Source organism: Rhinichthys klamathensis, unplaced genomic scaffold, assembly GCF_029890125.1.
Source record: "Rhinichthys klamathensis goyatoka isolate OS25496 unplaced genomic scaffold, OSU_Roscu_1.1 h1tg000647l_1, whole genome shotgun sequence".
Lineage (NCBI taxonomy): Eukaryota > Metazoa > Chordata > Actinopteri > Cypriniformes > Leuciscidae > Rhinichthys > Rhinichthys klamathensis.
The window spans coordinates 249616-321704 of record NW_026607093.1 but is presented as its reverse complement, the minus strand read 5'-3'; the positions used below and the strand labels follow the sequence as shown (position 1 = coordinate 321704).

The following is a 72089-nucleotide window of genomic DNA, read 5'->3' as shown; positions in this document are numbered from 1 at the left end:
CTTGCTCCTCCTTGTCCTCTTCCTCTAACTTCCTCTAACCCTCTCGCTTCTTCAACTCCACGTCCTCTCCTTCGGCCTCCTCGTCCTCTTCTTGCTCCTCCTTGTCCTCTTCCTCTAACTTCCTCTAACCTTCTCGCTTCTTCAACTCCACGTCCTCTTCCACCAACTTCTTCACCTCCACGTCCTCTTCCTCCAACTTCTTCACCTCCACGTCCTCTTCCTCCAACTTCTTCACCTCCACGTCCTCTTCCTCCAACTTCTTCACCTCCACGTCCTCTTCCTCCAACTTCTTCACCTCCACGTCCTCTCCCTCGGCCTCCTCTGATTCTCACTCTTCTCACTCTTACTGCTCCTTCCATTGTACTCCACACAGACAGCTTACCTGTGGCTTATTTATAGTGCTTAGGCTGATTGCAAAGTGAACTAATTATCTAAAACAGTTTTCACATGTGAAAGTGTGCCAGACAGTTGGTAAAATAGTGTTAATGATAGCCATACATGTGTATAATTTTGCTAGGAGTGTGTTGGAAATTTGGTAATTGAGTGTATGCAGTGAGTTGTGTTTTAAGTTCTGCAAAAAGAGTGTTGTGCAGTGAATTGTGCCTACAGTTTTGCAAAGTGTGTGTTACAAAATTGCAAACTGAGTGCAAAGCAGTGTTTGTGCTTTTAGTTTTGCAAACTCAGTGAGTGGTTTTGCTATACGTATTAATAGTTTTAGAAATTGTGCTACAATAATCACGATTAGCGCTTAAGCATTCAGAAAAAACTGTAAGAAATATGAGAAAATAATCTGTTAAATGTCTACTTTTTTATGTGCCCACATACAATCGAAATAAAATATTGTGCTTTTGTAAAATAAAGAAAATAAACAGGGTGTGCGTTCTGCCTCTCAGTCACCGTGAACTTTTTTTCTGGAGCACGTCTCTAAACATAAAAAAAAACCAGCAAATACTATTCACCCAGCCATAAGCAATATATCTTTTAAATCATTTGAGTTTGTACTTTTAAATGATCCGATTCAAAACTAAAATTAATATTCTCCGTTTATGTCATCTATATAAAAAGAGAGACGTGTCAGCCCGTCTCATTACCGTTCTCTCAGCTGATTATCTCTGGTAATGTGACACGCCCACGGAGAGCACGCGCTATTCAAACGCAAATATGTGAAGCAACACATTGAGACGCGTTAACGCCCATAAACTCTGAAAACACACATTATTTTTTAGTCAGATTAATCTACTGTCGTCTTGCGCGGCTATATGAGGAACAATCCTGGGACAATTTACCACAGAACAAGTGCTGGTTTATTTTCACTTCGAGGAGCAACAGATTCAGCTGAGAAGTAAGTGTTTTATGCAAGTGCTTTGGTCTAATCGCGATATAGAATAACGTTAGTGTCTGTAAACGGAAAAATAGCATACTGTTTAAATGTAAATCATGTTTGTGTGTGTGTGTGTGTGTGTGTGTGTGTGTGTGTGTGTGTGTGTGTGTGTGTGTGTGAGAATGAATGAATGAATGAATGAATGAATGAATGAACGCACAGATACGTACTGTTACAGACTCTAAAATAGACATCAAATAAGCTTTTGTTAGGAGTTTCTGCTCATGAGCAGTATGAATACTGTTAAATATATAGTATGTTTTGTCAATAAACTAATCAACTAAGATGTTATAGTGTTTGTTCAAGCTATATCATAATAATGAATCCTCAACTTTGAAATATGTATGATCAAACTAAGACATTTATGGAAAAAGACAATTTTCTTTTCAAGATGTTTCCAACTCTAACTTTGAACTGAAAAAAAAACATGTCTATATGGTGAAGGGTGTGTGATAGAAGTGTCCAGACGTATGCACCCTGTATTTTCCTTATATAAATCCAAACAATCTAAAAGCCATTCTTTTTTAAATCTCCTCATTCTTTGTGCAAGGCTCCTGTAATGATATGGCCTGATAGCACCTAATAGGGCCATATTATGGGAGGGTCTTTGTCTTTCTCAGGTGTGAAATGCCATACATATTAATGAGAGATCATGCCTCCTCGCATAAAGCTTTCTCAAACAAAACACGTCATTAAAAATGTAAAATACTTTATTGACTTATCTGAATGAGTAGTCAGGATGATTCTCACATAGTTTTGGAGCAAATATTCTAGACTATATGATACAATTTTCAAAAGTCTTGTGAAGAAATAATCAATATGTGTTTTGTGGTCTTATTTCAGCAACTTTCATTTTTATTTTTTTCAATAACCACGCATAAACATTATTCTCTTAAAAATACAAACATGTACATACATGTTGCTCACTTATCATGGTAGTCCCGTCTGTGCTATATAGAGTGAATTTAAACCTTTGCCATTAACATGTTTATAAATAACTGAAAAAAGCACAAATGTCAGTGCATGTCAAAACATCCCAAGGGCCCCAAAAACACTCTGATCCCCAGAGGGTTAACATAACACTACTTTCCATTAAACTAACTAAGTAATACAATTAGTTAATTTTAACGTAACACAATATTGTAATGTATTACTTTTAAAAGTAACTTTCCCCAACACTGTTCAAAAGTAACATTCCCACAGTGTTTGAAGAATAAAAATAAATAAAAATATTTTAAATGTTGTTGACACTTTGAACGTTTAGGGAACATTCAGAAATAACATTTATATCTTAATTGGAACGTTATCAAAAAGTCATTAGAGCATATTTGTGTTAGCTGTGTATGCACTGAAGCATAAATGCACTTTAATTTCTCCTTACTGTAGTTTCAAGCACTCAGAAATGGCCAGTTGGTCTCGTTTTCTCTGCAGTGCTTTCTGTCGCTACTGCTGGACCGCCTGCTCTTCTCTGCAAGCCATTCGGGCCAAGATCTCTCTGTCCACGGCTCTGCTGGCGTTCTGCCTCATGCGCTTGAGCTCGATCTGAGCCTCTCTTTCCTTCAGGACCTCCGCCAGCCTCAGAGCGCTCTAGAACAACAAGAGGATCGTTTCTACTAACATTTCACCACAGAAAAACAGTTGCATTTAATATTCAACAATATCATAGATCTGCCTTAAGGTGGACGATGATCCAATTTTTTATTATTATTTTCATGTTATCACTGTGAAGCTGCTTTGATACAATCTGTATTGTAAAAAGCGTAATATAAATAAAGGTGACTTGACTTGACTTGTGGTCTAATAACGTAAGACACACACACATGGAGGCCTTTGACTCTGTCAGTCTGGTGGTACTGCTGGGTTTTAGTTTTTTCAATAGCCTCCTTAGTAGATACGTTTCTTCTCCTCCTCTTTCATCGCCTCTCGAATGGATTTCGCCTCCAGTTTTTTCCCTCGTTCTCCCTGTAAGGACAAAATCAGATTTGTTTGTTGTACTTTGTTACTGTAAACATCAAGTCTCATATTATAACCCTCAGAGACCCAGGTATTCTTTTATTTATTTATTTTTAATGAAGAAAAACTAAAATATCACATCAAGATGACATTCAAATTACAATTTAACATTACCAAATTGTAACAAACTTAGTATTATAATAGGGGCACAGACGGCGGGGCGGCAGTGGCTCAGTGGTTCATGTTGGTTGTCTACAAACCGGAAGGTTGGTGGTTCAATCCTCGGTTCCACCTGACCAAGTGTCCTAATCCTAGTGTCGAGGTCCTAATTTTTTCCTCCATTAAAATAGGCATTTTTATGCATATTTTTTGTTTGATGAGTAAAAATATGTTAATTTATATTGTTTAATTACAATAAATCACTTTCTTTTCCAGGAATAAAAAAAATCAAATTTGACATAATGTGAACATTTCTTAACTCTTTCCCCGCCAAACACGAAATTTTCCGGGTTTTATAAAAAAACGCTTCCCCGCCAAACACGGAATTTTCCGGGTATCCGTGTTTTAGGTGGTATATACGGTAAGGAAGACCCACGCGCATGTTTTGAAAGAGTACGCAACTCAAAGATCAAAGCAACAGACTGCGATCGTCTCTAACGTGAAGAAGTGGAGTAGTGAGAATGTAGCTCAAAATATCAGACAGACAAATGCAGAGGTATACGGCTGATCAAGTGCTGGAGGTGTTGATGGACTCGGAGTCCGATCACTCTTTATTTGATCATTCTGAATCTGATCGGGACGAAGTAGTCAGTGAGAGAGATGCACATGTTGTCACAGAAAGTTCTAGCCATGGACGTGCCGCAGATAGATCGTTCACCCGTCGATCTGGACGAAGACAAAGTTCACCTGTGTGTCGAAGATTGGACAGTGACAATTCAGACTGTGACATTACAGACTGTGACACTTCGGACAGTGAGTGGACGCATTCAAGGTCAAGATCTAATTCGTCGTTCCAAGGTGCCAGAACGCATAGAGGTAAGACAAGATAAGAAAATATCTGAGAAAGTGTTATATCTTTATGGGATATATATATATATATATATATATAACACTATAATATTTGTGTGTGAGTGTGCATGCATTTATGTGTGGCTGTGTCTGTAAATATGAGCGTGTAATGGCCCAATTGTTTCTCTCTTTGTGCACATTTAACACATTGTAATATATGTTTTTATATATATATGTGTGTGTATCAAGGTCTGTTTATTGAAAGTAATTCCAATTATTTATATCATTATTCACAGGTAGAACACAGCGAGGCAGAGGCAGAACGCATAGAGGTAAGAAAACAAAATATCCGAGAAAGTGTTATATCTTTATGGGATAAAATATATATATATATATATATATAAACACTATAATATTTGTGTGTAAGTGTGCATGCATTTATGTGTGGCTGTGTCTGTAAATATGAGCGTATAATGGCCAAATTGTATCTCTCTTTGTGCACATTTACCACATTGTAATATGTATTTATATATGTGTGTGTATCTAGGTCTGTTTATTGAAAGTAATTCCAATTACTCATATAATTATTTACAGGTAGAACACAGCGAGGCAGAGGCCGGATGCGTCAAGTACATCAACACGGTGCTGCTGGTGACCAAACAAGGGCCACTGTGAACCATCCTGATCCAGCTGAAGATGATGAACCTGATGATCCTGAGTGGCATGAAATTAACTGGCAGCCAAAAAACATTCCCTACACTGAGAATCCTGGGCCTATCGGTGATGCTGCTGCTCTTGAGTCAGAACAACCTGTAGACTTTACTGAGTTGTTCATTTCTAATGCTAGATATCATGCATGGAAGCCTGTCCCAGTTTCAGAAATGAAAACTTTCATGGGGCTCCTTTTTCTCACTGGTATCATTCATAAGCCTGAACTTGATATGTATTGGTGTACAGATGACATGTTAGCTACCCCCTACTTCAACAAGGTCATGCCTCGCAACAGGTTTGAAATCATATGGAGATTTCTTCACTTCAATGATAATACAACAAGGCCAGACAATTGTACTGACAGGCTGTACAAAATCCGCCCTGTCTTGGATCACCTTGTGTCCAAATTCCGCGAAATGTATCAGCCCAAGTCAAACATTTGCATTGATGAGGGGATGTTTCTGTGGCGTGGGCGCCTAGCTTTCAGGGTGTACAATCCCCATAAACCCATCAAATATGGAGTAAAATCCTACATCTTGTGCGATTCTGATACAGGGTACTGTTTTAACATGAAGCCCTATTGTGGGGAAAGCGCTGCCCTGGGAGACACGGTTGTCTCTCTTCTTGATCGCCTAGTAGGTCACGGCTACAGTTCCCTTTCAGTCGTTCACGTTTGACGTAGTCGACGTGTCGACTGATTGGGATCTCACTTAGAGAACCTGACATCTTCGAGTACTATTAAAACGAGCCAATGAAATTGGCGTGCGTGAAATGCATCACACACTCCGCCCCCGCCCGCGGGTATAAATACGGAAGTGGATGAACGCACTAGTGTCTTTCACTTCGGAGCCGATCGTCTTTGATGTCTCTGAAGAGTGCTGTTGTTTCAACGAGCGAGTGTGTCGGTGTTCTTTCTGGAAGACTCTCCCGGTGCTGGTGGTTCTACAGCGCGAGTACAGCGGTGATCGCGAGCTTTGAGCTCTCAACTGCTGTTTTAACAGCAAGCAAATTTCACTGTATTTGTGTGTGTGTTCACGGTTGGTTGAGGGTGGAAAAGTGAGTGCTTCACTGTTTTTAGTTCGCTGAATTCAGTGTTGCCGCGGTCATTCCCTGTGTGCTCCGGCCAGAGGTGGGTAGTAACGAAGTACATTTACTTCGTTACATTTACTTGAGTATTTTTTTGGAAATTTTTTACTTTTAAGAGTAGATTTAATTGTGGGTACTTTTACTTTAACTCGAGTACATTTCTAATGAAAAAACGGTACTTTTACTTCGTTACGTTGGGCGACGTTCCTCTCGTTACTTTATTTTAATGCAATATGTTGTTAAAAGCGTAGTTTATTCTAAGCACGCGCTCTCTCTTTTTTCTGGGCATGAGCGATGCTCAATTCACAAATGAATCACTCTTTTGAGTCGATTCTGTTCAAATACTTCATCAAACAAGTTGGGCAGATCTGTCTAAATCGGTTCGCGAATCAGTTTGAATGATCTGTTCAGTTTCCTGCACGCACGAATCGTCTCGGAGTCGTAACAGGAAGATTTAAGAACATCAAGAGCGTTGTATTGTGGCGGTCCACAGTCTACAGTATAGTCTTCAACATAAGAATGGCCCCTCTGTAATAATTGTGGCCCCTCTTGTGCCCCCCAGTTGAAAAAATCCTAGAATCGCCCCTGGGAGAAACCCACCCAAATTAACTTCTGTTAAACAGGCGTATGATAATTTGGGTAAATGTGTAAGCTACATGCTTTTATAATAAATTGTCTCTATCTATCTATCTATCTATCTATCTATCTATCTATCTATCTATCTATCGTAATAATGTATGATTTGCAAAAATGAAAACTGCTGCTTAGATGAGAGAATCAACGTGTATGCGCGTTGTGCACACGCTACATTGATTATGGCCAAGCATGCGCCCTTAAAATAGCATAATGAACAACGCGCAACGCGCCACTGACTTTAGACTAGTTTTTTTCTGGTCAGTGGCGCAATTGTTTTATAGAACAGCAAAATAGCATGAGGGAAAGTTTGCGCCGGAACACGCCTCCTCTTTGCGCTGAACCGCCCCGGGGAGCGCAAGTGTATTTCTTAGTTAACCGACGTGCGTCTGTGGAGGGAAAAGTCCGCTATGCGCGGGTGCAAAATAGGAATGATACATGCGTCAGTGTACAAAGTCATTTGCGCCGAGTGCAAGATAGGGCCCAATGTGTGTTGCGCAGTGGCGTGCGAACTCGACTTGAAAACGAATGCCTTTGCCTGCCTTATTAGACACAGTTAACCAGTTTAAAGATGCTTTCATAAATATAGCCTACATTTAAATACATTTTGGAGAACAGACAGAAGAAGATCCGTGCATTTGATCGTTGTTTGTGTTTGGCATGACATGACTGCGGGCACATGTGCAGAGTTTTAACACTTTCTAATCTGTGTCAATGGTTCCCTTCCCTTTACATATGAATGCAAAACTCCATAGAGTCACTTTATTCCGACATTGTCTAATAATCCAAATGTAGTTGTATAAATTATTATACTATTATACAAACCAAAGGACAGGCAATGGTTTTCGGGCTATAGATATAATATACAGATACAGAAATAGTTTGTCTCTTCTGTTTTTGTTGCAAAGATAGCTTATCTAATTATGATAATTTTAGTCATTAAAATGAAAAAATATCTAAATAATATCATGTTATATATATATATATATATATATAGGCCTATGTGATCCAAAGTAACTAGTAACTAACTACTTGAGTAGTTTTTTCATTGGATACTTTTTTACTCTTACTCAAGTAACTTTTAAGATTATTACTTTTACTTTTACTTTGAGTAAATATTTCTATAAGTACTTGTACTTTTACTTGAGTACAGTTTTTGGATACTCTACCCACCTCTGGCTCCGGCACTGGTGACGGGTCCCATTTCGGAAAGAGCAACACGGGTGAGTTTTGTGTCTTTTTCAAGATGCCATTCCATCCGTGCGTTTCTGGGTGCGGTAGGGCTCTGTCCCCCTCTGACGGTCACAAGAGTTGTATCACGTGTTTGGGCTTAGAGCACGCTGAAGCAGCTCTTGTGGATGATTCATGTTCTCACTGTGGGAACATGATCATCTCGGTGCTAAGATCAAGACTCGCCTTCGTTCGCGAAGGTGGAGTCCCCACCCCCAGGCCCCGTTCTACTGGTTCTTCTGGGTTACCTTCCCAGAAGAGGCAGGGAGCGCCGTCTGGGCTGGGTGATCTGAGGATTACTGTGACGGGTAATCCGCCCGGCAAAGCCCCGTGGGTCCCTCACTCCTCTTTTGCACCGCAGCCGGTGGAGCTCCCCGACGAGACTGCTGGTCCCTCTGTGGTGGACCGACCAGCTGTCTCGTTCGGGGCCCCTCCAGAGGACAGGATGTCCATTGCAGCATCGGACGGGGAGCTGGGCTCTGGAAATGATGACTTGGCTGCGCCGCCTCCCTCTGGGAGACCGGCGTTGCCCGAGCCGGATCCAGAAATGGCAGCTATGCTAAAGAAGGCCGCCGAGGCGGTAGGGCTCGAGTGGAACCCTCCACCGTGTCCCGAACCGTCTCGGTTGGATGATTGGTTTATCGGAGCGGGCCGGTCTGGTTCTCAGCCCGCCGCTCTGGTACCTTTCTTTCCTGAAGTGCATGAGGAGTTGACAAGGGCATGGATGGCACCTTTCTCTGCCAGAAACCGCCTGAGTAACTCCTCCCCCCTCACTACCCTTGATGGGGGAGCGGCGAAGGGTTACGAGGCTATCCCTCCAGTGGAGCGGTCTGTTGCGATGCAACTGTGTCCAGCGACCGCTACCTCATGGAAGGGGGATCCTCGTCTCCCCTCTAGGGCCTGTAAGTTCTCGTCCGTTCTCACGGGCAGAGCTTACAAAGCCTGTGGGCAAGCCGCTTCCTCTCTGCATGCCATGGCGTTGCTTCAGGTCCACCAGGCCCAGGCACTCATGAATATGCACGAGGGTAGCCCAGACCGTGAGCTCGTGGATGAGCTCCGCACTGCAACTGACCTCGCCCTCCGGGGCACGAAGGTTGCAGCTCGCGCAGTCGGTCTGGCGATGTCCACTCTGGTGGTCCAGGAGCGCCATCTCTGGCTCAACCTGGCGGACATGAGAGAAGCGGACAAGGTTCGGTTCCTGGACTCTCCCATTTCCCAGGTTGGGCTGTTCGGCGACGCGGTTGAGAACTTTGCCCAGCAGTTCTCGGCCGCCCAGAAGCAGACGGAGGCTATCCGGCACATCCTGCCCCGACGACCTGCTGCTGCCTCCACCTGTTCGTAGGTGGCAGATCCTCCGCCTGCTCGTCGCCGAGGGCGCCCACCTGCAGCCGCCTCTGCTCCTGCTGGACCATCGCAGCAGCCTCCACCTAGGTCTCAGCGTGGAGCCGGCCGCAGAAGGGGCGCCCCGCCCGCTTCAGGCGCTGCCAAGCCAGGTGGCAAGCGACGACGAAGGCGTTGAACCTGAGGCGGGCCACCCAGGGATGGAGGGAAAGCTCTTGGAGATGGTCACCGGCCACTCCCTTCACTCGTAAGAGGACCGAGTGAAGTTTTTGTTTTTGTGTGTGTATTGTTCCGCCGTTGGTTTCCATAAAAGTGGAACCAGCGGTACCCACATTTTCAAAGAAAGAGCAATTTCTCCCTTCCTGGGCCCCAAGAGGGCTAGTTGACGGTGTGTGACCCTGCAAAGCCTTGCACCCTTCAGCTTCCTCTTGTTCGCCAGCCGGCACTCGGGTGCAGTTCGAGGACCCGGTCATCCGCCTTCTCACGCATCCCTGGCCGTCTCGTGGAGACAGGTAAGTGTCATACACCACACTCAGACCCTGCTTCGGGCCGCCTCCGGGCCTTCCGAGTCGGGTCCCTGTCCTCCACCGTGCTGCCCCACCTTGGGTACGTCTGTGGTTTCCTGGCCCCTGGCACGGTCTGTGTAGCCTGAAGAGGCTTCCTACCGCTCCAGCTGGCCCTGAAACTTCCAGCAGACTCGGCTTGCGATTCATTTCGCTTGGCTTCGCCCTGGCTCAGTGATTTTCATCATACCTAGGTGTTGAGCTGAGATGCTCCTAAGTTAGTGATATTTATCACACCTACGTGTTGAGCGCTGCTCCTGTCCTGTGTGCGTACGTCGCAGTCCTACTGGCGAAGGACGTGATGTTGCCTCTCCTCCGGCCGATATGAAGGTCGGGTTCTATAGTCCCGTAATTCTTGTACCCTAGATAGGTGGTGGGTTATGGCCATCTTGGACCTGTGTCAATTGAAACGGGCCCTTTTTCGGAAGCCTCTATTCAATTACTACACAGAGATGCATCTTCAAATGCTCCGTCCCCAAGGTTGGCCTGCAGCATTCGACCTGAAGGACAGTACTTCAGATCTTTATCCTTCCGATCCACAGACCATTCTGTGTGCTGACGTCGAGGGTACGAAGTATCAGTACAAGTCCTACCCTTCGAGTGCTCCATAGCCAGTTGGGTCTTCAGGTCAACTGGAAGAGAGTAATCTCGCCCTCGGGCTGAGTATCTCTGTTTCAGTTCAGGAGAAGGACTCGGTCCAACACGTCTCTTCAAGAAGAGTGTGTTAGGCTAGTGCTAGAAGTGAGAAAGGGTCCCACTGAAAATTCAGAGGCTCCTGGGGCATATGGCAGACGCAGCCGCTTGGCTTCCTCCATATGAAGACCGCTTCAGCACTAGTTTTATGATCGAGTCCCGAGGTGACCGTGGCAGAGCGGCACGCCCTGTGTGATAAAAGATCACTCCGGCCTGCCGCCAAACTCTCAGCCCGTGTTCAGACCTTCAGGTTCACTAACACCGACTGAGGAGCCATGTACAAAGGGCATGCTTTAACGGAGGCCTGGGCGACCTCCGACTGCATTGGTATTTGTTACCTCGAGTTGGCAGTTCACCTCGCTTTGAGCAACCGCTGCTCAGCGAGCTGGTACTGGTCTGAAAGGATAACATCGCGACCGTTGCGCTAAGCTTCCCTCGCATGTCACAACTCGCCCGTCACCTCCTCCTTGGAGTCAGAAGCTTCTGAGGTCGCTTCATTCCACTATAAAATTCTTCCAGCCTGCTCAATCGTGCCGCCAACGAGCCTCACGACAGCTATGGCCAGGGAGACTCCAATCCCCTGGCGGTCCAGCTGGGCAGGGACCACTTCGGGGCCGCACAGTTGCATCTGTTGCCCTCCGGACTCGTCCCTCTACCAGTTGTGTTTCTGTCTGAGCGGACATCCCTTGGATAGACTCTGGCTTTCAGCTGACCCCGGGGCCCAGCAGAAATGCGTTCCCCAGTGAGCCTTCTAAGAAAGCGGCTATGCGATTCATTATCGCTTGGCGCTGCTCAAGTTCAGTGATGTTCATCACACTCAGGTGTTGAGCAGAAATGCTCCTGAAGCTCAGTGAATTATCACACTTAGGTGTTGAGCAGAGTTGCTCCTGAAGCTCAGTGAATTATCACACTTAGGTGTTGAGCAGAGTTGCTCCTGAAGCTCAGTGAATTATCACACTTAGGTGTTGAGCAGAGTTGCTCCTGAAGCTCAGTGAATTATCACATCTAGTGTTGAGCAGTGCTCCTGTCTTGTGCGTGCATGTCGCTTGAAAGAAAGCACCTACTGTGCTAGTCAGGAGGAACAGGTCTTGATAGTTGCCCTTTTTTTGGCCCAACCAGATCTAGTTCCCTCGACAGCCTTCTTGACTTCCCCTGAATACTTCAGGGACGGGGCATGATGGCACCCGCGTTCAAAGAACTGGACGGGGAGGTTCAGGTCGCTATCACAAGGATATGTGGTAGTGACCATCACTTCTGCAAGCACCCCCTTAACCCTTTATCGGGCGAGGAACCATATTTGGTAACTTAATCGCGCATTCAAACTGACTCTCCCCTGCCTGTTTGCGTTGTCGTATGAGCGCATATATTTCTCCTAGCCAATCAGCGAAGATCAGGCTACGTCACTGATAGTCACACCATGGCATCTGACCAATCAGAAGTTGCGCGGAGCATTTCAAACTTCAGTGTCGTTCCGGATATTGGAAAGTGAGGTTATGCGCTACTACCTACTCCCACATCAGCGCTAATAACTTCAAAACAAAAAATGGTAAGTTGATGAAACTCACACATTCTTTGGTTGAATAGTTGTGCAACATGTTGAGATAGGTGTTGTTTGCATAGATTTCTTGAAAGTAGTGACATTTGTGGCATGAAAAATGGTGAGACCATATTTGATCATACGCCCTGTTCACGTAAGATTAGCGCAAGTGATAGGAAGACCATATTTAGACATACGCCCTATGCGTATAGAAAAGCCGTACTAGGGTATTTTTTCTACAAATAATGCATTATAACCACAGTCTATGATTATAATGTAGGACAATAGTATTTACTAGTGCATTGGATGTTATCAGAGGTTTGAATAACATTTTAAAGTGATCCAGTGGGAAACGTAACACATTTATAGACATTTTCGAGCCATATTAGATATTGAAATATGTGTGGTTTTGGTCAGTTTTATGACCTTTATAACAGTTTTTGATACTTATAATGATATTTTGCACTTCTTATTATATATTTACATATATTATGACAAACCAGTCCAATGTTACTCACTTATTTTTCTTATTATTTATATTTCAGTAGATCTGCACTTCACTGTTACTCAACAAATAACTCAAAATGGGCTTGATATTCACTCAAAAATGTACTCTCTGTTTTTTGCAGCTATCTACGCGAATATTTTACGGCAAGAGGGAGACAGTTGTGCCAGCCCACCCCAGCATCAGTGATGATGAGGGCTCTGAGGAGGAAGATGATGATGTGGCAGACCCTGACTTGCTCCCACCCATCCACAACCTAGACACTCCAGGCCAGAGTGATATAGGCCCCTCTGCTAAGAGGTGTAATTTAATTTAAAATGTTCCTAATAATAATTTAAAATGTTCCTAAATAAATATTTTTATGTTTGTAACAAGTTTATGTGTTTTTATTATATTTTTATATATACACTTTTTAAGGAAAAAAATAATTACCCTAGACTGGCGAGGAACCATATATGGTAACTTCATTGCCCTTGATTTCCAACCTAAAAAAATATATTTTTTTAAAAACTCACAAATGTTTAGAAGTCTTATAATATCCTCCAATAACACTCTATGGTTGAAATTTAGAATTTCCAAGTATTTCAATGAGTGCCCTATAAAGGGTTAAGATAAGGCAGTTGTGCTTCGCTAGTTAGGATCGTTGGCTCATTGGCTCGTTTTAATAGTACTCGAAGATGTCAGGCTGTCTAAGTGAGATCCCAATCAGTCGACACGTCGACTACGTCTCCGTTCCCTCCTTCAGGGAACGAGGGTTACATACGTAACCGAGACGATTGTTTATGGACAACTTATACAACTCTGTACGACTGTGTAAGCGCCTACTTGATATGAAAACCCATGTACGTGGTACAATTAGGAAAAACAGAGGTGAACAGATCAAAACATTGTGTACTACCCTTTTATCAGGAAGTCACACAAGTGGACGAAGAAATTTGTCATGTATCTGTTTCAGATCAGTTTGTTCAACGCTTTTGTCATTTACAAAGCGAAAAACCCACAGGGTAATTGTAACACTCTTCTCTCATTCATCCAGAGTGTTATAAAATCATGGACCAGCCAACAGTATGCTGGTGGTGGGGCGGAAAGTGTTGAGCCCCCAACTGAAAACACTCCAAGAGCACCATACAACACTGACCCAACCAACTGGCTGAATGTCAGTTTTGCTGTTCATGAACTTGTTCCAATCCTGCCCACTCCCAAAAAGCAACACCCAACCAGAGGATGCAGAGTTTGTGTACGTAAGGGGTTGCGGAAGGAGACCTCGTTCTACTGCAAAAGTTGTGGTGTCCCCTTACATCCTGGGAAATGTTACTCCGTGTACCACTCAAAAGCAAATTACACTGCCTAAATTTGATATATTTTACATTTATTTATAAATTTAATTTATTTTGGAAGGTTTTATATATGAAGGAAACGACATCTGAATGTATTCTGCTTGAAAATGCACTTGTTTGATAAAAATGCCTTTTTCTCAGCTTTTTGTCAAAAATGTTGTGTTTTTGACAAAACCCATGGGCGTAGTAAGCAAAAAAAAAAGTGGGTGGGTCCTCCCCCAGAAAAAATGTACTAATGCCATTTCATGTATTCTGATGCCTTTTAATTAAACAAGTAAACTAAACTCGCCTCCACGTCGTGCATTAAATGCACAGCTATCCGTGGATTATCCCGCTGCTGATACCATGGTCATTTGCCAGCATTGACAACTTAAAGCTGTTATTGATGTTTGCAGCGCAATATTTGACTGGACGGGTACAACGGGCGGTTATTTTCGTGAGTTTCGGCTCGTTGAGAAATATAATGTAGCGATTCAGCGGAAATGGAGTTTAATTCATTAGGGCATTCCTCAAGTGTAATGGATTTCACTGACAGCGCTCTAGAAAGCGAACAGACATATGCGCTGAATGTAAAAGTGAGTTGGTCCAATATCATTGGTCTTAAAAAGTGGGTGGGTCTTGTCCCACCCATATACAATGGTTCCGACGCCCATGACAAAACCTACCTCTGTTCAAGTGGCAATAAAAAAAGAACAAATGAAGATAAAATAAAATCGTTTTTTTGTTTAAAAGCAGAGGCTCAGATCTTTATTTTGATATATAGCATCTTCATATATTTGTCACGAGTCTATGATGGAGGACTCAAATGCAGAAATGTGTTAACTGGTTTTATTGAAAGACAGTAGACAAGACGAGAGATGGTGGTGGGGTGAGGAGGTGAATAGTCCAAACAGTAGGCAGGGATGAGGCACAAAGACAGGCAGGCTGAGAGAGCGCTGAATCCAACCCAGGATGATAGTAGGAGGGAGGGTTAGTGATGTGACATTTGAACCGAGGCATCGGAGCTTGTGTCGAGAAAAAATGGGCGTGCCAGATGAAGCCGCGATTCGAGGCTTGTGTTGTTAACGTGAAAATCACGTGACTGATGACAAACGAGGCCTCGGTTTGTGTGGATACGTCATCGGTTCGGTCTGAGTGTCGCTTCCGGATAAAGGGGTTCGAAACTCGCGCCACCTTGTGGGTGTTGTCAGGAGTAGTAGAAGCTAGAAGCAGTTGTAGTGTCAGAAAGTCAGAGATCTCTCATTGTCGTTATTGTCTCATATATGTGTTAGGGCTGTATATTATTACATTATATCAGGTTAGAATAGTTATTATTAATAATAATTGTTATTATTAATTATAGTAGCTATATTATAGTCTTGTTATATTAATTAGATAAGATTATTTGGATTGCTTTGTATTTTTGGTAGCTTAGATTTTTGGATCTGGACTGCTTTTTCATTTGGATTGCCCTTTTGGATTTGTTTGCTTTTTATGACATCTTCCTTTATCCTGGTAATGGAGCCAGCAAGAAAGAGGAGATCCTCCCCTGTCTGGGCTCAACAGAAGCATCAGTATCTTCATTTATACCCGCTGGCACTGACATTTTATGTTCCCCTGCATCCTCTGGTCCTTGTGAAAGGATATTTTTCCAAGGCTGGACAGGTTTTGTCCAAGAAGAGGAATTGTCTAAACCCCAACACACTTCAAAAAAATTCATTTTCTCAATAAAAATCTATTGAAATCCTTCCTTCATCCACCCCAAACTGTGGTGTTTACAGCAGTTTACTTTATTACACTCCTTCGAGTCCCTCCACCATAAGCACTGCACTCAACACAGTCCCTTTTGTTGTTCATACTGTCACTATCCAATTTTTTTTTTTTTGAATAAATTAATTAACTGTGTGTGTGACAGTTGTCTCTGTACAAGTAAATGCAGACAGAGAAAGATACATGTTTTATTTCATACCCAGGCAATGGACAAATGTCTGCACAGATCTCTTTATTATTGCAAATGAAAGGTTACAGAGAAATTAACAGTGAGAAGAAGATAAATAAATAAAACAGAGCGGGAGGGGGGCGGGTCATTGGTTCAGAATGAATTAATTTGCCTGCTATTTCTTTGCACAGTAGCTAGGTGTCACTAGTGAGTAATGCTGAATGAAGCTTCGAGTAATGAACCTTTGGGTGAAGCAATGGGCTGCGAGGTCTCAGTGGTTCAGGAAGCCTCATTTTGCCATCACTAGGGAGGGTAGACACAGAAGGCCAGCAAGAGACTGTCTTGCTGCTTTGCTGATGGTATAAGCGGCCAGGGAAGCTCAGCTTGGAGGACAAACTAGGGAAGACAAAAGACACAGAAAGCACAAGAAACGACGAGACTAGACGAGGAGATTTAAGTTAGCTCTGACTAGAAATTACTAGACTGTCAAACAAACAATGTAGCACAACGTCTATACAGAAGAACAACATCTAACGAACTGGCAACACATGAGGGCAAGAGAACACATATAAAGGGAGCTAAGAACAAGAGGAACAGGTGAGCACACTCAGACAAGGAACAGGTGACCACACTCAGGTAAACGAGGACTCAAACAAGGGAGCAGAGAACATGAGGAACAGGTGACAACACTCAGACAAAAGAGGACTCAACTAGACAAGAGGGTGTGGTACAGGGAAACAAGGAGGCAGGAACAGAGGAGCACATGGCCAACACAAACAAAACCATATGTTAAAGCACAACACAAACATAGAGACATGAAACAAAGACAACACAGACAAAGCTGCCAGAGCAAGACCCTGACAATATTCATAGAAGAAAATATTCTGCGGGCCATTAAAGTTTAGCGAAAATCGTCAAAAACCCTGGCGGTGGCTGGCAACTTTTTTTAAAATTGCTGGCGGGGAAAGAGTTAATAAAGAGTTGACTATTTAATGGGATGACCTAACTTTTTCACATGACCGGGGGTTATGAATCTATATCATTATATGATGAGAACAATAGTTTGAACTAAATGTCTTGAAAGGGTATAATTTTAAATGCTGTGTTGAAATTATGAATATAAGTGTTTCTTTGTTGTGACTGATGGCTTCCTGTTTCCGGTTTTCTGAGAACGATTTTATTGGTTGTTGATTGTTTTACGTCACTATGACTACGCTAGGACTTGCGATAATATCAAACATGTTTAATATGAAAGACTAGAAAAAGACTGGCATAAATCGGGTCGCCGACTGCAGATTATCACCTCACAATTAACGATCGAGACGACGGGAGCGCGCCGAGACTCCAGTAAGATTCCTAAAGACTGCCGGTCTTTAGTCTGGGACTGTGAAAATCCTTTGGTGTACGCCCGGCATAAGAAGTACGGAGCCCCGCACAATAAGAGAGCTACAAATGCAGTAACTCCAGTGCGATGCTGTCACTCACAGCTATGGTGTTGGGTTTGACGAGCTCTTTAGAGCGCATGTGCAGCGCCTCCCGCTGTTCAGCCGCTGCTATGACACTTCTGCTGAGACGATTCACTCCGTTCACACTGTCCTGCATGCGCTGCCAATCAGATTTGGACAAAACTAGGTCTGCTTCGTATTTCTCTATCTCCCAACTCACAACTGTATGCATTAGACAACAAATTTCCAAGTTATTATAAAAGCCATTCCTGATAAGCTGGAGTCGATGGTTGCGGTCAACACCTCTCATATTGCCGGATTGAGAGAAAAGCTTAACGCCGTGTGTGATGATGTGAATGAGGTGAAGACCAAAGTTTCCCAAGTCGAGTCATCACTGTTGAAAGAGAACAATCGGATCGGCGCATTGGAGTCACGCATCACTGAATTGGAGCGGTATTCCAGACGTTGGAATTTGAAATTACACTGCCTGTCAGATAATATCGATGAAAAAAATGTAAGGAGAGAACTGGTTGGCATTTGTCAGAAATTACTGCCAGAGCACGCTGACCATCTTCCGGATGTGATCGACACAGTGCATCGTGTTGGTGTGAAGAAAATTCTGCCCGCGGTGTAATCATCCAGTTCTCTTCGTGTATACACAGAGCAGCAGTACGGGCGGCAGCCAAAAACTCCGCTTATCTACGGGAAAATGGTCTGCGTTTTAGAGAGGATCTTTGCAAGGCCGACAGAGATGGTAGAATGAAGTTGTGGCCGTTAGTCGACGAGGCACGGAAAGCAGGAAAGGTTGCCTACTTTGTAGCTGGTCGGGCCTTCGTGGAGAAAAAAGAGATCTTTCCGCCAAGCTGAGTTCTCTCAACTTTGAGATAAGGTGTTCTGTTTACATGCTTGTTAAAAAATAAATTAATTTGTTTTTCATCGCCACTTGTTTTTTTCCTAGCTATTGTTCATATTTTGTCCGGTTATACCTACGAAACTACAGTTGATGTGGCACTTTTTGTTCTCATCAAAATATTGTTCAAGTGAATTCAATTTTTATTTTGATGTCTTTAACTTTAATTTCACTCAATGCAAAGAATCGAAATAGCCTTACCTTGTGTCAAATAGTAAACTGAGCAACAGGAGAACTGGATATTAATTATAAAAACGCTTGCACGCTCTTGCCGTATCTACGGACTGACCGCTTGTTCTTTAGGAGCGGGTAGATGTTTCTCCCTGCCTTCTCGGCTGTTTCGATGACTTGATTGGCGTATTTCAGGAACTGGGTTTCCTCCTCAACAATGAGAGCGGTGTTCTTTGCCACAAAGTCTTTCAGTTCTTTTTTCGCACGACGATTTGTGGTCTAATAACGTAAGACACGAACATGGAGGCCTTTCACTCTGTCGGTCTGGTATACTGCTTGGTTTCTGCTTTCTCAATAGCCTCCTTTCGTATCTGGGCCTGGTATTTCTCTTCTTCTATGTTGAGACGTTTCTTCTCCTCTTCTTCGATCGCCTTCAGCTTGCTGTGGACGCCAGCAGCGTAGGCGCCGGTGCCGTACTTTTGCAATCAGGCGTAGACAACGTAAACCATCCCTTGAGTTTCTTCTCTAAGAAATGTAATTCTGCCAAGCGAAAGTACTCCACTATCAAGCAAGAGACTTTGGCTTTAGTCCTGGCTATTCAACACTTCGAAGTGTATTTAGGCTCTACGGTACATCCAGTTAAGGTCTATACTGACCATGAGCCACTCAAATTCCTCAGTCGCATGTACAATTCAAATCGTAGGTTAATCCGCTGGAGTCTATTGCTTCAGCCTTTTAACCTCCAAATTGTGCATGTCCGGGGAATAGACAATATTATCGCAGATGCGTTGTCTAGGGTGGATGCTTAATAGTATTTAAAAAAAAAATTACTTGGAAAAAAACAAAAACGTTTTGTTTATTGTGAAAATGAACTTGCATGTGTCCTTATTTACTGAATATGGTCTATACATTTAGGTTATAGTTAATAATAATAAAACAACACTATATGTATATATATATATAGATTGTTTTGGGATTTATTTTAATTTATTGGGCTTGCTAACCTAATGTAAGTCTGTAGCAATACTAGGTATTGCGTCGCGCATAGTTGCGATTTGCCTGTGACTTAACCATATACGCCAAAATAATACATTCCTGTGTAATTCTAACTTCTTTTCGCATGCAGATACGCCTTGAACGAGGTAGTGATTATTTATAGCTGGAACTCTATTGTCTGGGTTGGCTCAAACATTGAGCTGAAACACAGAATTCGTGAGTAAAAATGAGTGTTCTCATGTTCCAGGTATGGCGACAGGTCACCATTTCGGGGTGGGGGTATTACGTCCCCCAGCTCTGGTGTTTGTTCCTATACATGTGTTTGAGCGCAATGTCTCTTCCCCAATTACAGATGAGCCACACCTGAGCGAAGCCTACTTGCGCTAAAAAAGGCTCCTGGGACCACACCTGAGCGCGCACACAGAGCCTGAGAACAGAGTCGATGCACAGCCGTGCTTTCTGTCTTTTGAGTGACTACCGTCCAGCCGTCCACCCGGCAGTAGAAAGCGTTCCGCCTTTGTATTTTTTTTGTTAACCTACCTATTATTTGATAACAATTCTGTTAAATAAACATACCCCTACTTTTGATACGAGCTGATCTGTGTGCGTCTCTCCTTTGTTAAGGGGTGGTGTCCGTCTGCCCGTAACATAGTGGAGGCTCGTCCGAGATCAATAGTTTAAGTCGGACTTTAGTGTTTAGTGTTAATTGCGGAACTTTTGAACGCTACAACATTTTGGTGAGTATTCTGGTGGGCAATTTTGATTGTCTGTTCCTTTGTTTAGTCGACTGTTTATTTTATTTTGGTGGATATCTCAGGAGGGGGCACGTGGGACGCCTCGAGCTGAGTAAGCCACTGAAGATTGCGTAGGTATTTAGGATTTTTTTGGGGGGTTTTATGTGTAGTTAGTTAGAGAAGTTGGACAACATTTTGCCTATCAGAATACCTTTTAGTTTAGTTGTATAGCTTGTGATATATTGTGGCATATCGCCTATTTAGTGAGCGCTGGTACTCTGTATGTACTAGCGTATTGGTTAAATTTGTGGGTGGACATTAAAATTCGTGGTCGTTTGTAGCCTATATTGTGCTTTTCTACTTGATTTTGGTGCGCTTTAAGCGTCTTTTCGCGTTATAAATGGCAACAGAGGAAGCTACCTATTATTTGACAACCCTTCTGTTAAATAAACATACCCCTACTTTTGATACGAGCTGATCTGTGTGCGTCTCTCCTTTATGTTAAGGGTGGTGTCCGTCTGCCCGTAACACCAAGTTATTAAAAAAAGCTCTGATTATTATACATTATTTTCAGATATTTTGTTGTGCAGTATTTTTTATTTTTTTTGTTAATTTTTTTTTATTGAAGGAAAAGGAAAACAATACAACAATAACACAATACAGAATTTCCATTCACAGATACAATTTATCCTTTCCCCCCTTTTTTGTTTTTTTCCACCCACTTTTTAAACATATATGTACATGTACACGGACACATATACACATTACAAAAAAAATAAAAAAAACCTAAAACAAAACACTCTAATAAGAATTATTAGAAATAAGTAAATTAGATCACAGAGTGTCGTGTTAGAAATAATAAACAACTCCCCACCCACTCAGCTCACCATGACCAACACACATATTACTGGTTAATTATGCAATACAAACAGTACAATAATAACAGGCACACATTCAATTGGGTAGTACCTTTAAATTTGTGAAATAGGAAATAAAGGGTTGCCATTTAAGGAAACATTTGACTGTACATCCTCTCAATGTATATTTCATTTTCTCAAGTTTTAAAAAATACATGATGTCTCTGAGCCAACGGGAGATAGAAGGATATTTAGCAGACTTCCAATGTAGCAATAAGGAGCGTCTTGCTAGTAAGGATGTGAAAGCTATGATGTCCTTTTGTGTACGGTTAAGTGCCATTGAGGGGTCAGGAATCCCAAATATAGCAATCAGAGGACAAGGTTGGAGATTTACCCCAAGAACAGAGGACATAATATTAAAATAAGCCACCCAGAAATCTACCAAATCAGGACAAAAAAAAAAAAAGTGTGGCTAAGATGACAAGGGGAGCCATGGCATTTATCACATTTGTCTTCCACTTCCGGATATATTTCAGATAGTCTAAGCTTAGAGAAATGTACCCTATGTAAAACCTTGAATTGAATAAGTCCAAGACGAGCACAAGAGGTGGTAGAACGTATCCTCTCTATGGCCTGTTCCCAAGACTCCTCCTGTATTTGTATTCCCAGTTCCCTTTTCCATGTACCCTTAAGTTTGGCATTTGAAAAGTCGCTAAAAGCTAAGATAATGTCATATAGCTTTGAAATTATTCCCCTGTGATGAGGGACAAATGAAAGCATGGTTTCCCACCGATGCACTGGAGGTAAAGAAGGGAAATTAGGGAAACACTTAGCCACAAAGTTGCGAGTTTGAAAATAGCGAAACAGATGAGTAACAGGGAGTTCAAAGCGAGATGAGAGATTGGTAAAGCTATCAAAGACACCATCTACATATAAATCTCTGAATTGCAAAACACCCTTGTCATACCACAGTGAAAATGTCGAGTCCGAAAGTGATGGAGGAAATAAATGGTTGTTATTGATAGGACCCAAGGAAGATGCATCTACAAATTTAAAGTGTCGTCTAAATTGATACCAGATTTTGAGTGTGTTAAGAACCACTTGATTATCAGTGTATAGAGAAGGTTTCGTAGGTAAAGAGGAATAAAGTAGAGCAGGTATAGAAGATCCCCTAGAGGATGATAGTTCTAGTTTACACCAAGAGGATCCAGGGGATTTTAACCAGTAGCAAAGTTTATGGATGTGAGCCGCCCAATAGTAAGTTAAAAAATTAGGTAATGCCAGTCCTCCATTAAGTCTGCATCTCTGCAGTAGAGTTTTACGAATCCTAGGTGATTTTCCGCCCCAAATAAAAGAACAAATTATCTTATCAAATGAGTCAAAGAAATGTTTTGGCAGAAAAAGAGGAATTGACTGGAATAAAAAAAGAAATTTCGGTAAAATATTCATTTTAACAACATTAATCTTGCCGATTAGTGAAAGGGGGAGGTTACCCCATCTTTGAATATTAGATGTAATCCTAGAGATAAGGGGAGTGAAATTCGCAGACGCAAGGCTAGATAAAGAACGAGTCACGTTAACACCTAGGTATTTGAACCCTGATGGATTAAATCGAAAAGGCAAATCTGACTGTTGCAACTGACATGCTGCAGTATTAATGGGAAAACACTCACTTTTCTCCAAATTTAATTTGTAACCTGAAAAAGCGCTGAAGTTCTCCAGAATACCCAAAACCGCAGGGATGGAAAGTGTAGGATCAGTTATATACAATAACAAATCATCCGCATAAAGTGATAATTTATATTCGAATCCATTACGGGTGATACCTTTGAATAAAGGGGAAGATCTTAATGTAATTGACAGAGGCTCGATAGCAATAGCAAAGAGCAAAGGTAATAAAGGACAACCTTGGCGAGTTCCACGTCCAAGGGCAAAATAATCAGAATAAACATCATTAGTATGAACACTAGCCTTGGGGGATGAGTAAAGGAGGCGAATCCAAGAAATAAAATTTTCACCAAATCCAAATTTTTTCAGAACTGCAAACAAGTATTCCCACTCTACCATATCGAATGCTTTTTCGGCGTCTAAAGAAATCACAAGCTCAGGAAGTTCAGCCGAGTGTTTTGAGTAAATTATATTGAAAAGTGTACGGGTATTAAAAAACAGTTGACGTCCCTTTATAAAACCATTTTGCTCTTCAGATATAATATGAGGAAGCACATTCTCTAAGCGGGATGCAATTACTTTAGCCAATACCTTGACGTCAGCATTAAGCAAAGACAATGGTCTGTAAGACCCACAGGAGGTCGAATCTTTGTCCTTTTTGAGAAGGAGAGTGATATTGGCTTGTGTCAAGGTTGGTGGTAATGAACCACTTTCTAGGGATTCATTGAATACGGATAAAAGTAACGGTGCCAATTTGCCAATAAATGTTTTAAAAAATTCAATCGGAAACCCATCGGGGCCTGGAGCTTTATTAGATTGCATAGCATTAATTGCTATTAATACTTCTTCAAGAGAGAGTGGAGAGTCCATTTGCGTGGCAGTATTTGTATCAATGACAGGGTTCGAAAGATTCTGAAGAAATGTATTCATTTTAGTGTTGTCAGTAGGAAATTCAGATTTATATAATAAAGAGTAAAATGATTTAAAAATAGCCTTAATTTCCAAGGGGTCTGTAGTAATAGTGTCATACGTGTTTTTAATAGTAGGTATCAGACGGGAAGTGGCCTGCCGTCGTAACTGATGTGCCAGTAAACGACTTGCCTTGTCGCCATATTCGTAGTATGAGCCACGGCTGCGTAATAGCAAGCGCTCTGCCTCTTTAGTTGAGATGAGATCAAATTCTGCTTGCAGATCAAGACGCTGCTTAAGAAGTTCTGGAGAAGGGTTCAGCGCGAATCTTTGATCAAGGTCCCCAATCACAGATGTAAGTGCATTAAGCCTGGCATTAATCTTTTTATTAGAAAGAGCAGAATAAGAAATAATTTGACCTCTCAGGTAACATTTAAGTGTCTCCCACAGCAATGAATATGAAGATGAGTCATTATGATTGAAAGACAAGAACTCATCAATAGAGTTTGAAATGAATTTGCAGAATTCTTGGTCTGCCAAAAGGAGAGAGTTAAATCTCCAAAGTGGTGGGCTACGTTTATAGGTAGAAAGTTGAATATCTAATAGTAAAGGTGAATGGTCGGAGATTACAATACCTAAATAGTCCGAAGAATTAACACATTAATTAAGCGTACGGTCAATAAAAAAATAATCAATCCTAGAATATGAATGGTGCACCTGGGAAAAGAAAGAGAATTTTTTAATAGAGGGGTTACGAGATCTCCATGGATCAATAAGACCATACTGTTTCATAAAATCAGAGAAAGTTTTAGACATAGCAGATTGAGATAGATTTCGAGGATTAGACCGATCTAAGATTGGGTCGAAAACACAATTTAAATCCCCACCGAAAATCAGCAGGTGTGTATTCAAGAAGGGGATGTTACTCAGCAATCTGTTAGCGAATTCAACATCATCGAAGTTCGGGGCATATACATTCACCAACAAAACCTTTTTTTGCATCAGGGTACCAGCAACCATGAGGTATCTGCCATTCCTATCAGCAATAACGTCAGTGGATGAGAACTGGACTTTTTTGTTAATTAGAATAGCGACTCCCCTAGCTTTTGAATTCAAGTTTGAGTGAAAGACTTGACCTACCCAAGGGCAATCTAACCTAACATGGTCTTTAACACGAAGATGAGTCTCCTGCAAAAAACTAAATCAGAGTTTAAACGTTTCAAGTGTGCAAAAACCTTAGATCTCTTAACAGGATTACCCATACCTCTGATATTCCAACTGATGAATCTGAGAGGTGTGCCTGACCCAGCAATGCTGGGATCTATATTGCCATTAACCATTTGAAAAAATTAAAATTTATTTATTTTATTTATAAATTTATTTTTGAAAATGATCATATAGAGCCGAGGTGGGCCCCCCTCCCCTCCCAACATACCCCTAAACACAAATGCACCCAAAGTCCCCATATAACCACAGAACAAAGGAGACAGCAGTGCTTCCCACAGTAAACAAAAGTTGTCCACAACACCGTTGAACAACTCGGAGACCATGCAAACCAAACAAAAGTAAGAGAAGAAAAAAAGAGAAAAAAACTCCCGCTGATCTCAACACTATTTAACGTTAAACATATGCGCATGAATACAGTAAAGCACGCGAAAATACAAATAACAGTGGGCCCTCAGTCCTGTGCAAATAGATGCAGAAAGCATAAAATGAGGTAATGTTGATCAGATCTAGTAAGTGCAGCAAGCTAGAAAACCACCTAATACTAAACAAATTAAGACTGGTGTATTCACAACCTCTAAGGAATAGGCCTACTAGAACATAGATCAGAAACGCTGTTGGAGCTCACCCAGGAACCAAAGTTTTGACAAAGTCGCTGGCTTCCTCCGCAGAAACGAAATCCTTCTCAACACCGTTGTATGTGATGCGAAGAAGCGTTGGATGAAACAGACCATATCGAGCACCGTCAATGCCACGAAGTTGACGTCTGACCTCGTTGAATGCAGCCCGAGCCCGAGCTATCTTGACAGTGTGGTCAGGGAAAACTGAGACGGTCGCGTCTCTGACTTTAATCTGCCGGAGCTCTCTCGCGCGGCGCAGAATGTCAACACAGTCACTGTAATAATGAAATCTGCACACAATGGCTCGTGGACGATCACCAGGCTTGGGTTTGGGTTGGAGGGTCCGGTGGGACCGGTCCAAAAGCGGCTCCTTTTCCAGATTGAACGCTTCCTTCAGTAAGGCGGCCACAGCAGCCGTGGTACAGGTGTCAGGGCCCTCCGGTACTCCCACTATCCTGATGTTGTTACGCCGTGATCTGGACTCCAAGTCTTCACATTTATTTTCCAGCATGGCTATGTTAGCTGTGAGGCGCTCGATAGTTGTTTTCATCTCGGCGATGTCATCTGAGCACTCGGTGAGTGCGTGCTCCATCTCTCCGACCGTACCTTTTAGCTCAGACATGGTAGCATCGGTAGCAGCTTTATCATTCGCCAGCTGTGACTTCACCGCTTGCAGGTCAAGCTTAATAGTAGGCAAAGCATCCCCGAGAGTATCCTGGAGTTCCTTTTTAAAAATATCAGCAATATCTTTCCTCACCGAGGCCAATAACTCAAGCTTGAGTGCAGCGATGTCAAGGTTGGCATCCGTCGAGGTGCCCTCGACCTCTGAGGTAACAGATGATCCACTCGAAGACGCGGTCGCAACTTGCAGACCAGGCCGCAGTTGTGTCTGAATAGTTTTGCGAGTTTTAGAATTCTTTCCAGCCATCTTATGCAGTCCGGAGTTAGACTTTTTAGTAAAAAATGTTGCGGAGTAAAACTATACTAAATATGTAACGAAAAAGCGCAGAAAAATAACAATATTAACTGAAATCGGCAGGAGCTAACAAACTCACGTCCTACTCCATTGATGCTCGGCAGCGCCCCCCTGTTGTGCAGTATTTTGAATTCTTTAAAAACCTTGTTTTCTCGAGCCTTTTCTCCGACCGTTCTGGACGACACCTGTTCTATCTAAGGCTGTTGACATTTTAACCCTCTGGGGTCTGAGGGGTTTTCTGGGTCCCTGAGGTGTTCTGACATGCTCTAACATTTGCGCTTATTTCTGTTACTTGTGACATTTTCATGGCTAAAGTCTTATTACACTCGCCTTCAGCTTGCTGTGGACGCCAGCAGCGTAGGCGCCGGTGCCGTACTTTTGCAATCAGGCGTAGACAACGTAAACCATCCCGTGAGTTTCTTCTCTAAGAAATGTAATTCTGCCCAGCGAAAGTACTCCACTATCAAGCAAGAGACTTTGGCTTTAGTCCTGGCTATTCAACACTTCGAAAGTGTATTTAGGTTCTACGGTACATCCAGTTAAGGTCTATACTGACCATGACCCACTCAAATTCCTCAGTCGCATATACAATTCAAATCGTAGGTTAATGCGCTGATTGCTTCAACCTTTTAACCTCCAAATTGTGCATGTCCGGGGAATAGACAATATTATCGCAGATGCATTGTCTAGGGTGGATGCTTAATAGTATTTTTTTTAAAAGCTGAACGCACTTTCTTTCATTTGTTGTATGTATGTGTATTGGAGTGCTTTTCCTTCTTCTTTAGCTTTTTGAGCTTAAAGTTTTTGCTTCTCCATGAAGATTTGATCTGCTTCCTTCTTTGCATTCAGCATCTTCAGAGCTTTCTGTTCCAGCTCTTGCCTCTGATATAGAGTTGAGAAAAATGTTTATTTCAATAAATGCATTTCAAATTCTATATATAAACCGTGTGATGCTCATAAACCCAGCATCACTGTGGTAAAATTAAGCAATAAGCCCCGCGAAGCCGTGTTTTACAGTGGAACAGCTGAGGGACGTTGTTAGGCATGACGCGGAGCGGAGATTTAAAAATGTTTACATGTCGTTAGCCTCATAGCTATTATGCTATGAGACTAACGATGTATAAAAACATTAGGAATAATTTACCCTGGATTCTCTGTGTGCAGAGATAGATTTCAACATGGCTTCATGTTTTTCTTCTTTCTCGCGCTGCACTCGGGCCCGTCTGGCCTCACGTTCAGCGACTGCTTTTGCGATGATATCTTCCTCATTGCTGATTTTTTCCTGCTTCTGCACGGCTAACTGCTGTATAACAGTCTCTCTATGTCTTTGACGCTCTAAAAGGCAAAAAATAAAGACAAATACAAGCCCAGTTCTGAGACAGTGGAAAGAATTATACTTTCTCCAGGCTTCCCACTCAGTGAACTTCCATTAATTCAATAACCTTCCCAGTTAGATGTGATTCATGAATGAGCAAGTTGTAAGAATGTGGATGTCAAATGATATGTCAATGTTCCCAAAATACCTTTCACAGACAAATTAAAGATTGGAACTGGTTTGCAAGCACGTTTGAATTTGAAACAAACACTTAGAGCAGTTTCTAGTTGATTAAATACACCCGAATAACTAAGTTAGCAAAACTCAAATAATTTGAGGTAATCAGTTACATCAAATTGTTTAAGTTAAGAAATTGAATGTGTAAGTAAGCAGAGCTTGCAGATTTTTGTTTTGTAATCATATATTTTAATTGCTTTTAACTTGAAATATCTGAGTAAGATAATTCATACACAACTTAAAACTCTCATGTAATCTCAACTTCAATATTTTTAGTAGTGGAAACTTGGCTAGATTTAACAAGCCAATTCAATAAGTGCTACCTATAGTATCAGCATATCATAGCCCTTGCGGAATGAGTACATCAACTTTAAACATTTAACACACACTGTTCTCAAACCAAACTCGTCACCGGCCATGATGGTAACTCCCCAAAAAACCCAACATAACAGAAACTCTTCTAAACTAGCATAACAAAACATTAAACACTACTAAATCTCCCACTTAACATTAATCTGGCACAAAAACCATTATATGAGACTTAATTTTAGCATTTACTCTCCCTTTTGAGTGTCATTGCAAAGCATGCTGGGAAATAAAAATCCCAGCCCAGATTCAGCTAAATTTAAGTTTGTCAAAATTAAAAGAAACAAGTTCATAGAACTCAAAACAACGAAACAATTCAACTTACTTAAAATGTGTCAGTTTTGTGAGCTCAAAAGAAAAAATAAATGTTAAAATATTCATAAAATTGTAAGTATCGTATATTAATTTGATGGAACTAATTTGTATAATGTGAGTTGGCCCTACTGACAAAAAAATGACAAAAGCACACAATTCTGAAAATAATAATAAAAGGTCATTCAAAACATTGCTAAATACTGTATACTATAAATAATACTAAAATATCACTGGAAGCCCATGATCTCTAGAGATTCACAGTTTTAAAGTAACAAAAATGCCTAAAATGCGCCCAAAGTTATTTTATCTGTTGTCTAAGCATTTAATATATAAATGTTAGTATGGGTTGGAAGTGTTTAACATAATTAATCAGCATGCTGTGTTTTTGATGCGTGTTAGCCCTCATGAATGTGCAAAAATGCTCCTGAAAATAAAGAAGTTAATTTCTGACACTAATGAGTGTGATTAATATCCACCACAGGACGCATTTCCATTGTCTTATGTACAATACCTAAATGTTTCCTCCTGTTTTTCTCTCCTCATTCTCGTCACTTTTTTCGCTCTGGCTGGCGATCTGCTTTCTCTTCTCCTCCTCTTCCTCTTGCCTCCGAGCCTCCGCTGCTTTTGTCAGCTCTCTGTTGGTCAAATGGTCCTGATGGAAGACAGAAGAAGGGATTTCAAAACTGCATCTGATTCGATCTGCTTTTACAGTGTGTAAGGACTCAAGGGCGGATCTAATCCGTGGGGAATTTGCATATCATAATTAATAATTGGTAATTAATAATTATTCATGCATGTTTGGATTAGATCAGTCTTACATGTTAATAAATCTCCCGATAAGGGAGGATCTGTCATTTTACCTGCATGTATGCATGTGAATCCTTGAAATTAACCACAAGTTGATTGCAATTAATTACACGGACCACGTTTCACAAAACAGGTATAATGAATTAGCTCAATTGTCAGTATAATATTTGTGGGGATCCACAATATCATCGTACTTTATAGGATTTCAGGAAACGCAATTCTCTGGCCAGAAGAATTGGGTTTCCCGCCCTATAAACACATACTCTTTAAAGGCCATGGTGCAGGTTAAACACCACTGTCGATTAATGGGTACATAAAGCAGTTAAGATATGTATATAAAGTTAGAAATGTCTCCAAAATGGTGTTAAAGTCCAGTTTTTTACGTTTTTGGTTAGTAACGGTTATTTTTTTACGCGACTCGGCGATGACGTCACATGAGGTAGACGCAGGCAGCGGCGCGCTTGGTTTAGTTACAGTTCTGATGGTTCACAGCCGAGGAGATCGATGTTCTCGTCAGGGCCGTAAAATAAAGAGAAGTGACATTGGGCCGGGGATGGGACAAACCCACCCAAATTAGCTTCGGTTAAACATGCACATAATAATTTGGGTAAATGTGTACGCTTTATGCCTATTTTTCCTATCGTCATGAACACAACAGTGATTTCACTCGTGTTTAAATAGTTTTCCTTATAATAATGTATCATTTGCAAAAAGTAAAATGCATCTGTGTAGATGAGAGAATCATCTACAGTGTATGCGCGTTGTTCATTCTGTATGGCCAAGCATGCGCGCTTAAAATAGCATCTGAATGTACGCGCTAGACCTAGACTTTAGACTAGGTTAGGGTGACCAACAGTCCTGTTTTCACGTCCTGTCCTGGCTGGGTTTTTTTTTTTAAATTATGAAAATTTCCTGGTTTTCAAAACTTCTGGGAAAGATCAGCTCTAAAGCAAAACATAGATGGGCAAACAAGGAGGATGAGGAAGAAAAACAGGATAAAGAGGAAGACTAAAGATACATTTTGTTAGTTTGTTTTTGTAAGCTTGTGAGAGCTATTTTTGTTAAATTTGGAGGTATTTCTTTTAGTTATTTCTTATTTATATATTTATTTTTCTAATACAGAAGAGACATTATTTCATTCATTCAAACCTGTAATAATTATATATTTATTTTTCTAATACAGAAGAGACATTTCATTCATTCAAACCTTTAATAAAACAGGCTCTGAGAAGGCTATCTGAATTTGTGTCTTGTAATATAACCATTTTCTACAGAGGAGGCATAGGCTACTTTAAATATACTGAAATTAATAAGGCATCATTGAGTAAATTTCGAGTATAATTTGAGTATCTGTTTGCCAGGCCGAGTGTCCTGCTTTCACCTCTATCTCCAGTGAAAATGTTGTTTGCAAACGTAGCTGACGACGAGTAGGCTGGTCATGTCTTCAGTCAGTGTGATTGATAGTGCTAACTAGTTTTCCCCGTGACTGTCATTGACACCGTCAGGCTTACCGGGAGAGGGAGTGAGTTCTGGGCGGTGTCGTCCCATGGAAACTGTGGTGGAGAGCTTGTGTTGTAGGGAGGTGAGCGCGTTTTGGTTGCTGGTCGAGGACCTCACCCCGCGGCCAGCAGTTGTAACGTGCCTAACGCAGCATCCTGGATATAATGCCTGAATCCGTTTGTGCTACACATAGCATACTCACACTTCATGCAGGATAATGCTCCCCTTCAAGCCAGCACGCACGAGTATGTTCATGGTTTATGTTTACTTTACCTTTTTATTTTTTACACCGAGTCCTTTGAACAACAGCTATAGGTGACAGGAGATGTGTTGCATACACAATAAACATGCATCAGAGACGTTTCCAACCTACTAACAGAGTTTAAAACTTAAGAATCTTTCCTACTTATCCCTAGGCAATACCGCTACACTGCGTACAGGCAGGCTATACGCTGGCCTGGGCTTATGGAGTTTTAGGCAGGAGTATAAGAAGCCTCTCGTGTGGTTTCAACCATCAGACAACAATTCCAAAGTCGTGACCAGACCTATCAGGGCTTTCAATCGCCTCGTTTGGATGAAAATGTATAAAAATAATAATTGCTTATTCTGTTGTGATTGCCCAATTTGCCCTCAAAATGTTATAAAGTACACAGAACACATGAATTTCTATAAGAAAAAAAAAACTGTTTATTGGCATTGCTTGTAATGGTTACTAAACATTTACTGAACAAGGACAAAGATTACTGAACAAAGACACAGGTTGCAAGTAAACAAATCTATATAAAAAAAAGCCCACTGATGAAGGGCTAGACCTGAAACGTTTGCACATTGTTTCTTTTGCCTGCAATAGTGTGGTCCAGAGCCATAGAGAGAGAGAGTTGCGACACTCCCATAGACCGCCATAGGAACTTAAAAATGCGCAAGTAACGCGTGTCGTGGAGCAGCCAATAGTTCCAAACACTGATAGTTCCAGCATTGAACCCCATTCATTTTCAGTGCTTCCGAAGTACGCTCGCTGGTAAAATAATGAAATTACTGTATTTTTTTTTTTACTTTTACACACATTAGCCGACCTCTCGTGAATCTAGTCAGTATATTTTATGTAGCCAGTTTTAGTTAATGCTTATTTGGAAGATAATGGGTTACTTGCAGCTAGCTATAGCTCACATGACCAACTCTTCATTAAAGTTAGCTAACTTCTGGTAACCTGAAGTATATATTATATTATTTATAATATATATGCATGTATGTATGTTTGTACGCCTATGCATATATACACACATAACCCTAACCCATTTAAATAAATGAATTGTGTGTGTGTGTATATATATATATAGAGTTTATATTTACCGAACATTACTGCAAATTTGTACATGCACTTATATTTTTTGTTGGTTGTAATTCTGAACGGACCGCTTCTCCAGACCTCTTTGCGTGATCACGAAGGTAGGCTAATGGCGGAATCGGAATTTATAAGCAAGATCACGGGAATCAATAGCCTAAGAAAAAAAGTAATGATTTTGTGCAAAGTAAAACCAAAGCAACAGCACACAAAGAAAAAAAAAACATGCAGAATGCAGGAAACCACCACTAAATGAATACTTACAACTAAATCATTGGACTTGTCTGTGGAAAGAAAATAATGTGAAATTAGGTTCTTGTAGCGTGACTGCCGGGCTAGGTAGAGGCTGACGGCCTCCTCAGGAACCTGTTTGAAGGATTTGGCGATGGGGGCGGGTGCATCAGGACAAACTGGCGCTAACCTCTGGAAGAGCTGCAGGTGAATTGGTGTAGCTTTCCCGAAGGGCCTTCATTAATGATGTTGCATAACCTGCAGACATAATAATAATATTGTATAAAGATCATTGCCACTAATGGAAACACATGAAATTGTCCTGCATATGAATTATAGCAAACATAAACAGTAAACTGAATGTTACGAGATTGCCAGGGAGATTACAGTACAGTGGACCCTGATATGCGCTACTAAATGTTTTAAAAAATACATAAAAGAAATTCAGAACATATTTGATGATTTGAATGTTACTATTAAATGTTTACACCAATACTAGTGGTAATACATGTGGTAAAGTTACATAAACTCTACGAGGTAGTGAATTTACTGAGAGGTAGCTAAACTCTGAAGTGAGAAGTGGATAAACTGTTTCTGACATAATTTCAGCGGTGGGTAAACTGCGTTTAGCCTCCACTACAGCCCTGACGACACGGTCACGGTCAAATGTGAAAGAGAACCGTAGCAGTCTAACACAAAAAGCAAACACACGATTGCGAAAGCCGCTTAATGATCATCACCACTGATCCAAACACTAGCCATGAAGCTTTCATGACGATATGGACTTTTACTTCAGGGCAATTTTGTTTTGGCTCAAATTCGTGAATCACGAAAAATGCTCTTCTAATGTCAGAGTGATCGTCCTTGTAGTGGAGGCTGTGTCAAAGGGAACACGGTAGCTATACAAAATACACACAGAGCTTGCTAACACGCAGCTTGTAAACATTAACATTAGCATGAACTTACCGTGGCAATATCTCGCTTGCGGCAGACGGTGTCTCTCGACCTCGGGACAGGGCAAGCAGAGATGTTTGCATTCACAGACGGCACGGCGGTAGGAAGTAACTTAGCCATCCTCTCACTCTTTAAACTAAGTGAGACCATCTTGGCATCCCCTGCGTGGTAAATTAATCCTCCTCTTTGAAATGCGCGCTGCATATTCTCGAGTAGGCGGCGACAGAGCTAATTTAGCTGAAAAATCTGCTCGCCTAATCTTGACAAATTGCACCCAGTTTCGGAAGATCCCTTTGACCTTGGGGAAACAATGGACCCTATGTCCAGTTTTGATAAAGTTTTGCACCCGCCACAAACACAGTAATAAACCATTTTGTCTACTTATTATCTAGCTTACTCTTCTCTATCTCTAAGCTGTTATGCTATGCTATCTCTCACTATCTATCTATGTTATGCTTATGATATCTATCTATCTATCTCGATATATTTACTTATCTGACACTGTCACTCTTTCACTAGCTACCGTTAGCTACTAACGTTACTCGCGGGCTTTCGTCTGTTGTCCAACAGCGAGTACCTCATGTGACGTCATGCAATGCATTGTGGGAGAAATTAGAATCCTCGCTAGGCTATTGGTAAATGCTAACACATCACCGACTTTTCCGTATTATATTTCTTTTTTGTAATCCCCTACAACATAAAATACAATGGATAACTGTTTAAATGTTTATTACCAACTAGAAAACTGGCAAAAAAAAAAAAAAAAAAACCTGCACCATGGCCTTTAAGGTATATTTAATTTTAGTAAGCTTGTAGCAAGATCTTTGGCACTTAAGGGACTTGAAGCTGAGCAAAGAGACAGTACATCAATCAAATGAATATATAATTAATTTAATAGAGGCATGACTACTTATGTATTTACTACGGTTACAGGGGATATACAGTAGGTACTCAACCAGAATGCCTATTACCGCCGCGACTCGTGCCGCGGCAAATTCACCGCGGCAAAAATAAACTAGTCGCATTTCAAAGTTGTTCGCGAAATGACCACCAGGTGGCGCAAAGGGGCATTTAGCAAAACAGCCGCATTTTGAAACGTAAGTGCGGGGCTAATAAGTTGAAACTGCATGTTAAAGTAATAATTGTATTATTAATTAAAGACAGACAATTTGGTTAATGTTATTTAAACATACGATCATACAATTTATAGTATAGCCTGCATAGTAGTAGTAGCTAGGCTATAGACGTTTATTTGTACGAACTATTAGGCCTATATATCTCTGTAGGCTATCTGTTTAAGGTCTTGTAAAAAAACAAGAATGAGACTGATTGAATATGTAGAAAATAAAATAAAAATAAACAAACGAAACAGAATAGAACAAACTTTTAGAACAAAAAAAAGAATAAAAATAAAAATAATTTAGCCTAGGCTAACAGAGTCAGTTAAATTTAACGAAAGCAAAACGTAATTAAGTAAAAGTACATTCTAAACAGAATATAACAAACTTTTAGAGCAGAACATTTTATTAATCAAAAGTTAAAATAGGCCTATCTCGCAGTCAGTGAAAATAAATTAGGTGCAATGTCGCTAAACTTTTGAGGAATGAGAGGAGTGAAGATCGCTTCTCTCGTGTGCGCGCACACTGACTGCTGAACTACCGAACTTCTGGGCAATTGTCAGTGAGAAAAGTCGTGGTCGAGTGGTAGAACTTAGGTTTCAATCATTGAGATGATACGGGTTCAAATCCCGAATAAACACGGTATTTATAAAATACAATTTCCGTTTTACACAAATGAACAAATAGGCTATCAACAGATTGACTGAATTTATATCAATCTGTATAATAATTCCAATCGTAATTTTAAAAGAAGTTCTGTTAAAAAAATAGAAAAAAAAAAAAACTTCATGGGATTTTATATAGGCTATAGAAAGAGTTTTTAAAAACATGGTTGTGTAACAAGGTGCGATTTGCTGGTGGGGGATTCCCCCCTCCACAGTAATCAATGCTATAGCCTAATTCACCAATAGACCATTTCAAATATTTTTAAATATGCAACACGCACGTTTGAACAACAAACAATAGGCCTACAATCTGAACCGGCGCTTCTGCTCCTCTATTGAGAGATAACCTGCAGCGCGTTTCAGTGACGATCCTGGTTCCAGTGGCCTTGGCTTAATACATTCACCACGGCTTTTCAAAATGTCACAAAGCGTTTTGAGATGTTTTTGAACGAAATATTGAAGTTTATAATTAAGTGTTTTGGCACACATTATTCTAAAATCGGGTTTTATTCTGGCATGTTGGATTAGAGGTCGACAAACGCGGCGGCGCTTTCACTTGAATTTATTTTTTCTCATAAGAGCTAAAAAACTTAAAAGGCTATAGCCTACTCCGTAATTTTCGGTCATACAGATAAAATATCATCTTTTAAAACTGTAAAAGGTCTACAATAGGCTAACGATCAAACGTTTTCTCGCTCGTGTGAGCGAACACACACTGGAGAAACAAACGTTTGGGCTTTTCAGTGAGTAAATTCATGGCCGAGTGGTAGAACTTGCGGTTTGATCATTAAGATGACACGGGTTCAAATCTCGAACAATCTTGGACTTTTGTAAATTTTATATTAGCCTATTAATGCATTTTATATCCTATTAGTAATGCAGAGAGATTTGTCTAGTTCTAAAACTCTGTTACACCATAGCCTATAGTTTTTGCTTATAGGCTATTTATCAAATAAAATTCCATGCATTTCCATTTTACATTGGAACATATAGTATCCACCAGAATGACTTTACATCTATATAATAATACCAGTCGTCATTTCAAAAGCAGTTCTGTAAAAAAATAAATATATATAGCCTACTATATATATATTTTTGGATTCCCTACATGGAGTTTTTAAAACATGGTTTTAAGCGATTTGGGGGGGATCTCCTTCTGGTCTAAACATCCCTGCTTCTGCTGAATTATTTGAATCCCCCACCCCCTTCCTCCACAGTAATCAATGCTAATAGGCTACTTCACCAATAGACCATATACAAATTACAATATATAAAATAAAGATATGCAACAGGCACGTTTAAACGACAAACAATAAAATCAAAACCAGCGTTTCAGTTCGACAAACGCGGCGGTGCTTTCACTTGGATTTATTTTTCTCATAACAGCTAAAATAAGTTAATAGGCTACTCCGTATTTTTTTGCCTACATCGTTCAAAACTGTAAACTTTTATTCATATTAGGCTAACAACTAAATTTTAGCTGTCGTCTCCGTCTCTCGTCTCTGTCTCCGGGAACTGCGCGTCACAAAAATGAACCGAAAGCCACTTGCCTCAGCTCAGTCACGATAAGAAATCGGCTATAGGCTATCTAAAGCATTTAAATGTCTAAATGTTATCTGATTATGTAATCCATCTGAAACTGAGAGGTACAGAGGATCTACTTAAACATGCTATGTGAGCGCTTCCCAATGAGGAAAGGACAAGGCAAGGGGGAAAATCTCGCTCTAATTAATAGGCTAAATCGCCCTGAAATAAAATGTAAAAACAGATCAAATAATTTATTTGTCGAAATGTTTCTGTTAAGTTCATAATTATTCTATAAATGTTATTTAGTTTAACAGCAGGACCACTGTGGTTCGAGATTTATTTGAATAAAAAAGAAAAAGAAAAACGTATTGAAATTGAACAAATTATTGAAATGATATATTTAGTAATAAGTTTCATGACAGAAATATCACTACATGTAGCTTACATTATTTAATTCCTTCATTATCAACACTTTAATAGCCTAATGCCTCAATAGCGGTTTAAGTGTGAATTGCGACTTCTCTTTAAGTCAGTCTCAGACTCAGAGAGCCTGTGGGGGTTTGGAGGGACAGTGGCTTTATCGTGCGCATGGACAAAAGGTGTTAATGTTCGTCTTTCATATGGAGATGTCGGATAGCCAGCCCGATGAGCAGGCAAAGGCACAATTCTTTTAAGGATACATCTCTCGATGTGTCCAATGCCCTATATTTTAATTAATTATAAATAGGCCTATAATTGTAGTTAATTTTTTTGTATTTAAAGTTTTTTCACACAAAATTTAAATTAAAGTGTTCAATCTAGTTGTTTCAACTGGTTTTGTAGAGTTTTAGAATGTTTGCAGTGTGTATGAATGATTGTCAACAATCTGGCATCATCAAAACATGAACTGTTGACGAAACGCGTTCATGCCACAACAGATACAGAGCTCTTTAATTCGCGATCAACCTCGTTTTATTGTAAGGTGAATTCAACAAGGCATGCTGTGTCATTGAAGTAACAAAGGCTAAATAATTTGTTACAGTTTTTTTGGAGGGAGGGAGACAAAATTAACTTGCCAAAAAGAGATCCAGCGCGAGAGAGAGGCAAAGAAAAACGCATGTTCTTAATTTATGTCGCTTAGGACTATTATCGTTTTGTACTGTTTTAATTGTTTAATTTAGCTGCAATTTCTTTGGCAATACAGATTTAAAATGTTGCAAGAATAAGATGCTGTGTTTCTTATTTTGCATCGCAAAGGAAATAAACTCTAAACTCAATGCAACCCTGTTTAAATGAATAAATTGTTCCGACACTTATGGGGTTTCAAACTTTTAGTGTTTTACATTTTCATTTGTTTTTATATTGAAAGCAATACTATTTAGTATTATTTTGTTATTTTGTGTAGCCAAGTCAACAAAATCAGTCTTTTCTGATTTGTTCAATGTTTTAAAAAAGTTCTTCCGTTGCTATGGCCGGGTAGCCTATCAGTGTTATCTTAATTTCATGACTGATTGACAAAACAATAATTTAGCAGATTAAAGACGAGCTTCATTATTTTCATTTTCTGACGCGATCAGCTAATCTTCCCTCATCAGTTTTGTCATGCAGCGGCTCTACTGGAATGTAGCAAATTCATGTTGTAATGTGCCATTAATAATATTAAACAAAACGCTTGACTTTAAATAAATAAACAGTTAATGAACTCACTAATAAACAATTATCCATGTGTAAGCATTAAGAACGGTAACAAATAAACGAAGTCGGCCAACAGCATACGCTATAGTGAGATTCGATCTCGGATCGCTTAAAGCTCCGTGAGGTTCATGTTGTTGCGTTAACCACTGAGCTAGACCTACCGTCTGAATGCTATTAAATTTTGTATTCCAAAGCCTCAGGTATAGCCTAATATGTTTCTGTTGCAATGTTTTATGTTGAAATGTTTTCACTATTTATTCAATTTAATTTCAGTAGTGTGATAATGAATTCGTTTATACAATGTTTCACTTGAATTCATCAGTTACTTACGAGCTTTCAATGGCTGCGCGGCACTGCGGCGATTACGCAAGGCGATTACGCAATAGAGAGAATAAACTGACACTTTTCACAGTCTGTGATTGTAGCGCCTCTTAGCGGTAAAAGGCAGGAAATACACACCCGAATCTTCTGCGGCGGTAAAAGTATTATTCTGGTTGAGTACCCTCTGTATGTATTTACAAACATAATAAACAAACAAAACACGATAATAAGACATCAATGAACGAGAAATGCGTAAAGTTTGGACAATGGATAACTTACAGGCGTGAGCGAGTAAGAGGGAGAGAGAGAGGGAGGGGGAGAGAGAGAGAACATTAGCAGAATTCCTCCTAAGACATTCCCCTCTCTGATTACAAGACAAAACATAATCTTAAAGCTTCTTAGAAGCTCTATAAAGAGATTATACTTGCACAAGTTATGTTATGGTCTCTCTGTGTCGAGGCATTCCTGTACGGCCCTGTCTGGCCGCGTGAGCTGAGTCCTTTGTGTGTAAGGAAGCGTCACGTGGGTTGCTTGGCGCGCGTGTTGAACGGAGGTTCAAAGTCTTAGGGGTAACATTACCAAAGGGAAATAGTTCGGCTAAATTCGTTTCACTTCGTGGAAGTGAACTGAGTCAACTACGGAAAACAAAACTTTGACTAACAAAAAAGAAATAAAGATCTCTACGGGGAAATCACGCGGAGTTAACGTTACATCTTTGCATGGCTGGCGAAGAAGCGCGTGTGCATCTCTCGGTCCGTCGCGTCACGTGCGCGTGTTTCTCCTTCATAGCGAGGCGCGCTCGTTTTTAAAGGCTTGTAGTTGGATTTGCTGAAGAGATTTGTCACGCGGTGTTGCTTTCACTTCGTGGAAGTAAACACTGAGACTAATCTAAAACTGACAAACACAAACTAAACTAGAAACAAATTAAAGAAAGGCGAAGAGCTCGCCTGGTGGCGAGATGTTACATTATGACACGAGGACAAGCGAAGGAAGAGGGAGTTAAGCCTGCGGTTTGTCCTTTTGAAGACCTGACATTTCCGCCTTCTTTTGGAAGAGGGTCCAATCAGGAGCTGTCCCTTTGGAGGGAGATTTTATGACCCTTTGTGTTATAACCAGGCATTTAAATCTCTAGTTTCATTGGGTGTTCAAGAGAAGAATCTTCACAATTCTTATAATACTAATGTGTCACAAAGTTTAGCAAAATGTAATGTCAATTAACAAATGGGGAACGAAGATTGGAGTTTATCGAGACCAAACTTGCCACAAATGGATTTGGTTAAACCTTAGTTGGCAAAGTTTGAAACATTATCCCATTAGAGTTGTTGAGAAACATAGACCAAACCACAGAAAGGCAACTCATGAAATAGGGAACTTAGATACATTTGTTCATACAATTCTCAAGGGGATATATAATAGAATATATCCATGAATGCAGAATTCATTTCTCCTTCTTAGTTAAATCCAGAGAGAGTGAGACACAACAATTCTGGGGATTGACAGTTATATGTAAAATGCATAATGATAAAGTCACAGTTATTCCAATGTAACCCGGACAACAAACACATATAAAACACATTGAATATATCTGGTTAAATGTCTTTTAAAAAGAGAAGTTTCTTTCTCTTGAGCATCAAATTCCAAGTCAGTCATAAAAATGTCTCGTAACTGGACACCACGCTCTGTCCTGAGCGGGCTTCACTTGTGGGGGATGCGTGTGTGTGTGTGTGTGTGTGTGTGTGTGTGTGTGTGTGTGTGTGTGTGTGTGTGTGTGTGTGTGTGTGTGTGTGTGTGTGTGTGTAAATTTACATTCCAGGCTTTTTGGGTCTTTAGCAGGATGTACTTAGTTATTCAGATTCACCCTCGCCCAGTCCTTACAAGTGTGAATGTTGTCCAACAACCGGCTTACACGAAAAGCATTCATTCTTTTTCTCTTCACTTCTCGATTCTGGCGCTCTTTGATGGCCTGTTCCCTCAGATGAAGATCTCGGAGTTGCTTCATCTCTTCAGCCTCCCTTCTCCTCTCCTGCTCCTTCTTCATGTCATGCTCCTTAACCCTAATAAAGGAGGAAACGTCAGACACATTGACACATTAAGGTGATTCCCAGCTAACAGGGAATGTTCTCAGAACTTTAGATACGGTTCTCTCAAAGTTACGAACAAACGTTCTTCTAGTAACATTATGTTTGTTCAAAGTTATCTGGTCTTTAATCATGTTCTCAAATCATTAACACAAAACAGAACTTATACTTCTGTTATATTTATATTCTGTTATATTATATATATACTTCTTCTTATACTTCTGTTATAATTCGTGGAGTGTTTTTTTTTACAGAAAAAGTAACAACATTAACCCTCTGGGGACCAGAAACGTGCCGGCGCGTTTTGCTAGTTTTTTCACATAGCAGAAAAATAGACTTAAAGTACTACCATCATTTCTGTTCATAGGCCTATAGAGTTAAGAAATATGAGAAAATAATCTGTTAAATGTCTACTTTTTTATGTGCCCACATACAATCGAAATAAAATATTGTGCTTTTGTTAAATAAAGAAAATAAACAGGGTGTGCGTTCTGCCTCTCAGTCACCGTGAACTTTTTTTCTGGAGCACGTCTCTAAACATAAAAAAACCCCAGCAAATACTATTCACCCAGCCATAAGCAATATATCTTTTAAATCATTTGAGTTTGTACTTTTAAATGATCCGATTCAAAACTAAAATTAATATTCTCCGTTTATGTCATCTATATAAAAAGAGAGACGTGTCAGCCCGTCTCATTACCGTTCTCTCAGCTGATTATCTCTGTGACACGCCCACGGAGAGCACGCGCTATTCAAACGCAAATATGTGAAGCAACACATTGAGACGCGTTAACGCCCATAAACTCTGAAAACACACATTATTTTTTAGTCAGATTAATCTACTGTCGTCTTGCACGGCTATATGAGGAACAATCCTGGGACAATTTACCACAGAACAAGTGCTGGTTTATTTTCACTTCGAGGAGCAACAGATTCAGCTGAGAAGTAAGTGTTTTATGCAAGTGCTTTGTTCTAATCGCGATATAGAATAACGTTAGTGTCTGTAAACGGAAAAATAGCATACTGTTTAAATGTAAATCATGTTTGTGTGTGTGTGTGTGTGTGTGTGTGTGTGTGTGTGTGTGTGTGTGTGTGTGTGTGTGTGTGTGTGTGTGTGAATGAATGAATGAATGAACGCACAGATACTTACTGTTAAAGACTCTAAAATAGACATCAAATAAGCTTTTGTTAGGAGTTTCTGCTCATATGTTAAATATATAGTATGTTTTGTCAATAAACTAATCAACTAAGATGTTATAGTGTTTGTTCAAGCTATATCAAAATAATGAATCCTCAACTTTGAAATATGTATGATCAAACTAAGACATTTATGGAAAAAGACAATTTTCTTTTCAAGATGTTTTCAACTCTAACTTTGAACTGAAAAAAAAACATGTCTATATGGTGAAGGGTGTGTGATAGAAGTGTCCAGACGTATGCACCCTGTATTTTCCTTATATAAATCCAAACAATCTAAAAGCCATTCTTTTTTAAATCTCCTCATTCTTTGTGCAAGGCTCCTGTAATGATATGGCCTGATAGCACCTAATAGGGCCATTTTATGGGAGGGTCTTTGTCTTTCTCAGGTGTGAAATGCCATACATATTAATGAGAGATCATGCCTCCACGCATAAAGCTTTCTCAAACAAAACACGTCATTAAAAATGTAAAATACTTTATTGACTTATCTGAATGAGTAGTCAGGATGATTCTCACATAGTTTTGGAGCAAATATTCTAGACTATGTGATACAATTTTCAAAAGTCTTGTGAAGAAATAATCAATATGTGTTTTGTGGTCTTATTTCAGCAACTTTCATTTTTATTTTTTTCAATAACCTCGCATAAACATTGTTCTCTTAAAAATACAAACATGTACATACATGTTGCTCACTTATCATGGTAGTCCCGTCTGTGCTATATAGAGTGAATTTAAACCTTTGCCATTAACATGTTTATAAATAACTGAAAAAAGCACAAATGTCAGTGCATGTCAAAACATCCCAAGGGCCCCAAAAACACTCTGATCCCCAGAGGGTTAACATAACACTACTTTCCATTAAACTAACTAAGTACATTCAGAAATAACATTTATATCTTAATTGGAACGTTATCAAAAAGTCATTAGAGCATATTTGTGTTAGCTGTGTATGCACTGAAGCATAAATGCACTTTAATTTCTCCTTACTGTAGTTTCAAGCACTCAGAAATGGCCAGTTGGTCTCGTTTTCTCTGCAGTGCTTTCTGTCGCTCCTGCTGGACCGCCTGCTCTTCTCTGCCAGACTGATCTCATGAAATGGCGTATGTATGACACGCCAATTCGTATTTCCATTTTTGGCGTGCTATCAACACGCATAATCGCTTTTCAGCGTGTTTATCAACGCCTTTGACTTAACGTTATATTACTGTATTATGTATATATAAATATATGACCTACCCCAACCCCGTCCCTAAACCTACCCGTCACTGGGGTTAATACCATTTATGAGTTTTCTCCTACCATCCTAGGAAAAGAAATATCGCTCCACAGATGTAGATATAGATTTTGCTTCGTTTCGCTCGGACATTTAACGGCGTACACATACACGCGGAATCACTCGGACATTTAACGGCGTACACATACACGCAAAAGATTTCGGCGTGGACATACACGCGGATATCTCAAAATGCGTATAGATAACACGCCACTTGAATTGAAAGTGGCGTGTATGTTTACGCAAAGTCATGATGTCAGCCATTCGGGCCAAGATCTCTCTGTCCACGGCTCTGCTGGCGTTCTGCCTCATGCGCTTGAGCTCGATCTGAGCCTCTCTTTCCTTCAGGACCTCCGCCAGCCTCAGAGCGCTCTAGAACAACAAGAGGATCGTTTCTACTAACATTTCACCACAGAAAAACAGTTGCATTTAATATTCAACAATATCATAGATCTGCCTTAAGGTGGACGATGATCCAATTTTTTATTATTATTTTCATGTTATCACTGTGAAGCTGCTTTGATACAATCTGTATTGTAAAAAGCGCTATATAAATAAAGGTGACTTGACTTGACTTGTGGTCTAATAAGGTAAGACACACACATGGAGGCCTTTGACTCTGTCAGTCTGGTGGTGCTGCTGGGTTTTAGTTTTTTCAATAGCCTCCTTTCTTTTCTGGGCCTGTTATCTTGCTTCTTCCAAGTAGATACGTTTCTTCTCCTCCTCTTTCATCGCCTCTCGAATGGATTTCGCCTCCAGTTTTTTTCCATCGTTTTCCCTGTAAGGACAAAATCAGATTAGTTTGTTGTACTTTGTTACTGTAAACATCAAGTCTCATATTATAACCCTCAGAGACCAAGGTATTCTTTTATTTATTTATTTTTAATGAAGAAAAACTAAAATATCACATCAAGATGACATTCAAATTACAATTTAACATTACCAAATTGTAACAAACTTAGTATTATAATAGGGGCACAGACGGCGGGGCGGCAGTGGCTCAGTGGTTCATGTTGGTTGTCTACAAACCGGAAGGTTGGTGGCTCAATCCTCGGTTCCACCTGACCAAGTGTCGAGGTGTCCATGAGCAAGACACCTAACCCCAGCTGCTCCCGACGAGCTGGATGGCGCCTTGCATGGCTGCCGTCGTCCGTCGGTGTATGAATGAGTGAGTGAATGGGTGAATGTGAGGCAAATTGTAAAGCGCTTTGGTGGCCATTGGGTCTGTGAAAGCGCTATATAAATGCAGTCCATTTACAGACACAAAAAGAAAATTAGACAGCGAGAAGTCTAAATAAGGCTATATAAAAACAATAAAAGTGTCTGACAGGTTCTATAGACAGACGTCTTTAATAACCATAGTAATAATAATTTATAATTTAAATAAATTATTCTTATTTCTTAATAAAGACTCATAAAAAGGCCTATTTTCTTCCTTAAAAGTGATTAGGTCATTAAAAAGTATGATGTTTACGCATATATAGTTTTAGGCTAAATTTGGGGGTTTTCAAGCAAGTATTATTGCTCAGTCAGTGAGACTAATGCTTTCTGTACACCTAAATACTTTGAAAAGATTTAGAAAAGACTTTATAAGATTATCAGCTCACATCTAAAGATTTTGGGTTCAGTGTTTTTAGTCTCAGACTAAAGATTTTACATACACTGAATCTTGTAGTGACACTATTTACAAGACTACAACAAGATTATTTTAGCTTTTTATTCCCACCAAATTCCTCCCATCATGCTCAGCAGTGATTTAACAAAAATGGAGGAGAAGCAGCTACAGTTAGCTATCATTAAATAATAATAATAATAAATTATCATTATTAAATTATATAAAGGCAACCATACAGTCATGTGAAAAAATAGGACACCATGAAAGCCTGTCTATTTTTCAACATACGGACATGTAATAACATAACAATACTGAAGGACCCAGTGATTTATATAAACTATTTAAAAATAAGAAAGTCCTTTTTAAGACTCTCTGTGAACTGTAATTTTAAAAGAATGCAATTTTTGAGGAGGAATAAATTAGGACACCCCCCATATATTTCCCCCACACTGCTTATGAGTGTGGAAAAGGATTTTAAAAGATATCAAAGGACTTTGACACCAGCCATTCCACCATTTTACCTCACTGAATTAATTTCAACAAAGGGGGGTATCACTAGTTATTAGGGGTCCTAATTTTTTCCTCCATTAAAATAGGCATTTTTATGCATATTTTTTGTTTGATGAGTAAAAATATGTTAATTTATATTGTTTAATTACAATAAATCACTTTCTTTTCCAGGAATAAAAAAAATCAAATTTGACATTATGTGAACATTTCTTAACTCTTTCCCCGCCAAACACGAAATTTTCCGGGTTTTATAAAAAAACGCTTCCCCGCCAAACACGGAATTTTCCGGGTATCCGTGTTTTAGGTGGTATACGGTAAGGAAGACCCACGCGCATGTTTTGAAAGAGTACACAACTCAAAGATCAAAGCAACAGACTGCGATCGTCTCTAACGTGAAGAAGTGGAGTAGTGAGAATGTAGCTCAAAATATCAGACAGACAAATGCAGAGGTATACGGCTGATCAAGTGCTGGAGGTGTTGATGGACTCGGAGTCCGATCACTCTTTATTTGATCATTCTGAATCTGATCGGGACGAAGTAGTCAGTGAGAGAGATGCACATGTTGTCACAGAAAGTTCTAGCCATGGACGTGCCGCAGATAGATCGTTCACCCGTCGATTTGGACGAAGACAAAGTTCACCTGTGTGTCGAAGATTGGACAGTGACAATTCAGACTGTGACATTACAGACTGTGATACTTCGGACAGTGAGTGGACGCATTCAAGGTCAAGATCTAATTCGTCGTTCCAAGGTGCCAGAACGCATAGAGGTAAGACAAGATAAGAAAATATCTGAGAAAGTGTTATATCTTTATGGGATATATATATATATATATATAACACTATAATATTTGTGTGTGAGTGTGCATGCATTTATGTGTGGCTGTGTCTGTAAATATGAGCGTGTAATGGCCCAATTGTTTCTCTCTTTGTGCACATTTAACACATTGTAATATATGTTTATATATATATATGTGTGTGTATCTAGGTCTGTTTATTGAAAGTAATTCCAATTATTTATATCATTATTCACAGGTAGAACACAGCGAGGCAGAGGCAGAACGCATAGAGGTAAGAAAACAAAATATCTGAGAAAGTGTTATATCTTTATGGGATAAAATATATATATATATATATATAAACACTATAATATTTGTGTGTGAGTGTGCATGCATTTATGTGTGGCTGTGTCTGTAAATATGAGCGTATAATGGCCAAATTGTATCTCTCTTTGTGCACATTTACCACATTGTAATATGTATTTATATATGTGTGTGTGTATCTAGGTCTGTTTATTGAAAGTAATTCCAATTACTCATATAATTATTTACAGGTAGAACACAGCGAGGCAGAGGCCTGATGCGTCAAGTACATCAACACGGTGCTGCTGGTGACCAAACAAGGGCCACTGTGAACCATCCTGATCCAGCTGAAGATGATGAACCTGATGATCCTGAGTGGCATGAAATTAACTGGCAGCCAAAAAACATTCCCTTCACTGAGAATCCTGGGCCTATCGGTGATGCTGCTGCTCTTGAGTCAGAACAACCTGTAGACTTTACTGAGTTGTTCATTTCTAATGTACTGATTCAGAACATTGTTGATCAGACCAACCTGTATGCAGATCAGTGTATTCAGGCTATGGATGACACTTCACAACATGCTAGATATCATGCATGGAAGCCTGTCACAGTTTCAGAAATGAAAACTTTCATGGGGCTCCTTTTTCTCACTGGTATCATTCATAAGCCTGAACTTGATATGTATTGGTGTACAGATGACATGTTAGCTACCCCCTACTTCAACAAGGTCATGCCTCGCAACAGGTTTGAAATCATATGGAGATTTCTTCACTTCAATGATAATACAACAAGGCCAGACAATTGTACTGACAGACTGTACAAAATCCGCCCTGTCTTGGATCACCTTGTGTCCAAATTCCGCGAAATGTATCAGCCCAAGTCAAACATTTGCATTGATGAGGGGATGTTTCTGTGGCGTGGGCGCCTAGCTTTCAGGGTGTACAATCCCCATAAACCCATCAAATATGGAGTAAAATCCTACATCTTGTGCGATTCTGATACAGGGTACTGTTTTAACATGAAGCCCTATTGTGGGGAAAGCGCTGCCCTGGGAGACACGGTTGTCTCTCTTCTTGATCGCCTAGTAGGTCACGGCTACAGATTGTTTATGGACAACTTATACAACTCTGTACGACTGTGTAAGCGCCTACTTGATATGAAAACCCATGTACGTGGTACAATTAGGAAAAACAGAGGTGAACAGACCAAAACATTGTGTACTACCCTTTTATCAGGAAGTCACACAAGTGGACGAAGAAATTTGTCATGTATCTGTTTCAGATCAGTTTGTTCAACGCTTTTGTCATTTACAAAGCGAAAAACCCACAGGGTAATTGTAACACTCTTCTCTCATTCATCCAGAGTGTTATAAAATCATGGACCAGCCAACAGTATGCTGGTGGTGGGGAGGAAAGTGTTGAGCCCCCAACTGAAAACACTCCAAGAGCACCATACAACACTGACCCAACCAACCGGCTGAATGTCAGTTTTGCTGTTCATGAACTTGTTCCAATCCTGCCCACTCCCAAAAAGCAACACCCAACCAGAGGATGCAGAGTTTGTGTACGTAAGGGGTTGCGGAAGGAGACCTCGTTCTACTGCAAAAGTTGTGGTGTCCCCTTACATCCTGGGAAATGTTACTCCGTGTACCACTCAAAAGCAAATTACACTGCCTAAATTTGATATATTTTACATTTATTTATAAATTTAATTTATTTTGAAAGGTTTTATATATGAAGGAAACGACATCTGAATGTATTCTGCTTGAAAATGCACTTGTTTGATAAAAATGCCTTTTTCTCAGCTTTTTGTCAAAAATGTTGTGTTTTTGACAAAACCCATGGGCGTAGTAAGCAAAAAAAAGTGGGTGGGTCCTCCCCCAGAAAAAATGTACTAATGCCATTTCATGTATTCTGATGCCTTTTAATTAAACAAGTAAACTAAACTCGCCTCCACGTCGTGCATTAAATGCACAGCTATCCGTGGATTATCCCGCTGCTGATACCATGGTCATTTGCCAGCATTGACAACTTAAAGCTGTTATTGATGTTTGCAGCGCAATATTTGACTGGACGGGTACAACGGGCGGTTATTTTCGTGAGTTGCGGCTCGTTGAGAAATATAATGTAGCGATTCAGCGGAAATGGAGTTTAATTCATTAGGGCATTCCTCAAGTGTAATGGATTTCACTGACAGCGCTCTAGAAAGCGAACAGACATATGCACTGAATGTAAAAGTGAGTGGGTCCAATATCATTGGTCTTAAAAAGTGGGTGGGTCTTGTCCCACCCATATACAATGGTTCCGACGCCCATGACAAAACCTACCTCTGTTCAAGTGGCAATAAAAAAAGAACAAATGAAGATAAAATAAAATCGTTTTTTTGTTTAAAAGCAGAGGCTCAGATCTTTATTTTGATATATAGCATCTTCATATATTTGTCACGAGTCTATGATGGAGGACTCAAATGCAGAAATGTGTTAACAGGTTTTATTGAAAGACAGTAGACAAGACGAGAGATGGTGGTGGGTGAGGAGGTGAATAGTCCAAACAGTAGGCAGGGATGAGGCACAAAGACAGGCAGGCTGAGAGAGCGCTGAATCCAACCCAGGATGATAGTAGGAGGGAGGGTTAGTGATGTGACATTTGAACCGAGGCATCGGAGCTTGTGTCGAGAAAAAATGGGCGTGCCAGATGAAGCCGCGATTCGAGGCTTGTGTTGTTAACGTGAAAATCACGTGACTGATGACAAACGAGGCCTCGGTTTGTGTGGATACGTCATCGGTTCGGTCTGAGTGTCGCTTCCGGATAAAGGGGTTCGAAACTCGCGCCACCTTGTGGGTGTTGTCAGGGGTAGTAGAAGCTAGAAGCAGTTGTAGTGTCAGAGAGTCAGAGATCTCTCATTGTTGTTATTGTGTCATATACGTGTTAGGGCTGTATATTATTACATTATATCAGGTTAGAATAGTTATTATTAATAATAATTGTTATTATTAATTATAGAAGCTATATTATAGTCTTGTTATATTAATTAGATAAGATTATTTGGATTGCTTTGTATTTTTGGTAGCTTAGATTTTTGGATCTGGACTGCTTTTTCATTTGGATTGCCCTTTTGGATTTGTTTGCTTTTTATGACATCTTCCTTTATCCTGGTAATGGAGCCAGCAAGAAAGAGGAGATCCTCCCCTGTCTGGGCTCAACAGAAGCATCAGTATCTTCATTTATACCCGCTGGCACTGACATTTTATGTTCCCCTGCATCCTCTGTTCCTTGTGAAAGGATATTTTTCCAAGGCTGGAGAGGTTTTGTCCAAGAAGAGGAATTGTCTAAACCCCAACACACTTCCAAAAAATTCATTTTCTCAATAAAAATCTATTGCAATCCTTCCTTCATCCACCCCAAACTGTGGTGTTTACAGCAGTTTACTTTATTACACTCCCTCGAGTCCCTCCACCATAAGCACTGCACTCAACACAGTCCCTTTTGTTGTTCATACTGTCACTATCCATTTTTTTTTTTTGAATAAATTAATTAACTGTGTGTGTGACAGTTGTCTCTGTACAAGTAAATGCAGACAGAGAAAGATACACGTTTTATTTCATACCCAGGCAATGGACAAATGTCTGCACAGATCTCTTTATTATTGCAAATGAAAGGTTACAGAGAAATTAACAGTGAGAAGAAGATAAATAAATAAAACAGAGCGGGAGGGGGTGGGTCATTGGTTCAGAATGAATTAATTTGCCTGCTATTTCTTTGCACAGTAGCTAGGTGTCACTAGTGAGCAATGCTGAATGAAGCTTCGAGTAATGAACCTTTGGGTGAAGCAATGGGCTGCGAGGTCTCAGTGGTTCAGGAAGCCTCATTTTGCCATCACTAGGGAGGGTAGACACAGAAGGCACGCAAGAGACTGTCTTGCTGCTTGGCTGATGGTATAAGCGGCCAGGGAAGCTCAGCTTGGAGGACAAACTAGGGAAGACAAAAGACACAGAAAGCACAAGAAACAACGAGACTAGACGAGGAGATTTAAGTTAGCTCTGACTAGAAATTACTAGACTGTCAAACAAACAATGTAGCACAACGTCTATACAGAAGAACAACATCTAACGAACTGGCAACACATGAGGGCAAGAGAACACATATAAAGGGTGTAGTGATAATCAGATAGGTAATCGAGCCAGCTCTGGTATGGGGAGTGAATTAACTAGATTCTAATTTAGTTAAGTTCCCCTTAACTTCCATTCGTGAAACAAAGGGGATAGTGTTTTGAATTGATTAAATCATTGACTCTGACTCGCACATGCAGCATCTTTCTCTAATGAATGAACAACGGAATGCTTTGCTTACGAGTTGAGTCAGCTCTGGACATGTGACTCGAGATGAGATCACGAGTCCGGCCGAAGACCATGCGACCCCTTAGGGTCTCCTTGGTTTGACCACCTCACAACAGAGCATTGTGCAATGAGTAAGTCAATTCACAATGCTGCCTGAGTGCTGACAGACAATTGCCCATTCCACACACACAGACACACCACGGATGGACAGATGCACGCCACACATACAGATGCACGAACACAGACGTCTTTGTGCATAACTTAGGATAAGAATGTCCTATAAATGTATATAACACAGAAATTGTATCCAACCTTCCTGTACGCATGCATATCTTATTAGCTTTGCTTTATAATAGAAGTGTGGTTTGCTAGTGTATAGCTCTGAAGTCTAAGAGTTCATCAAAAGAATGTTCCAACACACAAACACCAGCCATGGAACTTTTCAGAGAAAAGTACCTCTACATGTTTTAAATGTATTCATTTTTGTGCTTAGATGTCGTCACATGCCATACTGGAAGTACTGACAATTTTATTGTGTGTTAAGCAAACTTTAAAGATGCTTGTAATTCTGCATATGAATGTAACTCTATATTCCGATAATCTTCATGTGACGTGTCTGATATGTCTGTAATTCGCTCAATCTAACGGAGCCGAATTCCGATAGCATGATGAAGTAAGGTGCATTATTTTACACATTTCATACTTCAGGAGCCAAACGGCTCAAATACAATCTCCTCATGAAGTGGGCATCCCCCACAGGACAAAGAGAACTGTGTCCGCTTCAGATCCGCGGACGGTCATGTGTGGTTCGCGCAAACAGAGGCGTGAACCCTCCTCTCCATAAGAGACACAGAAGTTTCTTTCGGAGAACACGAGAGCTTTTTCCTGTGAGAGGTTTCTGGATCCATGGCCCCCTTAGGGGGGGCTTTCTCCGTTTTCTTTAATCTTTCTTTATTTTCGTCTTCGGACTTTTCTTACGTTTAGTTTCAGTGAAATGAACGTAATCGGCAACTTCAACCTGAAGGAGACTCTTTGAATCTGCAGTGACCACGCTCGCCCGGAAAGGCTGAGAAAGCACGCACCCGCTCCTAAGGACACACACGCAAGACACAGTTTTCCTCAGCAACACCAGGAGAACCAAAGACCTTTAAGCCTTCCTTCAAACTAACGCGCTTTGCCCGCTCTGAAAGACCACGTGAACGCGTGACGCAAGGACAGAGACACAGACACATGCTTTCTTCACATCACGCCAGAGAGCGTTACCTGTGCAAGTAACCGTTTACCATTCTTTCAAGGTTTAAGATCTGTTGAGTCTTGTTCTAACTCAGAGGTTCTGTGTCTGTGATGAATTTTGCCAAACCAGAAGATCTCTCATCTTCTTTCTCTCTCTCTCCCTCCCCATCTTTCTCCCTCGCAATCTCTCTCTCTCTCACTCCTGTTTGTTACTCGTCTGTATCGTTAGTTTTACTGTTTAACTGTACATACATGTATCCTGTGTTCAAATGTAGAATTCTGTATCCGTAGTTTCAATTATTAAAACCATATTCTTGATTGATCCTGAAGTGCTCATTTACAAGTCAATGAAATGAATATATCATAGCTACAAAGCTTTACAAGTTGTTACTATATCAGTAACGTAAATTTTATAAACACGAGAAAAATTAATGTTCACGGCCGGAACATTGAGATTTCTTGGAGTTTATAAAAAGGGATAACTTTGTTGAGAAGTTGGTAAGTTAATCTTACGGCTGTTTGCTGGACAAACCGATTGTTTGATAAACTAAATTAATTCCCTTAAAGTTGTCTCATATAATCGATCTGTAATGAGACCATTGATATATGAATGAGGAATTATAATTCGTTATGATTTACCATTCATATATACAATCGATCTATTTTCAATTTCGATAATTTAACTGTAATATGCAATATATTAATCATATTCATGATTAATTATTAAAATTCCCTATGCATAATTTGAGCTAATTAAGGCACATCTCGATGTGGCTACAAGGGAGCTAAGAACAAGAGGAACAGGTGAGCACACTCAGACAAGGAACAGGTGACAACACTCAGACAAAAGAGGACTCAACTAGACAAGAGGGTGTGGTACAGGGAAACAAGGAGGCAGGAACAGAGGAGCACATGGCCAACACAAACAAAACCATATGTTAAAGCACAACACAAACATAGAGACATGAAACAAAGACAACACAGACAAAGCTGCCAGAGCAAGACCCTGACAATATTCATAGAAGAAAATATTCTGCGGGCCATTAAAGTTTAGTGAAAATCGTCAAAAACCCTGGCGGTGGCTGGCAACTTTTTTTTAAAAATGCTGGCGGGGAAAGAGTTAATAAAGAGTTGACTATTTAATGGGATGACCTAACTTTTTCACATGACCGGGGGTTATGAATCTATATCATTATATGATGAGAACAATAGTTTGAACTAAATGTCTTGAAAGGGTATAATTTTAAATGCTGTGTTGAAATTATGGATATAAGTGTTTCTTTGTTGTGACTGATGGCTTCCTGTTTCCGGTTTTCTGAGAACGATTTTTTTGGTTGTTGATTGTTTTACGTCACTATGACTACGCTAGGACTTGCGATAATATCAAACATGTTTAATATGAAAGACTAGAGAAAGACTGGCATAAATAGGGTCGCCGACTGCAGATTATCACCTCACAATTAACGATCGAGACGACGGGAGCGCGCCGAGACTCCAGTAAGATTCCTAAAGACTGCCGGTCTTTAGTCTGGGACTGTGAAAATCCTTTGGTGTACGCCCGGCATAAGAAGTACGGAGCCCCGCACAATAAGAGAGCTACAAATGCAGTAACTCCAGTGCGATGCTGTCACTCACAGCTATGGTGTTGGGTTTGACAAGCTCTTTAGAGCGCATGTGCAGCGCCTCCCGCTGTTCAGCCGCTGCTATGACACTTCTGCTGTGACGATTCACTCCGTTCACACTGTCCTGCATGCGCTGCCAATCAGATTTGGACAAAACTAGGTCTGCTTCGTATTTCTCTATCTCCCAACTCACAACTGTATGCATTAGACAACAAATTTCCAAGTTATTATAAAAGCCATTCCTGATAAGCTGGAGTCGATGGTTGCGGTCAACACCTCTCATATTGCCGGATTGAGAGAAAAGCTTAACGCCGTGTGTGATGATGTGAATGAGGTGAAGACCAAAGTTTCCCAAGTCGAGTCATCACTGTTGAAAGAGAACAATCGGATCGGCGCATTGGAGTCACGCATCACTGAATTGGAGCGGTATTCCAGACGTTGGAATTTGAAATTACACTGCCTGTCAGATAATATCGATGAAAAAAATGTAAGGAGAGAAGTGGTTGGCATTTGTCAGAAATTACTGCCAGAGCACGCTGACCATCTTCCGGATGTGATCGACACAGTGCATCGTGTTGGTGTGAAGAAAATTCTGCCCGCGGTGTAATCATCCAGTTCTCTTCGCGTATACACAGAGCAGCAGTACGGGCGGCAGCCAAAAACTCCGCTTATCTACGGGAAAATGGTCTGCGTTTTAGAGAGGATCTTTGCAAGGCCGACAGAGATGGTAGAATGAAGTTGTGGCCGTTAGTCGACGAGGCACGGAAAGCAGGAAAGGTTGCCTACTTTGTAGCTGGTCGGGCCTTCGTGGAGAAAAAAGAGATCTTTCCGCCAAGCTGAGTTCTCTCAACTTTGAGATAAGGTGTTCTGTTTACATGCTTGTTAAAAAATAAATTAATTTGTTTTTCATCGCCACTTGTTTTTTTCCTAGCTATTGTTCATATTTTGTCCGGTTATACCTACGAAACTACAGTTGATGTGGCACTTTTTGTTCTCATCAAAATATTGTTCAAGTGAATTCCATTTTTATTTTGATGTCTTTAACTTTAATTTCACTCAATGCAAAGAATCGAAATAGCCTTGCCTTGTGTCAAATAGTAAACTGAGCAACAGGAGAACTGGATATTAATTATAAAAACGCTTGCACGCTCTTGCCGTATCTACGGACTGACCGCTTGTTCTTTAGGAGTGGGTAGATGTTTCTCCCTGCCTTCTCGGCTGTTTCGATGACTTGATTGGCGTATTTCTGGAACTGGGTTTCCTCCTCAACAATGAGAGCGGTGTTCTTTGCCACAGAGTCTTTCAGTTCTTTTTTCGCACGACGATTTGTGGTCTAATAACGTAAGACACGAACATGGAGGCCTTTCACTCTGTCGGTCTGGTATACTGCTTGGTTTCTGCTTTCTCAATGGCCTCCTTTCGTATCTGGGCCTGGTATTTCTCTTCTTCTATGTCGAGACGTTTCTTCTCCTCTTCTTCGATCGCCTTCAGCTTGCTGTGGACGCCAGCAGCGTAGGCGCCGGTGCCGTACTTTTGCAATCAGGCGTAGACAACGTAAACCATCCCGTGAGTTTCTTCTCTAAGAAATGTAATTCTGCCAAGCGAAAGTACTCCACTATCAAGCAAGAGACTTTGGCTTTAGTCCTGGCTATTCAACACTTCGAAGTGTATTTAGGCTCTACGGTACATCCAGTTAAGGTCTATACTGACCATGAGCCACTCAAATTCCTCAGTCGCATGTACAATTCAAATCGTAGGTTAATGCGCTGGAGTCTATTGCTTCAACCTTTTAACCTCCAAATTGTGCATATCCGGGGAATAGACAATATTATCGCAGATGCGTTGTCTAGGGTGGATGCTTAATAGTATTAAAAAAAAAATTTACTTGGAAAAAAACAAAAACGTTTTGTTTATTGTGAAAATGAACTTGCATGTGTCCTTATTTACTGAATATGGTCTATACATTTAGGTTATAGTTAATAATAATAAAACAACACTATATGTATATATATATATATATAGATTGTTTTGGGATTTATTTTAATTTATTGGGCTTGCTAACCTAATGTAAGTCTGTAGCAATACTAGGTATTGCGTCGCGCATAGTTGCGATTTGCCTGTGACTTAACCATATACGCCAAAATAATACATTCCTGTGTAATTCTAACTTCTTTTCGCATGCAGATACGCCTTGAACGAGGTAGTGATTATTTATAGCTGGAACTCTATTGTCTGGGTTGGCTCAAACATTGAGCTGAAACACAGAATTCGTGAGTAAAAATGAGTGTTCTCATGTTCCAGGTATGGCGACAGGTCACCATTTCGGGGTGGGGGTATTACGTCCCCCAGCTCTGGTGTTTGTTCCTATACATGTGTTTGAGCGCAATGTCTCTTCCCCAATTAATTCAATTCAATTCAATTCAAATTTATTTGTATAGCGCTTTTCACAATACATATTGTTTCAAAGCAGCTTTACAGAAAGTGCATTTCAGAAATGTACATAGAAGAATATAGTTAGTTAATCATCATGTATTAATTTAGGGCATAACATATCGCCGGCGTTGAGTCGTCTCTTCACAGGCGTCGAGTCGTCTCATCGCAGGTGTTGGAGCATCTGAAGTCTCCGTGAGAGGCTGGATACAAACTGGAGCTGACGAACGCTATTTACCTCGGGACTAGCGTCCCGAGATAACAGCAGAAAAGCAGATGGGAGATAATTAGCGTAGCTGCTGTTCATAATATTAATGCAGTCGATCTGATTCAACAGTGGTATAAAAGGTAAGCATTATGTGAATGCTTGGCTGAAGAGATGCGTCTTTAATCTAGTTTTGAACTGGGAGAGCGAGTCTGAGCCACGAACAATATCAGGAAGGCTATTCCAGAGTTTAGGAGCTAAATATGAGAACGCCCTCCCTCCTTTAGTGGACTTAGATATCCTAGGAATGACCAGAAGCCTCGAATTTCGGGATCTTAAAGAACGCGATGGATTGTAGGGCGATAGAAGATCCATTAAATACACAGGAGCTAAACCATTTAGGGCTTTATAGGTCAGTAGTAGTACTTTGTAATTGATACGGAACTTAATAGGTAACCAGTGCAGAGATGATAGAATCGGTGTTATATGATCATATTTTCTCGACCTAGTAAGAACTCTAGCGGCTGCATTTTGGACTAACTGTAGCTTGTTTATTGTGGATGCAGGACAACCAGCTAATAAAGCATTACAGTAATCTAGTCTCGAGGTCATGAATGAATGAACTAACTTTTCTGCATCAGAAACAGATAGCATGTTACGTAATTTAGCAATGTTTCTAAGGTGGAAAAAAGCTGTTCTTGTAACATACGAAATATGATTTTCGAAAGACAAGTTGCGGTCTAGTATAACACCCAGGTCTTTTACTGTAGTCGATAAGGTAACAGATTCGTTATCTATGTTTCCCTTGTGTTTTCAGTGCATACCCGAGTTCTCTCTTGTTTTCCCCTATGGGATAGTTTTGGTTTGTAGTTTGTTTTGTTTGTTTAATAAATATCCTTCCTGCACTTGGATCCTCGCTTCCTGATTTACCCATCCCGTGACAGAACGAACCAGCCAAAGATGAGGATTCAGCGGAAGGATTCACACCAGCGACCAGTCCCTCCTATTTTTTGCCCGCAGTACGAGCGCATCGTTAAATTCACCGCCTTGAGTTCCCTTCGTCAAAAGGGAACGAATGTGAGAGACTTTGCGCTTAAATTTAGTTCCGCTGCAGAGGGGCTGGGGCTAGGTGAGACAGCCCTTAAGGACCTTTTTAACTATGCCCTTGATGAGCCCATCGATGTGTGGACAATGGCGGGACTGGACCGCTTAACGTTCTGGGGGTTCGTTGACTGTCTGGACCGACTAAGGAGCCCCGCAGTGAGGCAGACTACAGCGGTCCCAGTGGACCTCGGAGAACCTGCAGCGGTTCCAGAGGCGGAAGGCTTGGCGCCCCCACCTCGCCATCAGACACGGCGGAGGAGGAGGAAGCAGGTGCCAACTATTGCTGTCGCCCCGGAGGCCGTCTTCGAGCAGCCTGCTGTCGCCCCGGAGGCCGTCTTCGAGCAGCCTGCTGTCGTCCCGGAGGCCGTCCCCGAGCAGCCTGCTGTCGTCCTGGAGGTTCTGACTTCGGCGATTCCAAAGTCCACTCTTCCTTTTGCACCGCCGAGATCTCGTAAACGGAGGAGGAGGAGAGGGTCGTCGGCGATTCCACAGGGCTTGGAAGCCATCCCCAAGCGTCTCGCCCTGCCGGCGCCACCCAAGCGTCTCGCCCTGCCGGCGCCACCCAAGCGTCTCGCCCTCCCGGCGCCACCCAAGCGTCTCGCCCTGCCGGCGCCACCCAAGCGTCTCGCCCTGCCGGCGCCACCCAAGCGTCTCGCCCTGACGGCGCCACCCAAGCGTCTCGCCCTGACGGCGCCACCCAAGCGTCTCGCCCTGACGGCGCCACCCAAGCGTCTCGCCCTGACGGCGCCACCCAGACGCCTTGTCCCGCCGGCGCCGCCCAAACACGTCACGTCTGCCGATCCAGAGACTGTTCACGTCACGTCTGCCGATCCAGAGACTGTTCACGCCGAGCCAGTGTCTCCGGACAAGATGGCTGTCGCCGAGCCGGTGTCTGCTTCTGATCCTGAGCTGGTGTCTGCTTCTGTTTCTGAGCCGGTGTCTGTTCCTGCTCCATGGCCGCCCAAAGGGTTCTCTCCACCATGGCCACTCGAAGGGTTCTCTCCACCATGGCTGTCCGAATGGGGTTCACCGCCATGGCCGTCTGAACGGGCTTCACTGCCCTGGTCGCCTGCACAGCCTGCTCCGCCCTGGTCGCCTGCACAGCCTGCTCCGCCCTGGTCGCCTGCACAGCCTGCTCCGCCCTGGTCGCCTGCACAGCCTGCTCCGCCCTGGTCGCCTGCACAGCCTGCTCCGCCCTGGTCGCCTGCACAGCCTGCTCCGCCCTGGTCGCCTGCACAGCCTTCTCCGCCCTTGCCGCCTGCACAGCCGGATCCGCCCTTGCCGCCTGCACAGCCGGATCCGCCCTTGCCGCCTGCACAGCCGGATCCACCCTGGCCGCCCGATGGGCTGTCTGAGCCACCCTGGTCTTCAGCCTGGAGTCGGGACCCGCCCTTCCCCCCCTGGCTCAACCCTCCCGTCCCTCCCTGGCTGCCATCCCTCCCTCCCCTCTCTGTGTAAGTGTTCTGATCTGCTTGTCTTGTCTGCTCTTTGGTCTTGCACGTTTGATGTTCTTGTCTTGTTTTTGGTGTCCCTCCTTGGGAACGCCAGGTGGCGTTCATTTGAGGGGGGGTAGTGTCACAGTTCTGTCACCCTTGTCTGGGTTTTCTCTTGGTATAGTGACAGAGCTGTGACACTCCCGGTTTGTCATGTGTTTGTGTTAGTCTGGTCTGTTGTGAGCACATGGCTGTCATGTTATTTCCTTGTGCCATGTGCTCTCCTGTCAATTGTCAAACCCCGCCCATCTTGTTATCTCGTTATTGTTTAATGTCCCTTACCTGCCTGCCTCGTTATGTTCCTTTGTTTGTTCCCTATTTAGTCTCCCTGTGTTTGCAGTCCTGTGCTGGTTCGTTATCTATGTTTCCCTTGTGTTTTCAGTGCATACCCGAGTTCTCTCTTGTTTTCCCCTATGGGATAGTTTTGGTTTGTAGTTTGTTTTGTTTGTTTAATAAATATCCTTCCTGCACTTGGATCCTCGCTTCCTGATTTACCCATCCCGTGACAGAAATAACCACTCGTTACAACCGAGGTATGCAGCAAAGCATTTGTGAAGCCACAACACGCACAACCTTGAGGCAGATGGGCTACAACAGCAGAAGACTCCACCGGGTACCACTCATCTCCACTACAAATAGGAAAAAGAGGCTACAATTTGCAAGAGCTCACTAAAATTGAACAGTTGAAGACTGGAAAAATGTTGCCTGGTCTGACGAGTCTCGATTTCTGTTGAGACATTCAGATGTTAGAGTCAGAATTTGGCGTAAACCGAATGAGAACATGGAACCATCATGCCTTGTTACCACTGTGTAGGCTGGTGGTGGTGGTGTAATGGTGTGGGGGATGTTTTCCTGGCACACTTTAGGCCCCTTAGTGCCAATTGGGCATCGTTTAAATGCCACGGCCTACCTGAGCATTGTTTCTGACCATGTCCATCCCTTTATGGCCACCATGTACCCATCCTCTGATGGCTACTTCCACCATGTCACAAAGCTCTAATCATTTCAAATTGGTTTCTTGAATACATCCTCTCAATGTATATTTAATTTTCTCAAGTTTAAAAAAATACATGATGTCTCTGAGCCAACGGGAGATAGAAGGATATTTAGCAGACTTAGAATGTAGCAATAAGGAGCGTCTTGCTAGTAAGGATGTGAAAGCTATGATGTCCTTTTGTGTACGGTTAAGTGCCATTGAGGGGTCAGGAATCCCAAATATAGCAATCAGAGGACAAGGTTGGAGATTTACCCCAAGAACAGAGGACATAATATTAAAATAAGCCACCCAGAAATCTACCAAATCAGGACAAAAAAAAAATCATGTGGCTAAGATGACAAGGGGAGCCATGGCATTTATCACATTTGTCTTCCACTTCCGGATATATTTCAGATAGTCTAAGCTTAGAGAAATGTACCCTATGTAAAACCTTGAATTGAATAAGTCCAAGACGAGCACAAGAGGTGGTAGAACGTATCCTCTCTATGGCCTGTTCCCAAGACTCCTCCTGTATTTGTATTCCCAGTTCCCTTTCCCATGTACCCTTAAGTTTGTCATTTGAATGGTCGCTAAAAGCTAAGATAATGTCATATAGCTTTGAAATGATTCCCCTGTGATGAGGGACAAATGAAAGCATGGTTTCCCACCGATGCACTGGAGGTAAAGAAGGGAAATTAGGGAAACACTTAGCCACAAAGTTGCGAGTTTGAAAATTGCGAAACAGATGAGTAACAGGGAGTTCAAAGCGAGATGACAGATTGGTAAAGCTATCAAAGACACCATCTACATATAAATCTCTGAATTGCAAAACACCCTTGTCATACCACAGTAAAAATGTCGAGTCCGAAAGTGATGGAGGAAATAAATGGTTGTTATTGATAGGACCCAAGGAAGATGCATCTACAAATTTAGTGTCGTCTAAATTGATACCAGATTTTGAGTGTGTTAAGAACCACTTGATTATCAGTGTATAGAGAAGGTTTCGTAGGTAAAGAGGAATAAAGTAGAGCAGGTATAGAAGATCCCCTACAGGATGATAGTTCTAGTTTACACCAAGAGGATCCAGGGGATTTTAACCAGTAGCAAAGTTTATGGATGTGAGCTGCCCAATAGTAAGTTAAAAAATTAGGTAATGCCAGTCCTCCATTAAGTCTGCATCTCTGCAGTAGAGTTTTACGAATACTAGGTGATTTTCCGCCCCAAATAAAAGAACAAATTATCTTATCAAATGAGTCAAAGAAATGTTTTGGCAAAAAAAGAGGAATTGACTGGAATAAAAAAAGAAATTTCGGTAAAATATTAATTTTAACAACATTAATCTTGCCGATTAGTGAAAGGGGGAGGTTACCCCATCTTTGAATATTAGATGTAATCCTAGAGATAAGGGGAGTGAAATTCGCAGACGCAAGGCTAGATAAAGAACGAGTCACATTAACACCTAGGTATTTGGAACCCTGATGGACTAAATCGAAAAGGCAAATCTGACTGTTGCAACTGACATGCTGCAGTATTAATGGGAAAACACTCAATTTTCTCCAAATTTAATTTGTAACCTGAAAAAGCGCTGAAGTTCTCCAGAATACCCAAAACCGCAGGGATGGAAAGTGTAGGATCAGTTATATACAATAACAAATCATCCGCATAAAGTGATAATTTATATTCGAATCCATTACGGGTGATACCTTTGAATAAAGGGGAAGATCTTAATGTAATTGACAGAGGCTCGATAGCAATAGCAAAGAGCAAAGGTGATAAAGGACAACCTTGGCGAGTTCCACGTCCAAGGGCAAAATAATCAGAATAAACATCATTAGTATGAACACTAGCCTTGGGGGATGAGTAAAGGAGGCGAATCCAAGAAATACATTTTTCACCAAATCCAAATTTTTTCAGAACTGCAAACAAGTATTCCCACTCTACCCTATCGAATGCCTTTTCTGCGTCTAAAGAAATCACAAGCTCAGGAAGTTCAGCCGAGTGTTTTGAATAAATTATATTGAAAAGTGTACGGGTACTAAAAAACAGTTGACGTCCCTTTATAAAACCATTTTGCTCATCAGATATAATATGAGGAAGCACATTCTCTAAGCGGGATGCAATTACTTTAGCCAATACCTTGACGTCAGCATTAAGCAAAGACAATGGTCTGTAAGACCCACAGGAGGTCGAATCTTTGTCCTTTTTGAGAAGGAGAGCGATAGTGGCTTGTGTCAAGGTTGGTGGTAATGAACCACTTTCTAGGGATTCATTGAATACGGATAAAAGTAACGGTGCCAATTTGCCAATAATTTTTTTTAAAAATTCAATCGGAAACCCATCGGGGCCTGGGGCTTTATTAGATTGCATAGCATTAATTGCTATTAATACTTCTTCAAGAGAGAGTGGAGAGTCCATTTGCGTGGCAGTATTTGTATCAATGACAGGGTTCGAAAGATTCTGAAGAAATGTATTCATTTTAGTGTTGTCAGTAGGAAATTCAGATTTATATAATAAAGAGTAAAATGATTTAAAAATAGCATTAATTTCCAAGGGGTCTGTAGTAATAGTGTCATACGTGTTTTTAATAGTAGGTATCAGACGGGAAGTGGCCTGCCGTCGTAACTGATGTGCCAGTAAACGACTTGCCTTGTCGCCATATTCGTAGTATGAGCCACGGCTGCGTAATAGCAAGCGCTCTGCCTCTTTAGTTGAGATGAGATCAAATTCTGCTTGCAGATCAAGACGCTGCTTAAGAAGTTCTGGAGAAGGGTTCAGCGCGAATCTTTGATCAAGGTCCCCAATCACAGATGTAAGTGCATTAAGCCTGGCATTAATCTTTTTATTAGAAAGAGCAGAATAAGAAATAATTTGACCTCTCAGGTAACATTTAAGTGTCTCCCACAGCAATGAATATGAAGATGATTCATTATGATTGAAAGACAAGAACTCATCAATAGAGTTTGAAATGAATTTGCAGAATTCTTGGTCTGCCAAAAGGAGAGAGTTAAATTCAAGTCAAGTCAAGTCACCTTTATTTATATAGCGCTTTTTACAATACAGATTGTATCAAAGCGCTTCACAGTGATAACATGAAAACAATATAACAAAGTTTGTTTCTAAAAGAAATTGGCAGATCAATAATATTATTGAATATTAAATGTTAAATCTCCAAAGTGGTGGGCTACGTTTATAGGTAGAAAGTTGAATATCTAATAGTAAAGGTGAATGGTCAGAGATTACAATACCTAAATAGTCCGAAGAATTAACACATGAATTAAGCGTACTGTCAATAAAAAAATAATCAATCCTAGAATATGAATGGTGCACCTGGGAAAAGAAAGAGAATTTTTTAATAGAGGGGTTACGAGATCTCCATGGATCAATAAGACCATACTGTTTCATAAAATCAGAGAAAGTTTTAGACATAGCAGATTGAGATACATTTCGAGGATTAGACCGATCTAAGATTGGGTCGAAAACACAATTTAAATCCCCACCGAAAATCAGCAGGTGTGTATTCAAGAAGGGGATGTTACTCAGCAATCTGTTAGCGAATTCAACATCATCGAAGTTCGGGGCATATACATTCACCAACAAAACCTTTTTTTGCATCAGGGTACCAGCAACCATGAGGTATCTGCCATTCCTATCAGCAATAACGTCAGTGGATGAGAACTGGACTTTTTTGTTAATTAGAATAGCGACTCCCCTAGCTTTTGAATTCAAGTTTGAGTGAAAGACTTGACCTACCCAAGGGCAATCTAACCTAACATGGTCTTTAACACGAAGATGAGTCTCCTGCAAAAAAACTAAATCAGAGTTTAAACGTTTCAAGTGTGCAAAAACCTTAGATCTCTTAGCAGGATTACCCATACCTCTGATATTCCAACTGATGAATCTGAGAGGTGTGCCTGACCCAGCAATGCTGGGATCTATATTGCCATTAACCATTTGAAAAAAAAAAGAATTTATTTTTGAAAATGATCATATAGAGCCGAGGTGGGCCCCCCTCCCCTCCCAACATACCCCTAAACACAAATGCACCCAAAGTCCCCATATAACCACAGAACAAAGGAGACAGCAGTGCTTCCCACAGTAAACAAAAGTTGTCCACAACACCGTTGAACAACTCGGAGACCATGCAAACCAAACAAAAGTAAGAGAAGAAAAAAAGAGAAAAAAACTCCCGCTGATCTCAACACTATTTAACGTTAAACATATGCGCATGAATACAGTAAAGCACGCGAAAATACAAATAACAGTGGGCCCTCAGTCCTGTGCAAATAGATGCAGAAAGCATAAAATGAGGTAATGTTGATCAGATCTAGTAAGTGCAGCAAGCTAGAAAACCACCTAATACTAAACAAATTAAGACTGCTGTATTCACAACCTCTAAGGAATAGGCCTACTAGAACATAGATCAGAAACGCTGTTGGAGCTCACCCAGGAACCAAAGTTTTGACAAAGTCGCTGGCTTCCTCCGCAGAAACGAAATCCTTCTCAACACCGTTGTATGTGATGCGAAGACGCGCTGGATGAAACAGACCATATCGAGCACCGTCAATGCCACGAAGTTGACGTCTGACCTCGTTGAATGCAGCCCGAGCCCGAGCTATCTTGACAGTGTGGTCAGGGAAAACTGAGACGGTCGCGTCTCTGACTTTAATCTGCCGGAGCTCTCTCGCGCGGCGCAGAATGTCAACACAGTCACTGTAATAATGAAATCTGCACACAATGGCTCGTGGACGATCACCAGGCTTGGGTTTGGGTTGGAGGGTCCGGTGGAACCGGTCCAAAAGCGGCTCCTTTTCCAGATTGAACGCTTCCTTCAGTAAGGCGGCCACAGCAGCCGTGGTACAGGTGTCAGGGCCCTCCGGTACTCCCACTATCCTGATGTTGTTACGCCGTGATCTGGACTCCAAGTCTTCACATTTATTTTCCAGCATGGCTATGTTAGCTGTGAAGCGCTCGATAGTTGTTTTCATCTCGGCGATGTCATCTGAGCACTCAGAGTGCGTGCTCCATCTCTCCGACCGTACCTTTTAGCTCAGACATGGTAGCATCGGTAGCAGCTTTATCATTCGCCAGCTGTGACTTCACCGCTTGCAGGTCAAGCTTAATAGTAGGCAAAGCATCCCCGAGAGTATCCTGGAGTTCCTTTTTAAAAATATCAGCAATATCTTTCCTCACCGAGGCCAATAACTCGAGCTTGAGTGCAGCGATGTCAAGGTTGGCATCCGTCGAGGTGCCCTCGACCTCTGAGGTAACAGATGATCCACTCGAAGACGCGGTCGCAACTTGCAGACCAGGCCGCAGTTGTGTCTAAATAGTTTTGCGAGTTTTAGAAATCTTTCCAGCCATCTTATGCAGTCCGGAGTTAGACTTTTTAGTAAAAAATGTTGAGGAGTAAAACTATACTAAATATGTAACGAAAAAGCGCAGAAAAATAACAATATTAACTGAAATCGGCAGGAGCTAACAAACTCACGTCCTACTCCATTGATGCTCGGCAGCGCCCCCCTGTTGTGCAGTATTTTGAATTCTTTAAAAACCTTGTTTTCTCGAGCCTTTTCTCCGACCGTTCTGGACGACACCTGTTCTATCTAAGGCTGTTGACATTTTAACCCTCTGGGGTCTGAGGGGTTTTCTGGGTCCCTGAGGTGTTCTGACATGCTCTAACATTTGCGCTTATTTCTGTTACTTGTGACATTTTCATGGCTAAAGTCTTATTACACTCGCCTTCAGCTTGCTGTGGACGCCAGCAGCGTAGGCGCCGGTGCCGTACTTTTGCAATCAGGCGTAGACAACGTAAACCATCCCGTGAGTTTCTTCTCTAAGAAATGTAATTCTGCCCAGCGAAAGTACTCCACTATCAAGCAAGAGACTTTGGCTTTAGTCCTGGCTATTCAACACTTCGAAAGTGTATTTAGGTTCTACGGTACATCCAGTTAAGGTCTATACTGACCATGACCCACTCAAATTCCTCAGTCGCATATACAATTCAAATCGTAGGTTAATGCGCTGATTGCTTCAACCTTTTAACCTCCAAATTGTGCATGTCCGGGGAATAGACAATATTATCGCAGATGCGTTGTCTAGGGTGGATGCTTAATAGTATTTTTTTTAAAAGCTGAACGCACTTTCTTTCATTTGTTGTATGTATGTGTATTGGAGTGCTTTTCCTTCTTCTTTAGCTTTTTGAGCTTGAAGTTTTTGCTTCTCCATGAAGATTTGATCTGCTTCCTTCTTTGCATTCAGCATCTCCAGAGCTTTCTGTTTTTCTTCCTCTGCCTTTCGTTCCAGCTCTTGCCTCTGATATAGAGTTGAGAAAAATGTTTATTTCAATAAATGCATTTCAAATTCTATATATAAACCGTGTGATGCTCATAAACCCAGCATCACTGTGGTAAAATTAAGCAATAAGCCCCGCGAAGCCGTGTTTTACAGTGGAACAGCTGAGGGCCGTTGTTAGGCATGACGCGGAGCGGAGATTTAAAAATGTTTACATGTCGTTAGCCTCATAGCTATTATGCTATGAGACTAACGATGTATAAAAACATTAGGAATAGGTCATTTACCCTGGATTCTCTGTGTGCAGAGATAGATTTCAACATGGCTGCATGTTTTTCTTCTTTCTCGCGCTGCACTCGGGCCCGTCTGGCCTCACGTTCAGCGACTGCTTTTGCGATGATATCTTCCTCATTGCTGATTTTTTCCTGCTTCTGCACGGCTAACTTCTGTATAACAGTCTCTCTATGTCTTTGACGCTCTAAAAGGCAAAAATAAAGACAAATACAAGCCCAGTTCTGAGACAGTGGAAAGAATTATACTTTCTCCAGGCTTCCCACTCAGTGAACTTCCATTAATTCAATAACCTTCCCAGTTAGATGTGATTCATGAATGAGCAAGTTGTAAGAATGTGGATGTCAAATGATATGTCAATGTTCCCAAAATACCTTTCACAGACAAATTAAAGATTGGAACTGGTTTGCAAGCACGTTTGAATTTGAAACAAACACTTAGAGCAGTTTCTAGTTGATTAAATACACCCGAATAACTAAGTTAGCAAAACTCAAATAATTTGAGGTAATCAGTTACATCAAATTGTTTAAGTTAAGAAATTGAATGTGTAAGTAAGCAGAGCTTGCAGATTTTTGTTTTGTAATAATATATTTTAATTGCTTTTAACTTGAAATATTTGAGTAAGATAATTCATACACAACTTAAAATTCTCATGTAATCTCAACTTCAATATTTTTAGTAGTGGAAACTTGGCTGGATTTAACCAGCTAATTCAATAAGTGCTACCTATAGTATCAGCATATCATAGCCCTTGCGGAATGAGTACATCAACTTAAAACATTTAACACACACTGTTCTCAAACCAAACTCGTCACCGGCCATGATGGTAACTCCCCAAAAAACCCAACATAACAGAAACTCTTCTAAACTAGCATAACAAAACATTAAACACTACTAAATCTCCCACTTAACATTAATCTGGCACAAAAACCATTATATGACACTTAATTTTAGCATTTACTCTCCCTTTTGAGTGTCATTGCAAAGCATGCTGGGAAATAAAAATCCCAGCCCAGTTTCAGTTAAATTTAAGTTTGTCAAAATTAAAAGAAACAAGTTCATAGAACTCAAAACAACGAAACAATTCAACTTACTTAAAATGTGTCAGTTTTGTGAACTCAAAAGAAAAAATAAATGTTAAAATATTCATAAAATTGTAAGTATCGTATGTTAATTTGATGGAACTAATTTGTATAATGTGAGTTGGCTCTACTCAAAACAATGGATTATTTTGAGCGTTAGGTTTTACAGTGTTAGGAAGCTAAAAATAAAAATATTAGATGAGAAACTTTAACCTTGAACTTAGAAATGTTGCCTTGGCAACTAATTGAAATAACATTTCACTTTGCAAGTTGAAGTACTAAAATTACTAAAACTGAAGTAAATATAAAATAAAACTCAAAAGAAATAAAATAAAAAAAACAGGGGGAAAAATGACAAAAGCACACAATTCTGAAAATAATAATAAAAGGTCATTCAAAACATTGCTAAATACTGTATACTATAAATAATACTAAAATATCACTGGAAGCCCATGATCTCTAGAGATTCACAGTTTTAAAGTAACAAAAATGCCTAAAATGCACCCAAAGTTATTTTATCTGTTGTCTAAGCATTTAATATATAAATGTTAGTATGGGTTGGAAGTGTTTAACATAATTAATCAGCATGCTGTGTTTTTGATGCGTGTTAGCCCTCATAAATGTGCAAAAATGCTCCTGAAAATAAAGAAGTTAATTTCTGACACTAATGAGTGTGATTAATATCCACCACAGGACGCATTTCCATTGTCTTATGTACAATACCTAAATGTACAATACCTAAATGTTTCCTCCTGTTTTTCTCTCCTCATTCTCGTCACTTTTTCGCTCTGGCTGGCGATCTGCTTTCTCTTCTCCTCCTCTTCCTCTTGCCTCCGAGCCTCCGCTGCTTTTGTCAGCTCTCTGTTGGTCAAATGGTCCTGATGGAAGACAGAAGAAGGGATTTCAAAACCGCATCTGATTCGATCTGCTTTTACAGTGTGAATGTTGTCCAACAACCGGCTTACACGAAAAGCAATCATTCTTTTTCTCTTCACTTCTCGATTCTGGCGCTCTTTGATGGCCTGTTCCCTCAGATGAAGATCTCGGAGTTGCTTCATCTCTTCAGCCTCCCTTCTCCTCTCCTGCTCCTTCTTCATGTCATGCTCCTTAACCCTAATAAAGGAGGAAACGTCAGACACATTGACACATTAAGGTGATTCCCAGCTAACAGGGAATGTTCTCAGAACTTTAGATACGGTTCTCTCAAAGTTACGAACAAACGTTCTTCTAGTAACATTATGTTTGTTCAAAGTTATCTGGTCTTTAATCATGTTCTCAAAACATTAACACAAAACAGAACTTATACATAATTCGTGGAGTGTTTTTTTTTTACAGAAAAAGTAACAACATTAACATAACACTACTTTCCATTAAACTAACTAAGTAATACAATTAGTTAATTTTAACGTAACACAATATTGTAATGTATTACTTTTAAAAGTAACTTTCCCCAACACTGTTCAAAAGTAACATTCCCACAGTGTTTGAAGAATAAAAATAAATAAAAACATTTTAAATGTTGTTGACACTTTGAACGTTTAGGGAACATTCAGAAATAACATTTATATCTTAATTGGAACGTTATCAAAAAGTCCTTAGAGCATATTTGTGTTAGCTGTGTATGCACTGAAGCATAAATGCACTTTAATTTCTCCTTACTGTAGTTTCAAGCACTCAGAAATGGCCAGTTGGTCTCGTTTTCTCTGCAGTGCTTTCTGTCGCTCCTGCTGGACCGCCTGCTCTTCTCTGCAAGCCATTCGGGCCAAGATCTCTCTGTCCACGGCTCTGCTGGCGTTCTGCCTCATGCGCTTGAGCTCGATCTGAGCCTCTCTTTCCTTCAGGACCTCCGCCAGCCTCAGAGCGCTCTAGAACAACAAGAGGATCGTTTCTACTAACATTTCACCACAGAAAAACACTTGTGGTCTAATAACGTAAGACACACACATGGAGGCCTTTGACTCTGTCCGTCTGGTGGTACTGCTGGGTTTTAGTTTCCTCAATTATCTCCTTTCGTATCTGGGCCTGATATCTTGCTGCTTCCAAGTCGATACGTTTCTTCTCCTCCTCTTCCATCGCCTCTCGAATTGATTTCGCCTCCAGTTTTTTCAGTCGTTCTCCCTGTAAGGACAAAATCAGATTTGTTTGTTGTACTTTGTTACTGTAAACATCCAGTCTCATATTATAACCCTCAGAGACCCAGGTATTCTTTTATTTATTTATTTTTAATGAAGAAAAACTAAAATATCACATCAAGATGACATTCAAATTACAATTTAACATTATACCAAATTGTAACAAACTTAGTATTATAATAGGGGCACAGACACAAAAAGAAAATTAGACAGCGAGAAGTCTAAATAAGGCTATATAAAAACAATAAAAGTGTCTGACAATGTTTCTATAGACAGACGTCTTTACTTTAATAATCATAATAATTTATAATTTAAATAAATTATTCTTATTTCTTAATAAAGACTCATAAAAAGGCCTATTTTCTTCCTTAAAAGTGATTAGGTCATTAAAAAGCATGATGTTTACGCATATATAGTTTTAGGAAGTACGGAGCCCCGCACAATAAGAGAGCTACAAATGCAGTAACTCCAGTGCGATGCTGTCACTCACAGCTATGGTGTTGGGCCAGTGTTTGACGAGCTCTTTAGAGCGCATGTGCAGCGCCTCCCGCTGTTCAGCCGCTGCTATTACACTTCTGCTGTGACGATTCACTCCGTTCACACGGTCCTGGACGCGCTGCCATTCAGATCTGGACAACACTCGGTCTGCTTCGGGTTTTTCCATCTCCCAACTCACAACTGTATGCATTAGACAACATATTTCCAAGTTATTATAAAAGCCATTCCACCGAAAGGGTGACATTTCTGTCCCCAGGTCATTATATGTATAAAATTGCATGAAAATTAACTCTAAAATACATTTTATTATTAAGCAAAATGTCCTGCACATTAAGCTAACTACAAATTTAAAATGTATAATTAAAAACATAAATAAAAACTACATAGAACACTAAAAAATAGCATTTTCTGCATGTCCCCACTCTCTATCTCTAAACTTTACCATGAAATATAATGATTAAAATCTATCAGAAATCAGATTTGTTTTGCATTGTTGTTTGACTTTATATCCAATCTATGTTTTTAAATATTTTATCTAATATTTTAGATATTACACTTTGTGTAATATCTAAGGGCGGTTAAGGGCCGTTCCCTTATCGAGTCGGTCTTCACAATAAAACGAAATAAGCCACAACACAACAGAAATAAATGAGTTTCGGTAACAGGACTGAGAAAACATGCGTCCATCTTTTGCTTAGAAACCTTGTAAAAATTAAATAAAGTTGCCTGAGATTGAACAACAATACACATTTTGAATAGTTAAATATGCATAGTATTAGATTCAGTGTTGAAAAATATAAAAAATAAAGTTTCATTTTGAAAAGTTACAATAAGCAAATGGTACATTCATGTAATGGTTACACAGATATTTTGTTGTGCAGTATTTTCTTTAAATACCTTGTATCCTCGAGCCTGTTCTCCGGCCGTTCTGGACGACACCTGTTCTATCTGTTGCCATTTTTCAATAGATTCGTATTGGTATATTGAGAAGATGCTGTTGTGTGTTGGATCCTCAAGATGCTGTTCAAGGTTGGACCAGACAGTGTATATAAGGCTTGGACTCGCTGTGTTCTGACTCAGGAACCCCGCCTGTGACGTCATAGAGCCTGTGCCTGCCTGTGACGTCGGGGGCGCGCAAGATGGCGTCGTGAGCACCAGGCAGTGAAGCCACCGGAAGTGTTCGAGCGGCCATCTTACGATTCCCTACCAGCAGAGGGCTCTGTAGCTCCGACGACCAGCTGTGCAGTATACAAGTGTAATACGACGTTCAAAAAAGGATGTAGAAAATTGCCGACAGGTTGTAATACAAGCCCTATACGTACTAGTAATTTATATGCACAACTGTAGCTATTCCCGTGTTGTTTTCTCCGAGGCAAGAGTAACTTAATGCTTCTTCAAAAACAACAACAACGATTTAACAGTAGCCTATAAGAAAACTCAGAGCAGCAATGATCACAATTAAGTGTAAAATAGCAACACCATTTGACAGCTTCAAAAGAGCTTCGTGCATAGTCCGTTTACCGTTACATTAACGTTAACCCATACAATTTGTATGATGCATTTCCTGAACATGTACTTGTTAACTAATCAAACACTTTATTTAAACAAACTACTGATCTATATAACACAATCGGTCTTCCTACCTTTTACTATCGTATATTGATATGCGCGAGGCGAGGGAGAGAGAGCATACAGCGCTCGTGTTGTTTGAAGACGGTGAGTGCGCGCACGCGCAACCGGGGCTCTGTCTCTGCGGTGCGGTTAAGGGCCGTTCCCTTATCGAGTCGGTCTCTCGACATTACGTATGGGGAAATCCATTTTCCTCGAATCATGAAGTCTGATAGAATAACTCTTTTGCTTG

The 72089-nt window shown here is 40.8% G+C and overlaps 2 pseudogenes; both read right to left on the bottom strand.

Annotated features, from left to right (window-relative positions):
- Positions 1–16199: 16199 nt before the first annotated feature.
- Positions 16200–53931, bottom strand: LOC130076418 (cilia- and flagella- associated protein 210-like; annotated as a pseudogene).
- Positions 53932–54855: 924 nt separating this feature from the next.
- On the bottom strand, positions 54856–70394 carry LOC130076417 (cilia- and flagella- associated protein 210-like; annotated as a pseudogene).
- Between the last annotated feature and the right edge of the window lie 1695 nt (positions 70395–72089).